Below are 72,089 nucleotides of genomic sequence, written 5' to 3'. Positions count from 1 at the left end.
CTCAATTGAAATATATGGAACACTGCACCCAACACCTGCAGAATACACCTTCTTTCAAAAACACTTGGAATATCCACAGAAAATGACTAAACAAAATAATTTGAGAACACACTATTGGCATTTTCTACTAAAGTTGAAATAACATGCCCTACCTTATGACAGAGGAATTCCACTAGTATATTTTTAAAAAATCATACATAGAGGCATCAAAAGACACATACAAAATTATTCATAGCAGCAGTATTCATAATGGTCAAGAACTGGGAAATATCCAATAGCAGAAGAATGGCTATTTAACTGAGAGCACATTTATACACTGTAATAGTATATGGTAATGAAAATAAACAAACTACAGCCAAAGGCAACAACGTATTCAAATATCACTAACTTAATATTTATCAAAAGAATTCAGTCAAGGATAATATATACTGCATGTTTCCACTGGTACGAAACTCAAAAACTAAAGGGTAGTAAAAGCTAAACTAAAGGTAATATTAGAAATGAGTATTATCATTATGTTTATTCAGAGGGAAGAAATAGTGAATGAAGGGAGAGTGGGTGCTGGTAATATTCCATTTCTTGATCTGGGTGATGATTACACAGATGTTCTCTTTGTCAAAGTTAATTGAACTCTGCAAATATGTTTTCTCTGCGTTTTTTCATATATGTGTTATACATTACAATTATGTATAGGAATGTATAACTATATATGTATATATAAAGAAAAAATATATGCATATATGTATATACATATAATGGAGTAAGAGATGACATTACTTTCTCTAATTGAAGTCAACATACTATCAAGCCTCTATGACAACTGATAATGGACAGCACTTGACCTTGACAAATAAAGGTGTCTCAGTCTCTTCTTTTTAAAAATAGTCTATTTTGGGTAGTTAGACTAGATATAGCACCAGCTGTCCTCTCTTCTTTGGCCCAGATCTCTCCTCTCACACTGTAGTCAGCATCTCCTCTAAATTAATATTGAACACATATTTAAAGGCTATAATATTTAACCAGTGCTAAAATAGTAGGCTTCATAATACACCTACATGACTTGGTTGAGGCTATATATAAACTATCCGCATGTACCTATTCTAGTCTCAAAACCAATATTATTTCCTTTAAGTGCAGGTTTCATATCTAACGCTCCTTTTATTTTTGATTCTTTTGCCTAAAATAATTTACAGACTAGGCATTCATCAAATTTTTGTATTAACCATTGTCATATGATTTTTAAGGTAAAGTATTAATATCTACATGTTGAATAAGAGGAAAATAAAATTTCAAGAGATAAACTACCCATGAGCACACAAGTAGAAAATGGCAGAGTTCATATTCAAAGTCTGACTCCACAGCTTAGGTTCTGTCTTCCAAGTTCCGTACCCTCCCTAAACAGAAAGTTAGACTCAGATCTTTTTTTCTTAGTCCTCTCATTAAGACTCAAGAACATGTTCACAAGAGAAAGGACAAGAAAAATTTCCTCTTCCAAAGAGATTTGAACTAATTTTTTTACACATCTCAACCCGCTCTGCTACTCAGAGTTCTTTACTATAAAACTCTTTGGTTTGTCATGCAAAGAAATTCCAGATGAGTCCCTACCATTGATCCTCCAGACGTCCCAAACATGTCTAAATCCTCTAGTGACAGTTTATGCTAAAATATAAACTGAGTCCCTAATACATAAAAATGAAGTTTGTTTTTCTACCCCAAAAATAGAAATTTAACTTTGCATCATGTGAATTATTCTAGTATTCTTATTAAAAACTCATCTTTTCATCTGTGTCTCTTCTCCCTCTAGCTGGTGAATTTCTCAAGAGAAGAATGTTTGTTCTGATTTTTCTAATCATTTTCAAAGCAGTTAACACAGTGCCTAGTACAAATAAACATTCAGTTAATGTTTTTTGCTCAAGTTTTCATAGAAATGAAGAGAATTAAGTCAAGTCAAAAGAGCAACAGGAAAATCCACTGCTGTGTCTTTATTATTAAGGTTAATTTTTTTGGCTTAGTTTATGCTAAATAACCAAGATCATTTTCTTTCATTCTCACCTGCTTTTCACGTGTCAACATATTAAAAAAGGATGCTAAATATCACCCCTAGTAATACGTGTAGAAATATTTCCTTAAACAATTATATTTGCAAGGTTTTTCCACTTTTACCCTAAGAATTGGTAGTTGATGGAACAAGGAGGGCCAGTAATAACAGTTGCTAATGGTAACATATCCTGAGGACAAACAGGAGGGAGACCCTGGGAAGTAGCTTGGAGAAAACCATAGCGTTAAGGGAGGATATCAAAGTAAAAATAGAATACGTTAGAAATCACCATCTTTCGTTGAATGGATATCTTGGCAGTCTAAGTCCATAAACAGAAGCAATCTGAGCCAAGACTTCCTTTGAAACCACTTCTATTTCATGGAAACTAATTTTTAACATGCTCAGTGGTTTAGGAACATGAAGAGTCAGTTTACAAATCATTATGCACTTCATGAAAAGAAAAAGAAATTGTCAAGAACCCAGATTTTAAAACCATATAATGGAGTTAAACATTAAGTCATGTGACAAATTAGAGGGACACCAGAGTAATTTCAACACAGTCAAATCATCAGCCTTCAATCTTCATAGTGATTATGCTCTCAGCTTACATATATCTCTGCATTACCGTGGCGTCTTAATAACATCTGTTAAAAATCCTGACATGTTGGTAATGTGAGGAGAGAACATCCTTCAGTGTACCTATGCCAATAAGCAAATGTCTGTTCTAGTTACTGAGGTTTTTAGTCTTTCTGACTATATATAGCTCATACTTCTCTGATCTCCTTACCTCAGAATAGAGTGTATTGAATAGCTCAATGAAAATCAGCAAGTTGTGATTATTAACTAGTTCATATGTTGGTTTGAAAACCCAGGCCTATGATAAAATGCTCTAATAATAGGAGTGAGGCAAGTATGCAATAAATCTGGACTTGGTAGGAGAATTGCATTAAATTTATCTTAAATATAAGGCAACCATCTTGTTATTTGTTAAGATATTTTTTATTTTCCATTTCTGATATTAAGAAATTATACAATTATTGTATATTCTGGACCAAATATAATACCCTCTTCTTCTAGAACGTGCACTTTAATCCACAAACACCTCTGTATGTGTTTCTCATCACTGAGTACTTGTACACATCCTTCAAATCTTAACTCATGTATCTCCTACTTTATGAAACCGTCCTCCACTCCCCCAGGCAGAGGCAGTTAGGCTACTTCCTTTACGTTACCACTGAATTTACAGCAGCCATAGCACTTGTTATAATAGTGTGCTTATTTTTCTCTTCTTTCGGAATAAGTTTCTCAAGTGTAGAAGTGACTTGTTTAGCCTAGCTCTGGAACACAGTTGAGAAAAATAATAATTTGTTAAATGAGCCAATCTGCCTTCTGGATCTTATCTCCCATAATACCTCACACCAATACCATGTATGCATTTCATTATGCTTCAGACACAGAGGAATATTTACCATTTTAAAACCTTTCACACTTTTTGTTATAATAGTTTGGTTCAAAGAGTTGTTTCAGTCTGCATGGCCCATCTCTTGACTGAGACAGAAGACATTCGTTGATAGTACGGGACACCTGTTCTCTGTCGTCTTTAAGGAACTCCAGAGAACGGCCTCGGTTGCCAGAGCTTCTTCCAGAAAGTGTCTTCATTTCCATCACTGCCCAGTCCTACGGTAACTTGCAATTACTTCTGAGAAAGACCAACCACTCACTTCCCTGAGTGTTAGCGTGCTGATACTTTCCAATGTGCACATTACCTGAGAGTGAGACCACAATTTGCTCAAAGTTCAAGACAATCTCTACACTTTACTGGGTATGTGATTTGGAGCCGGCAACTTAACTTCACTTTGTCTCAAGTCGTCAGCTGAAAAATTATGATACTGACAGTAACCACCTTAAAATGCTACCTATTTTATAAAATTCGATTGAATGTGTAACTGCAATGATAGTCACCATTTATTGAATACATATTAAGCATTTACATTTGCTTTACATACATTATTAAATTTAATCATCCCTACAGCATTACAGAATAAGTATTGGTATCCACTTTCTACAGAAATGTGTGTGTGTGTGTGTGTGTGTGTAGGAAACTATAACTAGTATAGTAATCTGGTCACAGTTAATTGAAATATGACAGGTTGGAGTAGGGAGATAAGACCCCTCAACTAATATGGATTTTTATCAAGTGTAATAATAAGGTTGTTAAGACAATAAACCAGCAATCAGCTTTCAATTGGGAGCTGGTTTTTTTTAACAAAGTAATGTAAAATCTAAGAATATGTTAGCAAATAATCTGGTTTTTCATGCCAGTTCTTTGGATACTTTTCTTTCCAAGCACCATCCCCCTACTTTCTTCACATATCCTACTCAACCTGGTAAAGGAAAATAATAATTTCTATCCCCTTGTCAGGTACAGTATGAGTGAAAGGTGATTCCAGGTAGGACATGTTCCCTATGACTGAAATAGAGCTCAGAATGGGAAACTTTTACCTTGATAACTTGAAAATAGGGGAAAGATTCCAGAAGTCATGCACCAAAGATTAAAATACAACAGCAATTAAAAAATCAAATAGTCAATCCAAGCAGTAAGGTAACCAGTGGGAGTCAGTAACAAAACCAACTTGTGATTTGAGAAACCAGAAAAACTAAGGATAAAAAGTTGTGGAGTAGACAAAATGGAAGTGATCTGGAAATGTTCCTGAAATGGAGCAAGCATGGCTCCAGTAGCCAAACCCAAGGCAGGTAAGGGTTTTGTAGGTCAGGAGTGTCTGATTGAGCCTGAGAAGAACAGAAAGCATACTAATCCTTCATATCAAGAGATATGAACAGTGTATGTCAAAAATAAAGCCACCTTTTCAATTTCAGTTTCCATGTATTAGCTTGTCTACTTGGTCTGTCTACAGGCTCCTTAGAAGCAAATCTCTTCTTGAAGCAGATGCAAGCCTGTCTTTTAAAAGAAACATTTGGAGAATCAAAGTTTTTTCTCTGCCCCAATAAGGGTGGTAGAGAAAACAAGGCTTCTGAGAAAGTAAAAGCTAATTTTTTAAGATGGTCTAAATAAGATGAAGTAATAATAAAAGAATTATACTGATTATCATGTTTATACTCACTTTTAATGCTTTTGAATTTAAGCATAAAATGCTATATTTTGAACCTAGAATCAGTATTTTTAAATCAACTAAGAAAATACTAAATTAAATAAATCAATTTTTGCTTACTGAGTTAATTCAATCAATCAGTCAATAAAGTTTTCATTGTAAGACATTAAATGTAGAAAAACATTTCCAATAGACGCTTATTTCAGAGTAGTTCAATATACTATTAGCCCTTGCATTCCAAATCTCCAATTCTATAGAGAGCTTCCTACCTGAGATCTTGAATTCTTTGGACCAGGGTAAACAGATACTGGGCCAGATTCTATATCCTTATGTCTAATTTTTCCTTCCTTAATCTAGCCAGCCCTGTTTCTAAAAAGAGACTTTTATACACATATGTGATCAGTATATCCTCTTCCATACACTTTCTCCTAATTTTCCCAAATACTTTCTTCATCCTAGCAGAAGGTTTCTGGAAAAAAAGAAAAGAAAGAATGAAAAGATACATGTGTAATTCTAGGTAACTTGCTCTAGTTTAAAGGGTGAGTAGAAATTATTTACATTTAGGAGGTTTATGATATGTAGTTAGAATATGCGCTGTGAACACATCAGGTTTGAATCTCAGGCCCTCCCACTAACTAGTTGGTGACCTCTACTAAGGCATTTAAGCATTCCATGCCAAAGTTACTTCTTTTCAAACTTATGGCTAATAGTAATACCCGCCTCTTAAATCTACTTTGAAGTTTAAACCTGATATGGAATGTAACACTATTAGCAGAGTACTGGCTCTGAGGAAGAACTGAATAGATGTTAATTGTTATCACTATTATTACCAGATGTCATATTTTGGTAATATGGAAATGAGCTATTCTTTGTTTCAATTTCTTCTGCCTTAGTCTAAATATCACCCTTCTATACACAGGAACAGGGGGGTCATGAAGCTGTTTAGATTAGTTAATCATAACCAAATAGATAATTAAATACATAGATAATTTTTCCTCAATAAGACAAGGTTCAATAAATCATGATTATTTAATAGTGTTATGCTCAAAGACCCATGAATAAAATAATTAAGGGAAATATGTTATTGGGAGTTTCATTGTTTAGTGAACTCAGAATCTTTGAAAACTTCAATGTTTATCATCTTGACTGATTTTTACTTCTTTCTGCTTGTTTTATGTAAATAATGAAATTAATTTTCTTCCAATAATTTAACCTATTTTTGTTGTTATTTCATGCTAGACTTTAAGTATGAGTAAAAAACAAAGATGAGATGATAGTTGCCCAGTTCTGCTCAGAGAGGACTGGACAAAACTGGGAAGTATTATGGGACAGACTGGGAAGAGGATGGTTTTTCTCCCAGATTTGACTTTCATTGTCAACTCTCTGCACAGTTAAACTCCAACTTTACATTCAGCTTCACTACCATGTCCACATTTATAATTAGATTTAAGGCTAAAGCCTACATTTTAATGAAATGTAGATAGTTCTGCTTCACTTTGGCAGGTCAGTGAATTCTAATACCTTGGCAGGCAAGTGAGTGAGAGTTTATTTCAGATAATGAGCAAGGTTCACAAATGCTGAAACAAAAGTTCAATGTGAAGAGTAAGAAACAGTATTTTTTTTAATATTCTAAGAAATATAAAGGAACAAGGCTAAGCACATGTGATTTCTATTCAAGTAAATAGTTCATGGTGATAATTGTAGGTAAGATAATTTTAAGGCTGGGCTTTAATTTATAGCTTCATTTTTTTTACATCCATGGAAGCTGAAAGATGATGTGAATCTTGAATATTAAAAAAAAAGTTACTTTTGTTCATTTATGATTGTAATAGTGTGGACCTTAAAGGCTTCTTCTAGTCTTGGCCTGTGGATGGTAAGATACATCCTTATTCAAAAAACATGTGTGCACATACTTAATGCTAGGGTGAGATCTGTCAGCCACTCTTCAGGCACCCTGGCAACTGAAATAATATGACAGAAGGTAAATCTCTCAAATCGTGTTTAAAATATGCTTCTATAAAACTTTTGTTATACCATTTGTATAGCACCAATCACATGAAATGTCATTATTTTTCAAATGAACCCTCTCCTCGTCAAGACCTTAAATTACTTGAGGATACGGGCTATCCTGTACAAACTCTTTACCCTATACCTTGACTTTCCTAGGACCTGGCACACAAAAGACTCTAAGGAGTGTTCCTTTGTGGAAATGAACACTCAATAATGTAGTCAATGTAGGCACATTTGCAAATAAGCAGTTACCTGACTTGGTAAGTCAAGGACATTTGACAATTGGAAAATTCCTTAGAGATCACTTGAATAAGCTCCTATTTCACAGATGAGGAGCTAGAAGCCCAGAAAATGTAAGAGCTGTCCAGGACCTGCACAGGACAGGGAAGAGCCAGTCTCACTCCCCAGTCCCAATTACATCAGTCCATGGAGGACCAAATGGAGGCAGGGGGGTCATTGTTCCAGTAAGTATCTTACTTCTAATCTGAAAGGGAAAACCTGTGGGATACTCCTAAATTAAATCATGCTGGCAGCCAAAAGTCCAGTTTTGCAGAAGACCATGGGATATGAAGATTCTGCATGAAGAAAAAGGTAACTTGCTTGCCTCTGCTAAATATCTACTCACTTCCAGTGCACAAAGTCATAAAAACATTAAAATTGCTAGTGTGTGTGTTTGTGTGTTTGAGAGAGAGAGAGAAAATGAATGAAAGAGAATAAGATTTGGATAAGAAAATATTTCCCCCAAATATTAATTAACTATATGAAAATAAATTAATAGCATTTAGATTAGACATAAATTTTAACTTTAAAAAAAAAAATGAAAATATTACCTTTACTAATTCCTGACTATTTTTTATGACTAAAACCTATTGCTATTCCAGCTAAAATTGACACTTGTCACTTTCTTGGCACTATGCACATTCTATATCAATAAAAAGTAATGGCTAAGAATCGGCCTCTGAACCATGCTGAACCTGTTGACTAACCTCAGTATACCTCAGTTTCCTTATACTCAAAATGAATATAATAAAAGAATTAACCTCATAGGATTATTGTGATGATTTTAAATAAACTGGTACATGTAAAACACCTTAGAGCAGTATATGGTTCGTGGTGAGTGCTCAGTAAATGTTAAATATGTATTTAACATGTATTTAAATAAATAAATAAAATATGTATCTTAAAATGTATTTCCAGCTCCTAAACATTGAGTTATAAACCCTTCCATATACCTCCTAACTTGAAACTTGAAAGGAAAGGAAATTCAGAGTTTAAAGAACTTCCAAATCATTTGTACGTCATTCCTTCCTTTTTCCTCAGTTTGAGTTCATTATTAAAAAGACAGAGAGAACTACCATGAAACATTTGTTTTAGCTTGAGAAAACAATGAAATCAAACGCAAAAAATTATTACTGTAGAGCCATTTGCTTGTGGTTTGAATAAATCACTGTTATTTAATATATGGAGGTAGTCATCAGAGAGATGAGTGAAATCTGACAAAAAATATTCCTGCCTAGGGCTTACATTCATTCCTACACCTGTCTACCATCATTTGGAATGAAAATATAAGTTTGTGAGCAAATATAGTTTAATAAGAGAACTAATTCTGAAGCAAAAGAGATGAACGATTGTATCACATATTACATGTATGTTTTATTCGACCAGTGTATTTGCTTAGGTAACAAGATGTAAATTGATTATAGGGCAAAGATGAGCATTATCAAATGAAAATTTAGTTTGACATGCCCAATATGTCTGTCAACCTCACTAGGGTATGTGTTTTATATTTTAAAACTTTCACATGGTAATAACTTTGATCAATATATGACAGGTTATATAAGCAAGCCACCTCTTTATCTATTTGAAAGTAAGTCTGTATATACTTTTCAATTTTTTGTTAATAGAATCAAAAGGCTTAGAAGAACATAACTAGTTCTCTAATCTGAGATTAGAAGTGATAATCATTTCTGCAACACCTGTAATAGATCCATTTTTTTCTTAAGTACCCTTTGATGTGGAGGATATTCTTTGAGGGAAATAATTCTATCATCAAAACATCTAAATAAAGTGTTATTGACAGTCTTTTCACTCCTATTGAATTCAAATCTCTCTTCCTGTACTTTATGACCCAAGATAAGTATGAGGACTCTGTATAATTTTTTTTTGTCCTTCAAATTAAACATATCAATTCTTCTAAATGGTTTTTAGAGTAACTGTTTTCCAGATGCCACCCTGACCTGGGTCCCCATTTTGGGACACTCTAGTTTACCTGTATCTCTCTCAAAGTATGATACAATCTGACAAGCATAGAGTAGAGTAGGATGATTACCTTCATCCTTTGCATATCATCATTTTGATGTCAAAAGTTTGTAGGCATCCATATTATAGTTAATTTGCACTGGGTGTTTTACTTAGAGTAAAGCTTTGCTTTATTAGATGCCTAAGAGAATTTAATAATCCTGTTAGTTAGTGGCTGTATGGTCAGGCCACCCAAGATGGCTCTTCTCTTGCTTTCTGTACATCCCCTGCTCAGCCAGTCAGTGCCTGCTTCACCTACACCCTATTTACATGACTGGCCTTCCTACATACTTGCCCCAGGCCCCAGCTACTGACTGTTCTTATCAAAGGAGTGGTGAGGGGCATACCCTTCTGCTAGTTTCCCGGTAACCAATGAGCCCACCTGACATCAATTCCCCCATAGCTGGTAACATCTCCCTGCGCCCGGAGCAAAGCTTGCCGCCGTGTCCTGACCTGCATCCGCAGCACCGGTGGGGTGTTGCTCCAGGACCTTGCTTCAGACACGTAAGCTCCCCCATCCATTAAACCATTGATATCTCTGTCTCTGACACCAGGTTCTTACCTCAGTCTTGAAGCTGGGCAAGCACAGGGCCTGTAGGCCTGCAGGGTGCAGCCCAACAGTGGCATTTCCTACTTACTTAAGAGTTTTCAGCTTACTTATCTTAGTTACCACAGTATATTGAACAAAATTTATTTATGTTGTGATGCCTGAGACTTCTTCCCAGTGTGAACTCATAGAGATGAAATTAAGGGATGTATAATTCAGAGACATGACTTCTCCACAATGATGGAAGTTGATGGCCTAAATAGATGCATTCCAGGAATGTCAGGGATACCCAGGACTGTCACACTGACTTCTCAACATCATTGGTGTAACACAGTGGAAAACAGTGTTGAGGAAGGTTTAAAGAAGAGGTTTTGGAAGAGTCACTCATGAACACAAATCCCAGCTCTCGCATTTATACCTGCATGACTTTGAACATATTCCAAACCTCGTTTCCCCATGATTTAATTTTGGATAATTCCTACCTTGTAAGATGTGTCTAGAATTAGATGGAGAGACAATATAGTGTAGTTGTTAAAAACATAAGCTTTAAGGTCAGAAAAATTTGATTTAAATCTTGGCTTTACCACTAACTAGTTTATTCACTTTAGCTACGTTTTGGTTTCTTTGGTAAAAAGAGGATAATAGTAATTTCTCCTTCACTGTGTAGAAGTGAAAATTTAACAATAACACTGTCACATGGTAAGTTCTCAATAAGTTATGCTGATTATTACAATAACTGTTTAAAAAACTGTAATACAGTACCTGTCTCATAGAAGGTCATCAAAAATGGTTATTCTTATTATACAGTGTCCACCCCTATAATTTCCTATAACTTTAACTTAAAATAATAGTTCCTGACTCAACATGAGAGACAAACACACTTGATATGATAATTGGTGAAAAACTTTCTAGAATATCAGGTGATCCATTAGGAAAAGAAGCCCTAAAAACAAAGATGCAAACAAGAGCTAATCAAGGGTTGAATTCCTCACAGGATAGTATGGAGTCCATCCTGGAGTTATTTGCATTTCAACTTTGCCTTCCCTATTAGAATATATGTTCCTAGAGAACAGAGTCACAAGGTCACAGACACAGCAGAATTCCTTGCACATCCAATGGGACAGGTAAATACAATTCTTTAATATTCAGAGTTTTCATCTGTATAATGGTGTTAATAATAGTTGCCCTATTATCTAAGAGTATTGTATCACCAAGAAAACAATTACTATAGCAGTAATATAACTTAAAAACAGATTTGTAAATTTTGATGTGCTATTTGTTGATAGGTTATTATCATTATATTAGTACATCATTGTACTAATATAATAATAATCAAGTGATTTTCTCCTGGAGTGTGTGTGTGTGTGATAAAATGACAGTTTGGTCTTCTAGTGTAGCTTCTGGTGTTCCCTACATTTCCATGTCCTTAAACTGATCAAGTCAGTGATTTGAACTGTTACAATTTAGCAGATAGAATCCTGTAGTTAATGTAACCAGTAGGAATGATCTTAATAAAGGAAGGGTGTAAAGGGTGGAGGTATCAAATGGCAAGGGCATTCCATCAGGGTCAGCCAATGTTGTGCGGTAAAAACAGTTCTTGAAATAAGGCCAACGACTCTAGTCGAGGCTCTAGCCCCATAAAATAAAGGTGAAAGCCAATGCACTTTGGCTCAAAGGTGATCTGTAAACCTCCAGTTTGTTTTAAAATCTCCCACAACTGCAACTACATAAATACAGTGTGCCCTAGACATGGGATACATCCAGAATCAATGCAGGGACTGCCCTGGTGGTCCAGTGGTTAAGACTCTTCACTCCCAATGCAGGGGACCCAGGTTCGATCCCTGGTCAGGGAACTAGATCCCGCATGCCACAACTAAAGATCTCGCATGCCGCAGCTAAAGATCCCTCACACCACAATGAAGATCCCACATGCCGCAACTAAGACCCAGTGCAGCCAGATAAATAAATAAATATTTTTTTAAAAAAATCAATGCAAACCAGAGTAACATGAGGAGTTCTATAGAGTCTAGAGGTAGAAATCAGTCTTCTGACCTGGGAGATTAGAATATGGAAATGTAGCCTTTTGGAGTTCACTTCAGGATAAATACAAGGGAAATATGAGGAGGCTTGTGAATGCAGTTCTTACACCTCTGAATTTCATCATTAAAGGGATGATTTATACAGATGAAAAATGCAGTGGAAAAGGTAGGACATAGCTAAGAGACAGGCTTTGCAAATTATTTCTATAATATGAGTGCTTTAAAAGCTGTTTTCATGTCTAAAAAATTGGGATGATAATAAATAGAATATTGTCCAAAAAATGTAAAGGAATTATTGAAATATTGTTATACAGCAAAACAAGCATAACACTATAAGGAAGAAGACTTGTGTTTCCTTTTAGTATATAGGAAGCCACAAGACAACATCACTTTCACAAAATCATGCAAAACTTTTAACTTTTTTTGAGACCATCAGGGATTTGAGGTCAATAGATAACAAGGGTTAATAAATTTTAAATACTTGCACTTCCTCTGAGGGGAGAGAGGGCATACAAATAGTTTCACCCTTGGTAGAACATTTGAAGAAAAGGAAGGCAACATAAAAGTGGTGAAGAACAAAAGAACCATCGAAATTTTAACAAATTTTTAAAGTAAACGTGTCACTGGCATGAGAGTTTAGAGTTCCCAGAGGCCCAAGATGTAAGTGAAATCCTCATTCATTTGCTAGGCCTATAATATACTAAAATTAAACACATACACACACACACACACACACACACACACACACACACACACACATACACTACCAGAGATTAGAATAAGAATAGGAAACAGTAAATGAATTTAAAGCTAGGTCAATAGAAACTATTTCAACTGAATTATAGGGAGAAAAGATATAAAAAAATCAGACCTTCCAAGAGGTGTAGGACAATATCAAATGATCTAACATACATGTAATTAGAATAACAGAAGAAAAAATAAAGAATGAAACAAAAAATATCTGAAGACATAATGGCCATTTTTTTTCCAAAATTAATGAAAGAAAACAACCAAGAAACTCAGAAACCCTCAGGATAAATATAAAGAAAAATACAACTAAGCACGTCATAAAGCACATCACAGGTGAAGAGGCTTCCAGTCAGACTACACAATACTAAAGAAAAGCTATAACCTCAGAATTCTACCGTGAGCTATAATAAAATTTTAAAATGAAGATAAGTTAAACACTCTCTTGGACAAAAATACTATGCGAAATGTTAAGGAAAGTTCTTCAAGCAAAAGGAAAGTAGTACTACTTGGAAATGTGAATCTAAACACACACACATACACACACACAAACACACAAAAAGCAGCATCAGCAATGGTAAATATAAGTTTAAAAATTTTTTTTAAATCACTAAAAATTATTAACTGTGTAAAACAAATATAGAAAAAAGAATTGGGTTTATAAAACGGAAAATTAAAATGTGTGTGATAATACCATAAAGGATGAGAGGGATAACATGGAAGTATACTATTGAAAGATTGTTACACAATATTGAAGTGAAAAAATATGATTTGAAGGAAGGCTGTGGCAATATAAGGATGCATACTATAAATCTATAGCAACAACTTAAAAATAAAACACAGGTATAAACTATAATCCAAAATAAAGTAGAATGAGAGGAAATAGATAAGACAAAAAATCCCAGTTTTTAAGATGGTAGTTTTAAAAATAAGTATATCAATAATTGCAGTAAATGCAAATGATCAAAACACACCAATTGCAATTTAGAGATTGTCAGATTGGGAAAAAAATAGCAGAAACCAATTCTATACCGTCTATAGGAACACATTTGAAATGTAATGGTATAGATTGACTGAAAGGAAAATGATGTGGGGAAAGATATACCATGCCAAAAATAATCAAAAGAAAGCTATATGAACATATTAATATCAGACAAGGTAAACTTCAAAACAAAGAATTTTATTAGAGTTAAAAAGATAAATTACATAATGATAAAGAGATATGCACCTAATAAAGAGCTTAAGCATTCATAAAACAAAAGCTGATAGAATTGAAAACAGAAATAGAGAAATTTCTCAATGTACTTGAAGATGTCAGCAAGTCTTCCTCAGTAATTGAAAGAACAAGTAGACAAAAATCATTAAAAATATAGATTTAAACATTAGCAGCCAACTTAGCTGAGATTTATAGAACACTCCACTCAATAATAATAGAATGCACGTTCTTTTCAAGCCCACATGAAACGTCACCAAAGTAGACAGCTATATTGTCAGCCATAAAATAAATTTTGACAAATTTAAAAGAATTGAAATAACACAAAGTGTGTTCCCTGAGTACAAAACAATTAAACTAGAAATCAATAACAGAAAAATATATGGAAATCACCAAATGTTTGGAAATTAAATGACAAATATCTAAATAACCAATAGTTACAATTTTAAAGAAAATTAGAAAAAATTCCAAATCAAATAAAACCTGAAAACAGAGCATATCAAAATGTATAAAATTTAGCTAGAGCAGTGCTTAGAGGAAAATTTATAGCACTAAATGCCTATATTAGAAGAAAAGAAATATCTATAATCAATAATCTAAGCATCCATGTTAAGAAAATTGAAAAAGATGAGCAAAGTAAACCCCCATCAGAAAAAAAGGAAGGAAACAAAACATAGCCAAAATTAGTGAAATAAAAGGATGAAAATCGAGAAGATCAATGAAAACAAATGCTGATTCTTTAAAAAGACAAATAAAATTGATAAAATTCTATAATGACTGATCAAGAAAAAAAGACTGAAGAAAAAGAATACCAGAATTAAGAATAAAATAGAGGATATCACCACAGATTGTACAAATAACAAAAGCAAAAAATAGAATAATATAAATCATTTTAATTTAATAATTTAATGAAATGGACATATGATTTGAAAAATGCAAACTATAAGAGTACACTCAGGAGAAAAAGATAAAATGATTAGCCCTACACCTATTAAAGAATTTGAAATTTTAGTTAAAAACCTTCCCACAAAGACAACTAATGTCACAGATGACTTCATTGGCAAATTCTACCAAATGTTTCAGGAGAAAATAATACAGATTCCATACAAACTCCTCCAGGAAATAGATGAAGGTTGTTACGGGCTGAATATTAGTTTCCCTTCCCACCAAATTTATATGTTGATATCCTAACCCCCAATGGGATAGTATTAGGAGGTGGGGGTCTTTGAGAGGTGATTAGGTCATGATGGTGGAACCCTCATGAATGGAATTAGTGCTCTTATAAAAGACACCCCAGAGACCTCTCTCATACTTTCTGTCATGTGAGGACACATTGAGAAGTTCATCATCTATGAACCAGGAAGTAGGTCCCCAGTAGACTCCAAATCGTCAGACACCTTATTCTTGGACTTCCCAGCTTCCAGAACATGAGAAATAGATGCTTGTTGTTTAAGCCTTCCAGTCTATGGTATTTTTGTTATAACAACCTGAAGGGACTAAGACAAGGGTATAATTCTTCCCAATCATTTTATGAGACCACCGTAACTCTCATACCAACACCTAAAAAAATATATTTTAAGGAAGTGAAAAGCCTATATCTCCCGCATGAATAAACATCCTTAAAAAGTTTTAGCACTCCAAACCCAGCAATGTAGAAAAAGGATAATACGTTGTGATCAAATGGAGTTTATCTCAGAAAAGCAAGGTTACAATTCACTTTCAGAAAACTAATAGCAGAAGGGAACTTCTGCAGCCTGATAAAGGGCAGCTATAAAAACCCTACATTATCACATTTAATGGTGAAAAATGAATGCCTTCTTCACCCCAAGATCAGGAACAAGGTGGGGATGTTCACCCTCCACTTCTATTCAATATTGCACTGGCAGAGCTGGCTGAGGCAATAAAAAACTACAAAGATATAAGAGACATACAGGTTGAAACAGAAGATACAAAACAGGTTTTCTTCCCAAACAAGAGAATTTTATATACATAGAAAATCCTGTTTAATCTATAAAAACCTACTAGAACTGATAAATAAGTTTACCAAGATCACAGAATAAAAGATCAATATACAATAATCAATTGTATTTTTGTAAACTAGGAATGTCCACTTGGAAATTGAAATTTTAGAAACTACATTTATAATAGCATCAAAAAACATCAAATAATTAGTGATATGTTTAACAAAATACATACAAGATTTGTACAGTTTTGAAATTTAAAAACATTGTAAAGAGAAATCAAAGATCTAAATGAAAGAGAAACATACTATGTTCACACATCAGAATACTTTTAAGATGTCATTTTTCCTCCAATTGATCTATAGATTCAATGAAATCCCAATAAAATCCCAGCTAGTTCTTTTTTGTACATTGATAAGCTGATCTTAAAATCTATATGGAAATGTAAAGGACCTAGAATAGCCAAAAGAATTTTGAAAACTTCTAGAAGGAAACACACAAAAAAAATCACTAGAAACCTGAGCGAGGGAATGATTTCTTAGGGTACATAAAGCATGCTCCATTTTTAAAAGATGGCTAATTGTACTTCATCAAAATTATAAATGCCTGCTCTGTGAAACGAAACTGCTATGCGAATGAAATGACAAGCTACAGAATGGGGAAAAAAATTGCAAAACACAAATCATAAAAATTCTTGTATCTAGAATATATAGCGGACTCTCACAACTGAATATTAAGCAAAAGTTTTAAACAGACGTTACACCAAAAAAGATATACAAAGGGGAAGTAAGTATGTGAAAAGATTCTCAACATCATTAGTTTTTATGAAAATACAATAAGATACCAGTATACATTTATTAGAATGGCTAAAGTTTTGAAAATGTCAATGACTGTCCAATGCTAGCAAGGATGCTGAGTGATTGGAACTCTCATACATTTCTGGTGGAAATGCAAAACGGTAGAGCCACTTTGGAAATCAGTTTGGCTATATACTATCAAGTTAAACATACACTTGCCACGTGATCTAGGAATCCCATTTCTATGTATTTGCCCAGGTGAAATGAAAACATATATCCACTCAAAGACCGCTATATTAATGTTTATGGCAGCTTTATTCATAATCACCAAAAGCTGGAAGCAACTCAAATTTTCACCAACTGGTAAATGAATAAGCAAATTGTGGCACATCCATCCAATAGAACACTCTCATTATTAAAAAGAAACCAAGTGCTGATACATTTAACAATATGGATAAATCTCAGTCAGAAGCATTATTCTAAGTGAAAGAAGCAAGACACCAAAGACTATATACTGTATAATTTCCCACAGCCTTCTGGAAAAGGCAAAATTATAGGGACAGAAATCAGATTGGTGGTTACCAGGACCTGGGGGTGGGGTAGAAGATTGACCGTAAAGGGCAGGAGGGAAATATGGGAGGGGGGGTTATAGACATGGTCTTTATCTTGATTGTAATGGAGGCTACATACTGTCTACATTTGTCAAAACTCATCAGACTGTGCACTTTAAAAGGGTGAATTTTGTGTATGTAAATTATCCCTCAATAAACCTGACTTGAAAAAAAGCATTAGGAAGTATGGCATAATAGTGTGGGTAATGGTGGCATTTGCAGTCATGTTGATCTTTACAAAGGAACCCATTTGTATGTCTCTTAGCGCAATTTTGAGGTTAAACAATGTGCTGAGTCCTTTATCTCTCAGGGTTTGACCAGAGGTAAACACAACAGGAGATTGTATCCAGGAAGCAAAGTGAAATCTCAGTGTTTGTTTCCTAGGTTCCCTCCCCTGTAGATCACTCTTGACTACCTGTGTCCCTTGATGAAATGTTACACTTCTGCCAGGCAACTTTCTCCTCTAAGATCCCTCTGTTCTGGGTCCTTGTAATCTCACTTTTAATCTTTCAGGCTTAGGAATACCTGGCTATTAATGGGGGTTCAGCATACTGCATGATACTTTCTGGTTCCTCCACACCTGCCCACATTAAATTCTTCTCCAATTTCTCAATTTGAATGTGCCACCTCTTTCTTGCCAGAATCCTGAATGATAAAGAAAGCGAGATTCAGCTCCTGTTCTCATCATCACTTTTAAGCTGTGAGCACTTGGGCCATCTCTTTCACATATTTGAGCTTTAGCTTTCTCATCTGTTGTATATGAATAATAATACCTCATTAGCAAGGTTATTATGAGAATTAAATAATGATATAAGTTTTCAGTAATTTTTTTTTCTCTTTTTCATCTTAATCTCTTCATCTATTACTGGGTGTTTATTCTCTTTCTATTTCTTCATATGCTTCTATTTTAGTCTCTATTTTAAGTAACAGAATTTCTTTATCATGTATAAATGCATAAGTCATTTACATAGGGCTTTATAATGTGCAGAAGCCCATATAAATGGCTTAAATGTACCATGGTTATGTTCCTGGAATAAACTGTTGCTACAGAACAGTTAAGTCAAACTTTTGAATTAGGTCAACAAAATCCACAAATAGGGTGGAATCTTTGGACTGTCTAAGCAGGGACAGATCTGGAATAAATCAGCCACAGATATCACTTGTCAGCATGCTAAGGGAGGCGTTTCAAATAAGGGTAGAAGGTACGTCAAGAATATTGGCTTCTAGTAGCATTATGATGAATCTGTTAAATCTATATTGAGAGTTTTCCAGCATGTGGATTCAAGTTAACATAATTGTTTTATGGCAGTAATGTCTAAACAAGGACACGATTAGGCTGTATTTTTATCTTGACTTGTGAACTATCACTGCCAACTACTCAAATTTCAAGCTTGTTGAGACATATGTTATCCCTGGAAGCCCTTCACAAAAATGAAGCATTTTACTGTCCCACCAATTCAGTGTGCTCTGGTCAGTTCTCCAGCTAGATCTAAATTAACCATGTACTAGTTCCTACACAAAGCAAGTAGTATTTTTAATGCCTTTTAAAGCAAAACCAAAAAGAACAAATCTATTTCTATTTGTGCAAAAACATAATCTGATTTGGATTCTCTTTTCCAGCTTTTTAAATAGTGAGACAGAATGAAGTCGTGGGAAGAAAACTGGATATGGAATTACGATCTGTGTTAGAAATCTGGCTCTGCTGCTACTTCCTAGCTGTGTGATCTCATTAACTCACTAGACTCAATCTCTTTATCTGTCAAATGGGGATCTACTGGTGAATTAAATGAGCTAATAATCATCTGACAACATATTACCTTTAGGACTTAATAACTTATAATAACTTATTTTTTACAATTTGTGTATGTCAATTTACAAATGTGATTAGTAGGAAATGGGAATGAAGGAAAATTTCAGACACAAGCAGGAATGTTTTGGTTAAAAGGAAATTAAAATACTGGAGAACAAGAGCAAGATAAAAATGATTACAACGACTGCATTTATAGCCCACATGTCTCAGTTCAGTATTTATAGGTTTGTTAGTGACAGCCTTCCCAGTATAGCAATGTTAATTACAAAGTAGCTGTCAGTTTCACTGACAGGGCTGCGCACCTGACTGAGGCTGAAACTACTCACCATTTCCATACATGATCATTTAATTTAAGGGTCCAAAATATATATCAATAAATCAGTTTACATTTCTGATTTTGTTTCTCTAAATCTTACTTTGAAATATCCTAGTGACTTTCTTTTTAATAAATCTTAGTGCATTTTATTTCCCAAATGTGATTTGTAATTTTCAGAGCTGGACTAAAGCCTCAGGAGGAAGTGATGGGTCTAAGGCTGAACACAATACTAAACGGATACTTAAATTTTCCGGAGCCTATGCTCCTGTTGCTACTTAAATTCCATGGTCAAAGCAGTAGATAGAATAAATATGGAGAGGAAGAACAGGAGAGGGAAACAGAGAAAGAGAGATAGAGACTGGGAAAGACAGAGAAAAAAGGATGAGAGAGAGAGAGAGATTGAGGAGAAGCTTGGGAAAATGTTCAGTGGAAAATCTGTAGAAATGATGTAAGAGAAAGCAAAGGCAGGGATTGGAGTAAGGGGTGTATAACTGAGACTATAAAAACTCAAGAGTGAAAACTCACCATCAGAGCTGAGTTTGGGAGAAACTGCACAGACAGGACTCTAAAGTGAGAATCTCCTGATTTTTCACAAGGTAAGTTAAATATAAAAGCTGATAAAGAGTTAGGCTTTTTCCTTTTAACTTTTAAAAAAATTTTCACATACTTATTAAATGTTTTGATTATATCTTGATTTAGCTAAAGTCAGAAATGTTTTTGGAAATATTTTCCTCTCTAAAAATGAGTAAAAAATCTAAGATATTTTTGTAATGCAAACAGGGTGGAGATAATTGTTTGCTCAGGCATTTTATATTTATTACATTATTTTTGCTTTTATATTCCATTTTAAAACAAAGAGAAAGGGAATTCAAGATAATAATCCTATAAGTGTGTTAGACGTATTAATTTTGCTTTCATCAAATATATCCAGTGTTAGGAAATTTTTAAATGTACAAAGTGGCCTAATTTTAAAAACCTAGCTAGAAAAGAAAGTTTTTCTCTTACCTGTATTTCTATTACAATTGGAACTTAGGAAATATCCCTAAACTAATAAAATTCTGTATTCTATATTCTTCAAACCCATATTATTGTCTGATTTTATTCTTACAAAACTCAAATAGGCAAGTATAATATGAATAACATAGCTTAGAGTAGACTTAGATCAATGTCTATTCTTCAGTATTTGAAGTGCTCTTGCTATTAAGTTATTGAATTAAGAGTTAATCTGAAACATACATTTGAGTTCTGTTTAAGAAGAAATTTAAAATTTTGTTTCAGGTTTTGATCTGTGGAAATAGTGTACACTCAATAAATTCAGTTCTAGCAAAACAAAACATAGCTCCTTTGAATTACAATTATAGATATTATAGGTTTAGGAATGAGATTATTATTTATTTCTGAGTTATCTTTCTAGAAATTAGATCATTTAAACAATGATTTATGATGATTTTAGTGCTCATGTAAGCTATAGAATTGATAGCACTATATTTAATGTTCTCCCACAAACATCAGCACGTTTTGTGTCTTCTCTTTACTTTGGTACTACTCTTCATCACTCTTAATAGAACTTTTCTAAGAAGAGCTTCCTGCAGATACGCATTCGTCTCCTCTTTATAAGTGAATTATACTGTGGCTTCATTCAATAAGTTACTTAAGGTAGTTAAGGTTATTTGCTTTCGCCCTTTATTTCTCAGGATTTTAAACTGATTCCGATACAATGAATCATGGGCAGTAAAGAAGCAGATATGTTTAGTAGACTAGGTATGGGGACCTCAGGGCTATAATTTTAACTTCTTATTCAAATACTTTCAATGATTTGAACATTAATTAATAAAATTAGATTGGTTGAGCTTGTCTCAAATGAACAGAACTTAAAGTAAGCAGTCTCAAAATATTACCCCAACTGTGTCACTATGTAGTTGTGCAACTTCATGCAAGCTTAAGCACAGAGTAGGGCTCCACAACATTTTGTTATCATTGAAAGAGATGAAAGAACTAAAAGTGCCAGTGATACTGAATGTGAGAATGACCTGGAGAAGCTCCCATATCAGTCACTTTTCCCTATATTAGAGAATGAGGACTCAGTATCACAGAATCTTGGGGCTAATCCTTAGACATCATCTAACTTAACCTCCTTGCCAATATTTCATCCACTGTGATCTCTACACACCAGACAATGTTTGCTTAGGTTCAATGGTGATATCAGAGGAACACAAGCTTTGGAGTCAGGAAACCAGCTTTCTAATCCCAGTCCTGTCTTCAACAGCTTTTACTCAGCTTCCTAGGGGCATTTTTCTCTCCTCAGTAAAACTAGAGTCTGTGTGAGTACAAATGATGAGTCACAAGTTCCCTCCTAGCCCTAGGCACCTCTCTACACAGGCCAACTCCCATGTGCCTAAAGATCTCTCTTACTAGAGATATTTTTAGCTGAGTCCTCCTTCTCCTTTCTGCAAATAATTTTCAGGATACCTCTCTGGAGCAGTGGTTAGCATCACCAGCCAGTAATTGCTGGTGCCTTGGCTGGCTTGAACTGGCTGTTGCTCAGCCTTGCCTCTTCTCCCTTACCAATGCCTCATCAGCTCTGGTCTCAGAACAAAGCACCCGCTCCCTCCAGAAACAACTCCTCTGCCATGCCTCCTCCTGCCCCCTCCTCCTCTTAATCCATTTTACATCTCCCCTTCATTTCCTCTCCCTCAGACAAGTTAATTACCTCTGAGTCTGGCTCTCTCCACCTATTGAGGATGGTAAATTCCACAGTTTCTAATGCGAGCCTCCTTCCTTTCTAAAACCCTATGTTCCTATGACACATAAGACTCTAAACATGTGAAAAATGCACCTTTAAAATATCACCTGGGCCACCACTGAGAACTTGGCTGCTGACCCACAAAGTAATAGCTGTGGCTTTCCATGGACCTCTCCATGGACCTCTCCATGGCTTCCCTGTGGTCCCACTTTGGTGGTTGCATTTCCTTGCAAACTCTGACTTGTCCATCCATGCTGGGGCACTAAGAGGTTTAGAAAGTGACAATTAAAATTTAGTTTTGTTAATATAATTAGAGTTTGAAGAATAATTATGTTTTAAGTATAACAGATTACTTCCCTTTGTTTTCTTCTCATTATAATATTCTTTATAGTTGTATGCTAATATTTTCATAGAAATATTGTGGCTGAAATTAATGCATAATATACTGTAACATTAAATGTTAAGAGTGATTGCCATTTATAACTCTCTTTAGTAAAATTTCCTTCCCCCAATCAATATTACTTTCTTTATTATATTTTATTTTCTATCACCCTGCTATAATTCTATTTTATTAAATAGTATATATAAGTACAAAGTGGGGTAAAGGGTGAAGGAGGTGGTAGTATTCCACATTACCCTGATGCTAATATATGCCATGTTTAACTGCAGTTATCCAACTTTACCCTTTGAAAGCCTTTTTATACCACATAAAAATGACCTACGTATCAAATGGCTAAACAGAACGTTTATGTGCAACTCTACCAGCTTTTCCCTATCTCTAGTTTTGAAGATTCTTATTTTTCCCATTATTCATTATTCGAATTAAAGAACAAATTCCCTTACCAGAATTGTACACAATCATACACAAAGTTCTCTTGTCTTTCTAGATAACATAGTTTTATATGAAGAAACTTATAATAATTCAGGGATCTGAGCACAAATTAGTGTTTGATAAGGAGAAATCTTAAACTTTACTGGTATAATGATTAGGGAATAATGATGCATGTCTCTTTCATTAGAATGAGGATCTGTGATGTGAAACATTAATGGACATACCAGGATTTTGGCATGAACTTCATCATAGATTACTGTAGGTGTAAAACTTGGGCAAATCTCTTCCCGTCTCTAAGCCTTAGTTTCCATATCAATAAAACTGGGAAGTTAGTATCTGTCCCGCATTTCTGTTTACCTACCACATAGGGCTGCTTCATTCATTCATTCATTCAACACATAATGTTGACTCTCTGCCAGGCGTTATGTTGGGTGCTGAGATACAATAGTGAACATGTCATAGTTCCTACCTTCAAGGAGTTTACAGTAACATTTAAATAGTTTGTTAAACATACATACCTGGGCTTTTTAATAGTGGGATCTTACTAGTGTTATTGTAGGTTTCTGCCTTCTTAACTTTGTGCAAGAAAGATACTAGTAGTATGATTGAAAATTCCAAATAGAAAAAAAAATTGAGATATTTAACAACAAAATTTTATGATTTTGGAAGGCAGTAGTGTCTGAAAAAGAACAAAAATGGTGCCAGACAGAATAAAATCAGTTAACACATGTATACCAGTAAATAATCATTCTTCCTGATTTTTAGCATTCAGGGAAATTCATTTCAAAGAATTTTTTTTTTTTTTTGGCTGTGTTGGGTCTTCGTTGCACGCAGTCTTTCTCTAGTTGCGGCGAGCGGGGGCTACTCTTTGTTGCGGTGCGTGGGCTTCTCATCGTGGTGGCTTCTCTCATTTGGAGCACGGGCTCTAGGTGCACGGGCTTCAGTGGTTGTGGCACTCGGGCTCAGTAGTCGTGGCTCGCAGGCTTAGTTGCTCCGCGGCATGTGGGATCTTCCCGGACCAGGGCTCCAACCCGTGTCCCCTGCATTGGCAGGCGGATTCTTAACCACTGCACCACCAGGGAAGCCCCCCAGGGAAAGTCTTTTTAAAATGCAGGTGTCTGCCACATTAAGAACACCTCATCCATAAACATTTGACTTTATAAGCAATTTGTTTTGGAGATGGGAAAATGTTTATACTTCTACAAATAAGTTATACTTGAAGGAGCATGAAAATGAGAGTCTGAAAGCATTACATTGTTGTTCTGGCTCTTCTTCTAACTGGCTATGTGGCTTCAGAAAATTGACTACTGCCAATGGAAGAGCAATGAGAAATGAAAAGAATACATTCCTGACATTTTCATTTCTTAATAAAAAAGGAAATGTTAAATTTCTCAGTCTCAATTTGCACCTTCCTTTCAAAATCATACTCAAAATATAAAGCAAATACCCATCACACAATCTACTGAAAATAGCAAATTTCATAAAGAGAATTTTAAACAAACGGCTAAACACCATGAGTATTTCTCAGATGTATTTCTGTGAGAATGATATAGAAGATATGTATGCTAGTGACAGAAACTACCAGTTGTAATTCAGTTGCTCTTGGGTGAAAATCCTCAATGATTTTAAATCTAGTGTTTGACTTTATGAGGATCCAAAACTACTCCCCACTTCTGAAGTTCTAAGTGCCAAAGCCACACTTAGTTCTCTTGTTTGTGGAGCCGATTGCACCATAGGCAGTGGAATTGCAGCACCAGTAAAGAAGAGACTCCAGTGTCCAAGTCTCTGCTTTCTAGCAGGAAAGTGCCTCAAGCATCTGGTTGCTTCTCTCATCAATGAAAACTAGACACAAACTTAACACCCTGTTCAAATGTCACTCATTGAAATATCAAGATTATCTGTATCATGTCAAACTGTTATGTATCCTCTTGATTGTTTAACATAAGCTTTGCTGATTGTCTCTATGAATGGCCCCAGATTCCCTAGGTGGTTGTTGAGTATAAGCTTTACTTTCCTTGGAAGGACTTGTCGTCAAACACTTGCCTTCAGCTCAGAAATAATCATTTTTATACCATGCAGTTAATCATTCCATAGTATCTTATAGTTTTCAAAATGTTTTCATGCAAAATTTAGAGTCTCCATTGAAAAGTTCACCTATGATAAAATAAGAATAAAAATGATGCAGTGTTTTTTCACAGATAAATGTATATCTTTATATGTTTTAATAAATAATATTAAATATGAAAGTAAATGTTTTTATTGCTCTTATTTGGCAAACAAGGCAAATCCATAATGATTTGTGCTATTTGTAAATTAATTAAATAATTTTAAATTAAACAAAATTAATTAATTAAAATGTGAGTTCATAAAATGAGTTTTATTAGACAATTTTGACAGTTTAAGCATCTTGCTCAAGGTTACCAAGCACAGCAAGGACACTTATCCCTATTCTTCAAGTCTAATTCTGAGTTTTTCTTCACCATCATAGAAATATTTTTCTGATGATGAATGTCTATTTATTGACTGAAAATTTTTATTTTTAAAATACTCATTAGTTTATCTAAAGATTTTTAGAAAAACATTATGTGAAAGATATATGTACATATGTGAAAAAATATGTGTATATGTGAAACTGGTGGTGTTTCAGATATCTGAAAATTTCTATTTTCAAAAATTCCTATTTTGTAACCGAAATAGGAACTTTTGATAATAGTGATTTTGTATCCACTAATACTAAGACTTGTGAGTACTCTGAAAATATTCAAATGTTTATTTTCCTTTGATAGACTGTTAACTACAAATGCAGAGGAATAAGGAATCAATCAAATCTTTAAATTTTTTAACATTATGTGATTTTTAAAATTTATAACTGATAATGTGTTAAATATTGTACAGTGCTTTCTTTCTCTGACCCCAAAAGAGCAGATATAACTGCTGCATACTAGGGAATCTGGATCCTCCCTCAGCTCTAACAATGTTTGTTTTGAAAGTATGGGGGAATTGAGTATACTATCTTAAGCATGATGAAAAAAAATCCAAGTAAATGTTTGAAAGTAAATAGATATAGCATATTTCATCCATTCTGTGCACATTTAACATATCTGAAATTGGAATGTCTTACACTTGCTAGCATGTCATAATTTAATTGGTAGCATTTTTTCTTTCTTAAAATACATTTATAAAATGGGATTGCTTACCACCGTAAATGAAATCTTAAAATCAAAGATTTGAAGGGCCTCTCTTTTCAGCTAGAAATACTCAAAATTCAAGAGGAGCATATTTATGTGAAAACCTAGATGCAAAATCTTATGCATAGACTCAGCTGATTTGAGGGACAGCAGAAAGGTTTTCCCAGCCAAACCTACACCAACTATTATCATTACCTACATACAGAGTCTGTGCTTCCACCAGAAAAGAGCCGGATTCAGAAACAGACTTTACAAAAGCTAGAAGCAACTTTAGAGGTCAGGGAGACTAACCTCAGTTTACTCAGCCTAGAGAGGAAAGGGTTTGCCCAAAATCATACAGTGAAATAGCAGCCGAGCCAAGGCAGGGCCTGAGTCTCAGAACCCCTAGATCAGGTCTCTTTCTATCACAGCGAGCCACACAGACTTTGTGTTAACCACTGTCCCTTTTAGGCCCGTCTTTAAAATAAAAAATGATAGTTATTCTGCTATCTACTATCCTGGAAGCTTTCCTCTATTATCAAAAAGGCCTGGGTGACCACGACTTTATGGGGCAGGGTAAAGGGTACATTGAAGAAGAACTTACTCCGTTTTACAGATTTACTGCGGGACGAAGCTGATCCACCACTTGCCTAGAAGACCACCCCCGTTTTCAGAGAGAGAAGATTTGGGGAGTGTTGTGTGCAGGTACACACGGTCATTTCCCAATGTCAGAACTAGAGACCCTTCATAACATGTCCTGTTAAATCTCACTTAAATGCCTGCAATGCCAAAGCAGAAGAAGAGGATTACAAAAAATAATAATAATTACTTTTTAAGTCCTTTATCTTTTTTGTTGTTGTTGTTATTTTTAATTTATTTATTTATTTTTGGCTGTGTTGGGTCTTCGTTTCTGTGCGAGGGCTTTCTCTAGTTGTGGCAAGCGGGGGCCACTCTTCATCGCGGTGCGCGAGCCTCTCACTATCGCGGCCTCTCCCGTTGCGGAGCACAGGCTCCAGACGCGCAGGCTCAGTAGTTGTGGCTCACGGGCCTAGTTGCTCCGCGGCATATGGGACCCTCCCAGACCAGGGCTCGAACCCGTGTCCCCTGCATTAGCAGGCAGATTCTCAACCACTGCGCCACCAGGGAAGCCCAAGTCCTTTCTCTTTAATTAAGGCTTTATTTTTAATTTCTGTTGAAAATAGGGTGGATAGAGTCTATTTGGAATATTTCTAATCAAGAAATTATCCCAGAAGTTATCAAAAATCATCCCCAAAACTCAGTCCTTTTGTGAGTTTCTAATGGTTAGATCTACTATCCCTAAGTCAGACGTTGTTGAAGAGAAATTTCCTTCATCACCTGAGTGATTTGTTTTTCTTCAACACCAGCCCTCAAAGGCAGATAGTTTGGATCAGTGGCAACCAATCTTTTCTTTTTCCCACCAAGCCCACTTGAGAGATCATTTTTCACAGTAACAATGACTCATTGCAGCACTGACTCTCAATAATGCAAACATCTTTCTTCATTTTAACAGACTTCTCATTTAATCCTAGTTTAAATATAATTAAACCAGTTACTTTACTGCTGGACTTTCAGAGCCTAATCTTCTTATAAGGCAGATCCCATGCCCACTGTCTCTTTTGAAGCTCCTCACATTAGAGGAATGTTATTCAAAAATTACTCAATGAAAAGTATAGCTGTACTAAAAAAAAATTGCAAACACCTCCATTATCATGTATTCACACAATGAACATCTTTTGAGTGTTCTTTCTGTGATCTGGAGTGTACATGGGGCTGAGTAGATTTTTAGTCATGGGCTATATTTATCCACTATCAACCAAATAGGAAAACGGAGCTGAACCTGGTCTTTTCCTTCCCTCCCTGTAATTTCCTCTGTTTCTAATTTTGTAGCAATCAAGTTTCAACTAGTTAATCAAATGTCTTTTGTGTGGCAGGTGCCAGGGTGTTTGTTTTCATTAGTGTACCAAATGCCATATTTAGGAACTTGGCCTTTTGGTTAACTGGCTGCAAGCATGGCTTTAAACCATTAAATGTGTGTATTTAAACTCAGCATTTATTTTTATATCTCCCTATCCAAATAATCAGGATGTGGTTATCTGTAAGATGATACATTATGACTTTTTTCCTATATACACCCAAGCACAAAAATATACGCCTCAGACATAATCATCAATATTACAAACACTCATCATCCTGTGCCTTTTATAAGATTGCAGAGATGAAGAGAAACCTGGTTAGTAAAATGTGCATAAAAATAGCTGAAGGATATCCACATGGAAAAGCTCATAAAATTGAGCAATTTCACACTTTGTAACCTGTTTTCAGCATGATAAAAAAAAGTAGAAGAAAAACATCACAACTGTAGTTTATCTATGATTGAATGAAAGAGCTATTTTAAAAAAAGGTATGCCAGAAATATGAGCTCATTGTAAAAATACACTTATGGTTTTGATATATCTTCCCTTTTGCTGAGGAAAGTCAGAGACAGCAGCAAAATCAGAAAGAAGAATGATTCAATGGCTGATTTTCTAAAGAAATAAGTAAGGCAGTTTTTGGTTGGTATTTTTACCAGATAACTTTTACATTCATGCTTGCTATTTTTCTCCTGTCTCAATTTAGAGAAATAATCATGATTAGCTGTTTTTAGGTAGTTATCAAAAAACTCAAATATTAAATATAAGTTTGTCAGAAAGAGAACACAGAATTTACTGCTCCCTTCCAGAAATTGTGGAATACAGAGAAGCAGCTAGTGACCAACATTGTATGACTAGATTGCAAAGTAGAGTAACTGATGACATAATGAAGAACTAGTTTAGACTGCATTACATGAAAATTAAGATTATATTTGATAAATAAATGTTATAGACAATGCTAAAATATTTTATCTCCATTTTAAGTATTAATACACATTTAATACAGATGCTACTCTGTCTAGGTCTTATTTGTCTGTATTCTAGCAGATACATTTATTACTAAAATCCACACTGAGGTTTCACAATAACAATATTTTAAGGAAGTGTCATAAAGAAAATCTTGGATCACACCAAAGAGAATGTAGTTATTAAAGAAGTATTTAGTAATATCTCATAAATGTTCTTTCACTTACAAATTATAAATACTATATGGGATAAAGAGGTTATACATGAATTAATCCAATCCTCTCAAAAAGTTCTTCTGAGGTCAGAATTACTCCTCATGTCACAAATATGGAAAATAAAGCTCAAGTAGGTTAAATGACACACACTCAAGGTCACACTATTACTAAAGCAAATATGAGTCAAATCCAGTTCTTCAGATCGATCCTAGGATCCCTTTCTTTTTGCTCCCTGTAGGTTTCCAAATGATTTTTTTAAGGAAACAGAAGTTTACTGAAACTTCTCATTCATGAAGGATGGCCTGGGGGACTTCCCAATATCATGTGCTAAGTGGCGAAGTCAAGCCCGTTCTGTTGGTAGCTCACAGCGCGTGAGCTTCTCCCAGCAGGGCAAGGCCTTCTGCTTTAACCAGTGGCAAGACTGTCATCCAGCAGGCCTGATCTCAGTTGTAGATAAGCTTTAATTGGATTTATAGGTTTTTTTAATGTAAAAATTCATAAATGACACACCTTTGTGCTTACTACACAGAATTAACAAACGTAATCTTTTAACATGTTTGCTTTACTATGTATATAGAGAGAGATAAAAACTGAGTCCCTTATGTTTTCTCCATAATCTCATATACTCCCCACCCTCCCCAGAAGCAATCATAGTCATGAATCAAGTTCCATTGGTTTATATTTTAATTATATGTATAGATTTCAAAATATATGAAATTGCTTTACGTATTTCCAATTTAGGTAAATGATAGCATGGCATATGTATTGTTCTAGAACTTCTAATCTCCCCTCAAATCTGTTTTTTTAAATCCTTGCATATAATTACAGATAACATTCAGGTCATTTGCTTTGAACAGTAGATAACACCTATATTTAATTTATTTGCGTAAAGTCCATAGTATGAATTTACCTCATTTGATCAATCCATTTCCTCTTGAGTAGGGTACTTGAGTTGATTCGTTTTTTTACTACTATATAAAATGAAGCTATGAACTTTCAGATACATTTCTCCTTATAAACTTTGGCCCAGTTTTACTTAATTGTGAGTCTGTTTTTAAAATTTTATTTATCAGAGTTATTTAAATGTTCCAAATGCTAATCTCTCTTTTTTATATCTGTTGAAAATATATTCCGTTTTTAATTTGGTTTTTATTGTAATTTGTTTATTGTATTTATCATGTAGAATTTTTCAGTTTTGATATAGTGTAATTCGTTAATTTTTTCCATGAGATCTACCTTTTGAATCTTGCTCAAGAAATCCTTACATATCACAGGACATAAAGATAGTCTCCTATTGGAACTCTGGTGTTTCTGAAATTTTGAATTGAATTGCTTTTAGACACAGCACATTCTCTCTTGCTCACCACAAATGCCACCAGGCCTTAGTCTCTCATACCTAGTCAATTTAACACATTTCCCCTTAGGTACATGAGGTTGTAGTCTGCGGATTAGAGAGTCAAAGAATAAAGTTACACAAACTAGATTTTTCAGACTTGGGTTAGAGTTAAATTATGATTATAGCTGTACAACCCCAGTCTAGGTTTCCATGGAAATGAAGCCTTGATAGAATTCATTCTGGGAGATTGACAGCTTCTATTAAGTATCATATAAGTTTTGCAGAGGTGCACTCCAACACATAGAAGCTGAATAATTTGGTTTATTACCTGCCTATAACAAACTTCATAGACATTTTTGTTTTCTATCTTGCCAGACTAATCAATGTTAACCCTGATGTGTATGACCCTTAGATGCTGGACTGGAGATTGGCAAGTGCACATTTTATCCTGGCTGCGACGTTGATGGTCTGGAGCTCAGGAAAAGTGCTGTCAGTGGATGTCACAACAGAGGTAATGGAAACTAGCTTAAGGGACCATACTTCTTTTATGAACATAGCCAGTTTTATTAATGTCAGAAGCAGGTGTTGCTGACAAGTAGGGAGAAGGTTTGATAACACAAAAATCAAGTAAATAGGCATTTCTTTCTATGCCTTGTCCTCACCGTGGATTCAGAGAAAAACAGGTATCTAAATGTTAAAAAAAAAAAAAAAAAAAAGCTGGAAGTAACAACAAAGATTTGTATTCCATAAACCAAAAACTATAGGAGAAAATTCATTATAATTTCAGCCATATTTATAATTGAATCAATTACATGAAAATGAAGTGCTTTTATGTGAAATTTGAAGTCATTTACATGTCAAGATTTGAGTAGTTGGGCCAAAATTTTATCAGTCTACAGATGTTTTCTTGCTGCCAAGACTAAACTACAATGGAAAAGAAATGTGAGGACATCGCCACACAGAGAGAAGTTAATTTGGCTCATTTGATCTTAATAGAAACATACATTCTTTGTGCTTCTTAAATAACATAAAGTGAGAATCTGAAATGTGTTTTACTGAAGGACAAGTTTTATACAAGTTTTGTGAATTTTTCCTGGTGATTAAGAATATCTTTAAAAAGAAACAAAAATCTACTTTGTATATATGTCAGTTGGAAGAATGAACACAGTTTTTGGAAGAAGCTCTGAGAGATAATAAAAGATCTCCTAAATTTGCCCTTTGAAGGTTTGCCTCCTGATCTTAAGAGTTTCTTTCTCATGATTATAACATCCTTCCCCTCTTTAGTTTCTATGCTGCCAAGCTTATGTAGGGAAGTAACAGAAGTTGAGGTTTTTTAAAAGTTGTGGACTTTGAACTATGAGTTACAAAGAGCTATAGAGATTTTTAATGTTTTTATATGATGAAAGTAGTGTTTGGGGATAATTAACATCATGGCAGTATTCAGGACAGAATAGAAAAAAGGGAGAGAGAGAGGAGATAAATAAATTATACGGTGATTGAGAGTGTGCATTAAGCAGTGAAGAGGACCTGATATAAATCTCTCCTCATGGGAGTCAGAAAGAGCAGGGCAAGAGGGGTTTTCCAGAAAGAACTGGCCAGACTTAGAGCAGATTTCACTGGTTTAGGAAAGAAGGAGCTCAATGGCTTTAGGTCTCAAGAGCTTTGAGGTAGACTATAAGTATTGCAAAAGAGAACTGTGTGAGTCAATGATGAAAAGGCTTGGAAAGTACTACTGTTTCATTTTATTGGGAAAAAAATGAAGGGACTAGAAAGAGAATAAGAGAAATAACTCAAAAATAAAGACAGGAAGTGAAGAAAAAGAGTCTTTCCCAGACCAAGAATCTGGCAAGAATGTGACTAAAGGAGGAAAGGGAAGAGATCCCTGTAGTTAACCCTTCTTCCCACAGGGGAATAGTCTCAGACTCTTGGGAAAGAAGTAGCATCCCCTGCACAACAAAATGACTTCAGATTGCTAGCAGGAGCGTTTTCTGAAATGCTGTGATTGCGCCTGAGAAAGGAAGACAGACTTCACAAACTGGAAGCTTATACTTTTATGATTTGGATGACATGCCAAGTGGCAATATGTGTAAATAAACAAATAAACAAGAAATCTGACATGGGACAATAAAGTCCTTGGGCTAGCTCTGACTCATCATAGACACTCATTAATATTTATTAGTAAATCTCATGGGTGGAGATGCTAAGCTCCTTCAGGGCACAGACTGGATTTTACTCATTTTTGTATCTCTTGGGTCTAACGCAGGACCTGCACAGTGGATGTTTAGTGGCTTGAATCAGTAAGGAATGAATGAGTGGTGAAAAGAAAATAACAGGAGGTTTAGATTTTTTCAGAATTCATTCAATAAATATTCAACAGAAATTTATTGAGTACTAACTATAAGCAAAATACTGGGATAGGCATTGAATAGAGCAGATAAAAGACTAATTAGACATAGTCTTTGCCCTCAAGCTACTCACAATCTAATAGGCAATACAAATATATTGTAGCTAATCTAATACAAGGGAAAATGTAATGATTGCAGTGATGAAAGAAGTATAGATAAAGTGCTTTTGGAGTAATAAGGAAGGATGCAGTTTTTACTGGGAAAGAATCTGAAAGAATAATCAGTTTTACTAAATTTTAGAGGCAGGTCTCCTTTAGAGGAGTTTACCCTTTTTTTTTTCTTTGTGTGTATGTGTATGTGTGTGTGTGTGTTTTGTTTCCTTTTCATTTCTTTTGGATAAACCTCATCTCTATGTGTTTTTGTCCCCAAAAGTCTTTCTCTCTGGATCATAACTCATGAGAAATCAAGGTTCATGACAGGCATGTCAGCTAAAAATAGCAAAAGCCAAATGCAGATGATTGTATGTATTTTCTTCTTGTTAATGAATGGAATCACCTTTCCTGCCCTATAGGCCTTTGATTCTAGAGTCTTAGATGTTCAGTCACCACCCACAGTCAAGGAAGAGAAATCAGCCACTGATCTGGCAGCAAAACTCTTACTTCTTGATGAACTTGTGTCTCTGGAGAATGATGTGATTGAAACAAAGAAGAAAAGAAGCTTCTCTGGTTTTGGTTCTCCCCTGGACAGACTCTCAGCTGGCTCTGTAAATCATAAAGGTAAACAGAGGTAAGTGAACTCTTAGAGAAGGAACATTTTCATTTTCTAATTCTTCCACTCTGAGTTCAGAAACAGAGAAGTCCACATTAAAAAAATACAATGAAAACCTTGTAGGTAAACAGATTTAAAAGTGTCTTAGCTAATTTCTGAGTTTAATAGCATCATTTTAGAAATAATGTTTAGGGAGCAAAATAACTGCTACAGTATGCACTAATATTTTTGTCAAACTGTTTTCTGAAGAAGATTCTGTTGCATGTAAATATAAAGTAGCTCTTACAAGACATAACAGCATTTGGGAAGCAAGGGGAAACATGTGTCCTATGAGATAAATGTTCTGGTCAGTTGCATTTTCTATTTAATAAAGGTAACCACAATACCATTTTATTTTTACCCTTGTTACACAGCATTCCAAATGATGTGAATAAGTCCCCTCTCCTATACCAAGAAGGCAGTGAAGAGCTCTCAGGACCTGGAGTCAGGACACATGTGTTTAAGTCAAATTTCTAAGCATTTCTAGCCATGTGACTTGTATAAGAGTCTTATTCTCTGTGATCCTCAGCTTATTTATCTGGAAAATGGGGATAATTACTTACCTCTATAAAAATCAAATGAGTACTTTGTAAACTGTTAACTATTATAACAGAATTAGAGTAATTAAATCTCTCTTTAATCATGAGTTTCAGTACTTTAAAGCAGTCATTCCAAACTTAATTCATTTTCTACCCCCTCAGTATCTGTTCATCATGCTGTACATTTTCACAGCAGCAGTGACACAAGAGATCACCCAATTCCCCAAAGTCTGGAATTTGGGGAATTTACTAGGATCCCTTTTGCTCACCAGGATTCCATTTGCTTACATTAAATATTCCATTATTCACTAAATTCTCTAAATCCTACTTGTTTTATATGTTTAATATCTCCAGAATATCCTTTTACATTAAGGCTTTACTAATTCTGGCCTAAATAATATTTTTGACATGTTTTCTTTCTCCAGTCTTTCCCCATCTCCAGTCTTTCCCCATCTCCACTTCCACCACCAGCCTCACCCCTTTACTGGTGAATGCATCTTTTACTCTGCTACCAGGGGGATCATCTAACACAAAAATCTTTTCATGAAAAGTTCCCATTGCTTACAAGATAAAAGCAAACTCCTTAAGGAAATTCTATGAAAATTTTCATAATCTGGCACCTCTTTTCTTCCTGCACTCATTTCCACATCCTTTAGTCCAGTTTCACTTGGTTACTTGGAGTTCTAGGACACATCACTTTTGTTCCTGGTCTGTGACTTTGCTTTTGCTCGATGATTCTCATCAATACGGGATGCAATTTGCTAGGCTTCTGAAAGATTCTCAAGGTTACACTAGGAAATAAAATCATCACTTTGGGACTATAATTTATCCAACATGTACTTGAAAGAAATACCACACATGTATTTTGAAATTCAGATCGTATTCTAATTAAACAAATACAAGTTAGTTCCACTTACGTTCTAGGCACTGTGTTGGGCTACGGTGGAAAAAAGAAGGAAAATATAGTCTTTGTCCCTCAAAGAGATCACATACCAATAAGAAACATAGAAATATTTATAACAAATTATAACACAAAGCAAGAAGAGAGGTAATTTTTAAAGAAGGTTATAGAAAGCCAAAGGTTAAGTGGAGAAAATATTGTGCCTTCTAATAAATAGTATTTCTTTGATTCCTGGATCTTGCAATACAGTCTACAAAATAATTTGAAAGTCAACATGTAAACATTTATGTAAATATTTATATATGAATTTATAATAGCATACATAGCATATACACCAAATATTTATTACATAAATCTTATAAATATATATAATCTACATTGAGATTCCATCATAACAATTTCTTTAGGAAGTGTCATAGATACTATATTAGGAGATATAATCTATCTAACATAGCTTGGCTTGGAAGAAAAGGAAATTGGCAAGCACTTAGTCATTTGAACAGATTTTCACATATAAAGGCTAAAAATAAACTATTATAAGTATGTAAAAAATTATGGAATATTGTTCTCATGAGTACTTCCTGAGGAAGCTACTGGATGAAATTCTTCAAACAATCAAAATGACTGGAGAAGTAACATCATAAGAATTGGTGTGAACATAACTTTAGAATTAAAGTGTAATGATGGTTACAAAAAAAAAAAAGAGTGCCATGTGTTATAGTTATGCAGTCTGACAATATAGATACAGCAAAGTATCAAGCAATTCAGGGACAGTAGGGGGAGCATATGAAATTTAGAATGAGTTTTTGATTGCTTCATGGCTATTAACTGAGAATAAAAGGATATTACAACAAATAGTTGCTTGCAGACATGGAGAAGAAGGAAAATGTGGAATTTTCTCTTTATAGAATTTGTACAGCTAAAGCAATGAAGAAACAATAGAATTAGTAGATGTAGAAATTCTCCTTTATAGAATTATTCCAGCTAATAAATGAAGAAGGAGTGGTAGTATTAGAATGTCTCTATTTTGCAAACCCTAATGAAATGATGGCTTTAGACAATGATTGTCAGTTTCTGCTAGCATCACAAGAGGAAAAACAGCGAGTCATTATATGCTCCCTGATGGAAGAACTCAACACTACCCATATAACAGAATTGAAAAAAAAAAAAAATTTCTTGCCTCTACTTCTACCTGACAATTTCCAGGAAATATAGAAGACAAAGAAATGACTTCAGAAACATTATAGGGAAGCAAACAGCAATTCAGACTGTAGAAAACAGCAGAATAAATAACCTAGTTTCTTCAATAAATAATTTACAAAGATTTGAAGAAAAACAAGAGATGGAGGAGGGAAGGGATCCAAAAGATCAAAGCAGATTTAAGGGACTTATTAACTAGTCACAATTTTGGGGGGTTCTAATTCAAGCAATGGTCTGTTTAAAAATTAACATGTGTAAGAGACAATTGTGAATGTGCACTGTGGCTACTTAATGATTTTAAGTAATTATTGTCTCTTTTAAATATGAAAATGGTACTGTGGTTACATTAAAAATTAGATTTATTGTTATTTAAATATTTAGTTGTAAGTATTTGTCTGGGATTTGCTTCAAAATAATACAGGAGTGGGAATGGAATAAATGAAACAAGACCTACCATAATCAGTAATTGTTGACTTAGAATGATGCATACATGGGAGTCTATTATACTATTCTATTTTCGCCTGTGTTTGAAATGTTTCATAACAGATTAAAGAAATGAAATTAAACAATAAGATAAACAAGAGATTAGACCTGGCAGAAGAGTAAATACATTCACCATATGATAACGCTAAGAAAATGACTCAGAATATATCACAAAGGTATGGAGAACAGAATGAGAAATTATAACATACAATTTAATCTAATTAGAGTTTAATGGTGATAAGTAGAAGAAAATCACTATTTAAAGAAATTATGGGTATTTTTTCAATAATTTTCCAAAAATGGTGAAAAAAGATGATTTGCCGAATTCCGTAATAACAGCAAATTTTGACCCAAATAACTAGTACTATTTTTGAAAGGTTAATTGGATTAAGAAAAATTATTCTGTTAAAAGGAAGTCAGGTAAGAGATGGCTTAAAGGCCTGAACATTCAGGGCATGTTCTTGGGATGACTAAATAGCATGGTGTAGGTTCAGTATCAACCTACAACCTAAGAAGCAGGGTTAGAAATAAAATTGGGAAGGAGAGTTGGGACCAAACAGGGATGCTGTATTCAGCAATCATTCATATTGTTGCCCTCTGGACTGTGCAGTACAAAACCTATATAATCTTAGTAAGTGTCTCTGGAACCAGATTGTGATGGTCCCATTGACTGTTGTATAAAGAAAGGATATTAGTAATTAATGATCTTCAGAGGTCAAAACTGGTCAATTTTCTTTTGCCTTTTTCTCTACCTTTCCCTTCACCTCCAACTACTTCCAGAAGGTTGGAAGTGTTAAGGACAGCTAATGCATTTGCACAGAAGTTTATGCATGAGCTTGAAAAATTGAGGATTTCCCCTAATGAAGACTCTATATTTTGATTCATGACTACAGTTAGAATACAGAGACTCTGCTCCTTTGTACTCTATGGCTTAACAACAAAGGTGACCTCCTATATCAGGATTGTTTTATTTAGCATTTATTTAGAATGACATATACAAATTAATAGTTTTCTTTTCTACATATAATTTATTTATGTCTTTTATACTTTTATTTTTGATAGTGGATGTTTTACCCCCCTTTTTTTTTTTTTTAAAGAAAGGGCAGTGTTTATAAATTTATTTATTTATTTATTTATTTTGACTGTGTTGGGTCTTCGTTTCTGTGCAAGGGCTTTCTCCAGTTGCGGCGAGCGGGGGCCACTCTTTATCGCGGTGCGCGGGCCTCTCACTGTCGCGGCCTCTCCCGTTGCGAAGCACAGGCTCCAGACGTGCAGGCTCAGTAGTTGTGGCTCACGGGCCTAGCTGCTCCGCGGCATGTGGGATCTTCCCGGACCGGGGCACGAACCCGTGTGCCCTGCATTGGCAGGCGGATTCTTAACCACTGCGCCACCAGGGAAGCCCTGTTTTACCCCCTTTGAGTTAGATTCCAAGGACACTTCCTGTGAGATTTTCCTTCAGGATTCATTTTTTATTCAGGAATTCCTGTTCTTGGTCTTAAAGCAAACATTAAATTTGTCTATTAGAGATTTGGAAAACAATGGGAGATAAGTAATAGATATTGCATAATATATTTCTATACACATTCTTGAGTTTTAATTGAAAAATAATTTTAGATTTCTTTCGAAGTATAATGCTAACTCAAACAACATTAAATGTTAAATTTTTCTATCATCTGTTGCAAAGATATTTGAGAATCATTTAAATGTATACGATAAAGTCACAGGACTAAAATGAATGTTTTCCTACATTTAGTAGCAAGAATATACAGTTTAGAGTTTTGCAACTTTTAAAAGATTTCTAAAAATTATAGTAATTTTGCTTGGGAGAGCTGTACATAATGTTATTTGCTGTTCTTTGATTACATTATATGAGATAAGACCTTTGGTCCTTTAGTCCAGATAGCTTTACTACTTCTTTACTTGCTTTTGAATTATTCATAAGGCCAGGATTATCTTGTTACCTTACTATGCATGAACGTATACAAAACACTTTCTTTGTTGCTTACAAACATTTGTGATGTTCATGTATATGCCATCAATTTTTCTCCTTCTCAGGGCATGCATTTTTTATTTTCTCATACTCACCGAGAGAAGGTTATAGGTCTGAGATCCATTTTCCATGCTGTAGCCCAAAGATTTCACCCATCACTAAATCTAGGAATTCATAAGCGCTTTCTGTGTCATGGGCCACTGTGGACCCCTTCTCAGAATATTGTTTTTAAATGGACAAATGTCATGAGTTCAAAGGCTGCTAATATATAGAAACAGAATTATCATAATACTTAAAATGAATTTGTAATATGACAACATATATGCTTCTTTATTAATGCATAAAATAGGATCTAAAAGACATGTCTAAATAACAATAAATTCAAGTAGTGCTGAACATAAAAACAATTTCAAAGTATCTGTAATGACAAAAATGTGATCCGAATGTATCTGTTATTTCTACTGTGACAAGGGTTTACTTACTACTAACACCATTGTGATTTGTTCTCTACATTCATAACTGAAACAAATGTTATATTTCAATTAGAGGATAATGAGACTAAAGGTGTAACATTTCCCATCCATGTTTATGAATCCTTGAATTACATGACCCCAGATTTTAAAACTCTGTCTCACGCATATGAAATGCATTATTTTATTTTCAATTACTATAAAATATTCAGAAAAGAAAAATTTTAAACTCTGCTTTTGCAAAGGTCCATAAGAGATGGAAATGTGAAGAATGAATGAACAGCTAGGGAAAAAGAAAAAAGAAAACAAACAAACATAAAAAATACCAGGGCAAAGTCCATGTCAGATCATCATAAAATGAAGCAAAGAACCATCTGTTGTTTCCTATTTTATATCATATTTAACATTTTTTTCACCTGAATATGACACTAGCTTCGTTTTCAATTTCATGTGCAAGTTACTTTAATTCTCAGGGCAGGGTTATCTCAACTATGCTTTGAAGTTCAAAATATTTCTTCATTTGGTTCACTTGTTTAAAGCCTGAAGTTAATGGTCATTCAGCTTATGAAAAATAAAAGGAAGCAGCTATGACCATATCCCTAGCAAAATCGTATCTACTATTTGAATGACACTTTAATATTAGAAGGTATTGGAATTTTTCTAAAGGGTGGTTTCTCTCACTTCTTCACACAACACTGAAAATGCCTTGTAAAATATTAACAAAAATAATAATACTTTATATCTGAATTTAATTAGGATAATCATTTTCACAACTGTTATTGTTTTAATTCTCCCATTAATATTCTGAGGTCAGCAGAGCAAGTAATATCATTGTGTCAGTCGGGGTTCCTGCAGGAAACAGGCAGGAAACAGGAAACATTTGAAATAGGAAAATTTGAGAAGGATTTAGACACAGGAAGACTATTTACAAAAGGCTGGGTAGAAGCAAATCATAATGGATGGCACAACAGCCCAGGACCCTGGTCTGAAGAGTCAGATGCCTTGGGAGAAGCCGTGACCTTCAGTTAGGAGGAAGTGATCTTGCAAGGAGGCAGTGAGGGGAAAATTATCCTGACTTCACTTCCTCTCTCCTTCCAGTCTCTCCTGCCAAGGCTGCCCATTAGGCCTGTCCCAAACCAAAGCCAGGGAGCACAGGTACTTTTCTGGGATCCAGACAGGTTAGTTTCCTGGATTGAAAGTAGAGTGAGAAAAGTCAGAGAGTGTATCTGGAGAACAGATGGAAGACACCCAATGCAGTTATATACATTCTATAGATTCAGGTCAATAAACACTTTGTTCTCTAACATTGTTATTATAACCACTTAATTGAAAGAGAAGACTCCATAGAACATAATTAGAAAAGCAACTTTATCCCTCACCCACATGCATTCAAACCCATTCAGTAGGGGTTGTTTCCAATCTCTTGGGTAAAAACACAGGCAGGTACTATGACTCTACAGGTCACACTGAAATAATAAAAATTTGTCTCATCACTTTTATTAGAAAAACAATCATATTTCAGTAATTAAAATAATAAAAATAATATGTTTTAGCCCAAACTATGAATATTATTAAAGTTTCTCCTTTTCAAGCTGTAAAGCTGCACTGGGAAGAGGTTTGTGGTCAGTTTGTCCTCACCCCTTCCCCTACCACACTGGGCTGCCTTATGTTTCCTCCAGTATTGGGGATGTGGGTGCAGAGAAGTAAAGAAAAGTCTTACTTGACTGATGCTATCATGACCTGACTTTTGTGCTCTCTGGCCTCAGTAAATGCTCAAAGATGACTCCTCACCATGGGTCGTTTTGTGGGGTCACTGCGTAACCCCCATAGGGAACATTGACATAAATACCTTGCCTCCAGCAATGCTTCTCTTTCAGCAGGTCAGTTTTGCTCTTCACCTTCATCCTACCCACTCGGTTTCTTCATTTGACACCACGAGCAGCAACCTGCTGAGGCTGCCTCACCCATAACCCCTGGCCAAAAGCCCTTCAGGGAAGTTTCCTTTTATAATTAACCTAGGCCAACTCTACCCACGTGCTCGCTCTACATCTGTTCCACAGAAAACCCACATCCTTGACTCTGGTCACTGAAAGTAAAGCTGTTGCTTATATAACCATTTCTTCACTCTGGCATCGAGCCAATTCTTACAGCCTCCTGCCCTTTAGATTTCATAGTCTGTTCTGTGAGGTCTACCCTGCCTCAATGGTTATATGTCAAGCTTTTCTTGAAGACCTTTCTCTATATGAAAGAAGAGGGAAATGTCACCGTTCTCCAAAATCTTGCTCCAGAGAAATTCTCCTTCTTTACCTATTCAATATCAATCTTTTTATTGGATTAAGGTTGAGAAAATTAGTTTGTAACAACCTCCTTTACAAATAGTGCATAACTCTAACACCTTACTTTGGAATGCAAGAGAAAATACCACTGTTTTTTTTTTTTTTCCCCTTCAACTTTTCTAGGCCACAGCCAAAACTGAGATAGAAAGAATCCCATTTTAACATTCTGATACACTGGGGTTTTTTTTATTCCTAACACCCTAAGAAGATATTAGCCCCATTTTATTAGTATATTTTCACAGATATAAAATGATTTCCTTGGCATAATGTAGCTAGAACATCAAGTTGTTGAACTCCAAGTCCAATGACTTTCCACTGAAACAAGCTGCTTATGATAAAGAAATTAAAGTTATATGTGAATAAGACACTTGTCCAAGGCCAGGAAAAGTGAGATTCACTTAGAATGCATGCATTAAATAAATCATTTTGAAAAACTGTACCAACGGTATATGTGTTTCTATCCAAAGCCAGACAAGGTTCAGACTAAAGTTGAGAATAGCAATTCCAACTTCAATTTGTCAGATATGATTGCGCTTCTTGATGACCATGCCAAAGATTAAAGGTGAAAATCCCAACATTTCACCTTTCTACTTCATTGTGAAGCAATGTCGCAGGCTGAGGCAAACCTAGGTATCTCATGATTTTTGCTAGTTTTTTCCAGCACTTAATTGTTAATACCCAAAGGAGGTAGTTCAAAATGGGCTCCATTTCATAGTGAAAAACACAGAGAAAGGATTCAGAATGTGGTGCCCTATTTCCATGTTTCCTTCCTCATATTTAAAAGCCTGTCTGTACTATAGGAAATGCCCTTGAGCATTGATCTTGGGTCATTTTTCCCAATAATTGTTCTTTACTGCTTGCCTCTTACACCCCAGCTCAACTCCATGGAAAGAGAGAGTTCCTTTACCTATTCTCTCTACCTTAACTCATATATGAAGGTTTAAAACTTTCTCCTATAAGGGATAATACTTGATTCCATATGTGGGCTTTGAAATGTACATTACCTACTCCCCCAAAAAGAAAATTCTAGAAGACATTTTTGTGTAAATTCATTTGCTGGATAGAAGTTTTGAGTGTCATCAGACCCTCAAAGAGACTCATGAGCCAAGCAAATGAAAATCCTTTCTGCCTAATCCTACAGCTCTACAGTAGTTTCCAAATCAAGCATTCCTGGGTTACTTTACAGTGAACCCTTTAAATCTCATTTTTTGATTCCAGTGCTCCTGGTTTGTTTCTGAATGCTTGTTCATATGGCCCTTTCCTTGGGATAATACTTCAGAAGCTGACATTATGCCTAGTCAGCACCATCATCATACGTTTAATAGAATCTATTTAACATTGAATTACCACTTTTGAGACAGAACTCCAAAAGTCATAAGTCAACTGTGTGCTAATGAAGTGGCAGTTTCTTTCATCATTCTAAACATAGCCCATTTATTTAGTCATATTTCTCAGCCTTGTGTTTCCACATAGAGAAGCTCCAGTTAAGGAAAGACTGGGCCCAAGCCCCACCACTTTATTCACTCCTTCTCAAAGGAGAAGTAATCACGTACTTGATAGGTCAGTTTGCGAGGAGTAGTTGAGCATGTTTAGCTCATCCCTTTTCTTTCTGTTTTTATTTGATAATTATGACTAATTGTGTAAATCCGTCTAATCTTCAGAGGAGATGTAAGAAAGTCATTTAAATGCAAATTAAAGTCTTATTCTACATTCAGCTTGATCAAAATGACATTTTGATTTCTCCGCATTGATCATTCATATCTTATTTCTGTATTGCTTCTGAAGGTGGACTCAGGAAAAAAAGGCATTATGTACTGGCCCCTAAAAACTACATCATCACTCAGACTTAATGTGGTCCTTCATCAGAACATTCTGGAATTTGAATTTGAAAGCCTAATTGTCTCTTTTAAATTTAAACATGACTGTGGACTTTAATGATTTCTCTTTTCATTCTTTACAGGGCCTTGCTGAGTCTCCTTCATTTTACTCTGTCTCATACATCAGTTTTTCCAAGCTCATATATTTATATCTAACTTCCTATAGTCATTTATTAATTCTGTAATTTTAAATTGTGGGAACCAATATTGCAGGACTTAGGGGTCACCATTTGTTTTATTGTTTTCATATGCCCCATAAGTTCTTCCTGGAACCCCCAAACTTGGCTGTGATCTCTTCTCTTGTGGAATCCCAAAGCACTTTGTATCTTACCGTATTAGATCTCTATTGCTATGCAAACAAGTTACCCAAAACGTAGCAGCTTAAGACAATAGTAAACATTTATGTCCTCACTCAGTTTCTGTGCATCAAAAATCTAGGAAAAGTTTGCATGGATGATTCTGGTTCAGGGTCTCTCCCAAGGTTACAGTGAAGAAGTTGGCCAGGGCTGCAGTCATCTGAAGACTACATGGGGCCTGGGGATATCCATTTCCAAAATGGCCCACTCGTAATGCTGATGACAGGAAGTCTCAGTCCCTCACTAGCTGTTGCCAGAAGGCCTTAGTTCATTGCCATGTAAACCTCTCTATAGGGCTGTGCGATGAACTTAGGAAATGGCAATTGACTTCCCCTAGAGTGGGTGATCCAACAAAGCAAGGCAGAAGCTGCAATATTTTTCATTACTTAGCTTTAGAAGTCATTTCCACAATATGCTATTGGTTACAGAGGTCAGCCCTGTTCAATGTGGAAGGAGACTGCATTATAGTAGCATTATTGGGGTTTATCTTGGAGCCTGGCTACTATACTCACCTAAGCTTTAAAGTATACTTATTTAATTCTGTGTTTTACTCATCTAAATTACTGAACTATTTAAATGAACATTCTCTGTTAGCCATTACTATACTTTCCCTTTTTGCTGTTACTCAATGTTGGTAGAGCTGCATGCCCTTCTTGAAAGGGGCCAAGCATTTTATTGTCCCTTTAAGATGTAACAGCAAATCAGACTACTGTTTTTAGGGAACACCCTCCACACTCTGATTCCTAAGTTTCTTTCCTTGGAACTCAAAACAGTAAGCAGTATCAATAAAAATTGTGTGTATCCTAAAATTGGGGGAAAAAATGTTTAAGTTCACATGAAACAACTATTAAAATTAACGAAGTATCTGTTCACAAAATAAGCCTTAAAATTTTTAAAGGCTTGGTTATCATACAGAACATATTCTCAGACCATGACATAATTAAATAAGTAACAAAAGGATACCTAAAAAAGAAGGTACAGTTCTCAACTCATTTCATGAGAATAGCATTATCTGGACACCAAAACCATGTGTGGAGAGAACAAGAAAAGAAAATTACAGGACAACTTCATTAATAATTATAGATATGAATTCCTACCAAAAAAATCAACAAAACAATTCCAAAAATATATCAAAAAGATAATACACCAATATCATGTTGGGTTTATCACAAAAATACAGTACAATGTTGATTTGCTTTAGAAAGTCAAATAATAGAACTAATAAATTGAAGAAATAAAGCCATATCATCTCAAAAGATGCAGAAATAGCATTCAATAAAATTAAACATCTATTCATGATCTAAATCACCAATGGACTAATAACAGAAGGGACCTTTTTTAACCAAATAAGGGACTCCTATTAAAAAATCCTACAACATATATTCTTAAATGATAAGCAATAACAAATCCAATAAATTATTGAAGGTCTTTATGGAGAAAATTATAAAAATATATGAAAAGGCATTAAAGATAAACTAAATAACTGATCTTGGATAGTAAGATTTAATATTATAAAGATTTCAATTTTCTCCAACTTGATTTATACCTTAGATTCAATACAATTCCAGGTAAAACTGCAAAAGGATTTCCCATGAAACTTGACAAGGTGAATCTAAAATTTATGAATAATTAGGTGTGAATATAGAAAAAAAAAAGGAGAAATATGACCCTTATGTCACTCCATAAATAACAAATAATTTTAAAAGGTTTAAAAATATAAATGTGAAAGGCAAAACTGCAAGAGGTTTTACGGCAACATAGGATAATATTTTTGTAACATTAGAGGTGATTTAATGAACAAAATGTAAAAATATTGATAAATTTCAAAACAAAATTAAAGATTTTCATAAAAGACACAATAAGGAAGATTAACCACAAGTGGGAAAGGATATTTGCTCATAACTGACAAGGTCTAATATTCAGAGTATAAGAAATTCTCCTACAAATCAATATTTAAAAGAAAAACAAACCAATAGAAAAACAAGCAGCAGACTTAAGTACTTCCAAAAGAAGAAATCCAAGTGACCAATAAGCAAAGGGAAAGGTGAGCAACTTCATTAGTATTCACGGAAAGCAAACTAAGAACACAACGAGATACAACAACAAATGCACTAGATTGGCAAAATTAAAAGTCCACAATGGGAGGGTTGACATAGATTTGAAACAATAGGAACTGTCATACACTGCTCTTGGGTGTGTAAATTGGTACAGCAACTTTGGAAAACAGTCTGGAACTATGTAATAAAATTAAGTATAGGCATAACTAGCAATTCTACTTCTAAAAATATACTGTAGAGAAATCCTTAAATGTGCATTACAAACGTGTAAGAAAATTTCTAGCTGAACAGTACATAACAATAATGAAAAAAAAAGAAAAAGAAATACCTCAAATTCCCATCCATGGTAAAATGTATTAATAAGCTGTTGTATATTCATTATTCATACAATGAAATACCATATGACACTGAACATAAAAGAACTACATCTACCCATGACAACATGGACAAATCTCAAAACACAATATTTGCTGAAAGAAGTCAAGAAGTATTCACACATTTCTTTCAAATAAAATTCTAGAGCCATCTAAACTAACCAAGAGACTTTTGAACAAAACATACAGATTATAAAGAAAATCAAGGGAGATATTAGGTCAAAATTCATCTTACAGATTACCTCTGGGACGAAGTCATGGGAGGGATTCAACTTGGGAGGAAGAACACTGAGGACTTCTAAAGCACTGGTAATATTTTATTTCTTAAATTTGTGCTACCAATAGGGATGTTCATTTTATTTTTTTAAACTGAACATAGGTGAATTTATAGACTCTTTGGTATGTATGAAGTGATTCTAAATAAAAAGTGTAAATATAAGTTTTCTAACAGTTGTTTTAGAATGGTGAACATCTTTAGAAATTGAATTATCAAAGAAAATAAAAAATTAAAGAAAATCCTGTTTGGCTCAGGAAGTCTGTATTTTAGTCTGAAGTTTAAAATTATATTTAAAATAATCCATCCTCCTTATATTACTTTAATAGATATTCTGTATCCTTAAACTACTTTCAGAATATTTTAGAATGGAAAAGGTGGATTGTTTTAAATGGATGTATAATATAAGCCATGTCATACTGTTATTTTGTCACAAGAGGGACTAGATAGTCAGAAAGTACGGTTTTCCCTTTTGGTCTTAAAAATATTTTTCTATGTTAACATTTATGTTTTATACACTGTGTATTACTGTCAGTGTATGTGTTGTAGATTGTAGTATGGTTATATATATTTCATATCAACAAAAAGGTTAAGAGAAATACTAGTTTACCATTTTACTTCTGAATAGATAGAAACTGTGTAGAAATTATTTAACTTATTAAGGTATTGTTGTTTTTCGGTAAGTAGAAGTAATAAATAGAATCCAAGTCAACATCTCCTGGTTGCTAATACTTTTTGAATCAAATCTGGGGGAAAGAAGGGAAGGAAAGAGTAGGGAGGAAGGAAGGAGAAAAAGAGTTTATTTTTGCTTTTTACCATACCACAACTCCCTCTAGTTTACTTGAGCAGGAAAAGTAGATCAACCAGAGTAAAGAAAGAAAAAAATGTTATTTTCATTTATTTTACCTTGACTTTTGAAAATATACATTGGTAGTATGGACCAATAAATGTTCTGTTCTAATTTATAATGATGCCTGAAACCATCATACTTCTCTTTAAAAAAGTAAGAGGATTATTTTTTGTGACACTATCCATTCTGCAGAAGCTTTGGGAGGTCAGTTCACATGTGAGGCACTACTCTTTTCCCAGGCGCCATTTCCTTCCTCTTCTCATCGGTCCTTTGAACACCTGGAAGGGGCTGGTTTCTCACTTCTTCTTCTGTTTGTCTGGGACTTTCCCTGAGCATTTTCCTCCATCCCAGGATGGCTTCTACCTTACCCCTTCCCTGGAGTTATAACGGGAGTCGTCCATGAAGGAATTTAAGGGCTCAAGGAATAAAAATCACATCAGTTTTATGTTTTTATGTATTAACCATTCATACTCAGACATCAGCCCTAAATCATACAGACAAATGTATTCAGTTTTTTTTATTTCTATGGTAATAAATTACCACAAACTTCTGGACCTAAACCAACACAAATTATATTATCTTACAATTGTGTAGGTCAGAAGTCCAGGATATCCTCACCAGTCACCAAATACTATTCTAGACCAGCGGTGCCCAACATTTTTGGCACCAGGGACCAGTTTCATGTAAGACAATTTTTCCACAGTGGAGATGGTTCAGGTGGTAATGCAAGCGATGGGAGGAGGGTTCAGGCAGTAATGCGAGCGATGGGGAGCGATGGGGAGCGATGGGGAACAGTTGACGAAGCTTCGCTAGCTGGCCCGCCCCTCACCTCCTGCCGTGCGGCCCAGTTCCTAGCAGGTCCCGGACGGATACCGGTCCACAGCCTGGGGGTTGGGGACCCCTGTTCTCGACAACTTTGATATGATTGATGGCTATCTAGTGGGTGGCCCCTAAAATTCCTTCTGTATGCTGCTATGGGCTTTCTCTTTCACCCAGTCTACCAGCAGGATACAGAGGAAGTCAAGAGATTAGCAGGCTGTGCTCCTTCTTGGAGGCTCTAGGGGAGAATTCATTTCCTGCTCATTTTAAGATGTTGGCAGAATTCGGCTCCTTTTGGTTGTAGGATGTAGGTCCTCGTTTTCTTTTAAGAATGTCTAGAGGCCGCAGCGTTGGTTGATTTGTGACTTTCTCCTCCATCTTCCAGACTAGCAATGGTGGGTTAGGTCCTTCTCCGATTGCAGCTCTCTGACCCACTTTTCTTCAGGCATCGTCCACTTTTAAGGACTCCTCTGACTACACTGAACCCACCCAGATAATCTAGGATAATCTTCTCATCTCAAGGTTTTTATTAATCCCATCTGCAAAGTCCCTTTTGCTATGTAAGGTAAATGATTTACAGATTCTATGGATTATGACACGGATATCCTTTATGGTGGCAGAGGACGAGTGACCATTTTTTTGACCACGAGGAAAATAACTGCTTAAGTGAGGAGTCTGTAAATCTACTTATGTGAATAAAAATTATTTTAAAATATCATGAAGACATTTTTCTTTTTTTCCCAGCAGTCATTATTTATAATTACATCAGAAGACCTAAAGCACAACTGATATGCAAAGTTTCCTATGACTCTTGACCATTCACTCTATGCTAATTTTATAGCCCAATATGTTTCCCAATTGAATGTCAAGTTGAAAAATATGTAGTCAATTTATTATCATGAAATCCAGAAGTGCACACAATAGACACCGCTTAGGAGGGTGTGATTTTCAGAAACTTGAAGAATAGAGGCAGAAGTATGGAGAGGTGAAGGATAAGCACTAAGTATTTTTTTTTCCCAGATTTTCCCGTATTGGTCATACTGTTGTCTGAGAGACAGTCCTGTAAGATCATACATACAATGCTATCTACATTGACTAGCAAAACGAAGGGCCAACCCAAGAAGGAAGATAGATGTGAATCAGCAGAAAAGAAGGCTGAATTAGATTAAAAAAAAAAAAGAAGAATAATAACATGTGTCTATTCCTACCAATATCATTTGAGGGTAAGCTCCCCATCAGGGTCACTTCCTATTTTTATCATCCTTGTATACACAGCACTAAACACAGTACCTGGCATATTGAACGCATTAAATAAATATTAATTATCTTCAAATTAATTGTTTTAATTAGAATTAAACAATATTTATAAAATTTTCTATGTGCAAGATACAGTAATAAAATTCCCTCATGTTTCCATTGTTCTCTATACTTTTCAGAGCTTTTTAAATGAATTATTTACCTAATAATGATATGAGGAACATTGATAAGACCTGGTAGTTAAGGCAAAAACTTGGCATCAAGAAAAATGAGAGAACTTTGTCCTCTACTATTCGTATAATATTAAATCCTTGTCATGTAACTGGCTCGTTTGCGGGTTCGAAAAGTTGCTAGGCGTTTGCAGATGCCTGCTCCCTTGGTTTGGGTAAAAACTCAGGGCTTGTGAACAGTGAAAATATTTTTAGAAAAAAGTTACCTAGGTAAATAGGCATCACTCCCATCTGCTGTAGCCCGTGTGACACTATTTAAGCAGGCAGTGACATGCTGAAGAGCAGGAAATAGGTTTTAACCCGGAGGTCCCGGTGCTTAGCGCAGCTTCTCAGATAAAATACTAAGTGAATATAGGAGAAAATGAGAAACTTGCAGCGTTATGGTAACAGAGGCATTTGAGCGCCTACTGTGACCCAGGCCCTGAGCCACACTCTAGAAGGTTTCATTTAAACCTCACCCAGCATTAGAGGGTGTGGGATCTTAGTTCCCGGACCAGGGATCGAACCCGGGCCCTCGGCAGTGAGAGCGCAGAGTCCTAACCACGGACTGCCAGGGAATTCCTTCAAACGACAGTACAATCTTAAGCAAAGGTAATGCCGTTTCTCTAGTGCTTCAATCAGCCTGGGAAGCGTCTGCTCGTCACTGATATCCAAAATTTCACAGGATGGCAAAGGTGGAAAACTCTGCAAAACCACTTCTGAAACCAGTGGTTCTGTACTGAGTTATTAAAAATAATAAAAAGTTACACAGGAGAGAAAGAGTTATTCAAACAAGTTTAACACTGTGATAAGAGCCCCAGTCCAGTTAACATTGTACCTTGTTGGGCTGTCATAATACTTCCTTAAAAACGTGTTATAAAGAAGGAAAAATGAAAAAAAGTTATAGTATATAATAAAAGAAGTGTCACTTATAAAAAAAAATCCTTGTCAATCTGACAGTACTTAATTATAGGTTTTTGAAAGCAAAGACTATTTCTGACTTATTGATCCCAAGACAGACACAAAAGGAATCATACATAGTAGGTACATAGTAAATGATAATACGAAAAAAAAATAGATTTTTTTTGTAGTTTTAATTCATTTTTAGTGTTTAAATTATGTAGTATAATACTGACAATATAATGCAAGTAATTAGAAAGAACAAAAGAAGCTATTGGAAATGTTCTGAAACAAACCTTTTTTAACTCTTTAAGCTGTTGAATATTGATGAAGTTGTCTTGTGAGGTAACTAGTTCATCACTGAGATTTTCAAGTGATGAGCTCTGTCATTGCTGGTCAAAAATTGAAGCAGAAATTCTTACATTTGGTGCGAAAATTAACTTTAAGACTCTTTCCTATTCCAAAACTATTTGACTGCTGGTAATGTTCTATTTCTTGATCTGGCTACTTATTGTGCTTATAATCTGTATACGTCTCATATTGTTCACTTATAAAATACGTATCCTCTTTTCTGTGTGTATATTATGTCAATAAAAAGCCTAATAAATCTGTAAGTCAACTCCCTTCAGCTGTGAGATAAGTCACTTATTTACATAGCCTTCTTAGCTTCTCCAGCTAGCAGGGCTGTCACCATGCTCAGGGGCTGCCTTTTAAACTTTTTTTAATTGACTCTGAACTAATCAGCAACTTAATTTAATCCATAAAGATCATGATGCAGTTTTAAGATCTCAGGACTCCCTTGGTGGGACTCTGGCCCGCCCCACTGAGATGGCACCTGATGACCTTTCATGAAAGGAATATGGATTTTGCCATGGTCTCAGAGGAGCTAGCAGTTATTTTTCTGTTGCCACCAAAAAGACAAAAAAAGAACAAACACCCAAAACTAACGGAACAAAAACCCCGAAACCTCGGTGGCTCGGGGTAAGTGCTCGGGGTAGATTTCTATCTTCATTAGGAAGACTGAAAACGTCTTTTAATTCCAAGGCCAGTGTATATTATGCATTCACAGCTCTGGGACCTCTTCTGTTAGGATTTTGACTTGATAGCACTAAGTGATGGCAATAACAAATCAAATTAAAATGTTTCTTTTTAAAGAGATAATTTATAGAACATACAAACTGTAAGGCCTCCTGTAGGATTTTTTTTAACTTTATTTTAATAATGAAGTATTTTTTTCCCAAACAATATTTGAGTACATATAACAAACATAGACCATCACATACAAAGCTTCTCTAGGTAAAATCTGAGTGAAGACCTGAGAGGCACACTTACCCCACATTCAGTCTTGGCATCAGCATCCTTTCCTCTCCCTCCTTTCCCAGGAGAACCATTCTAAGGGAGAGGTTGGGAAAAACCGCTGACCTAGTGCAATCTTCCTCAATTAACAGAGGAATACACCCAAATCTTAAGAGGGGAAAGGGACTTACCCAAACTAAACACTCAGCAGATTGTTATGTTGATAAGACCTGGCTTTTCATCTGGGCTATTTGATTTTGGATAAGTTATTTAATTTCTCTAAGCCTCAGTATCCTCAGATGTAAAATGGAGGTAGTCAAACCTACTTCAACAGATGTTGAATAGATAAGAGATAGTGTCTGATGCATGGTGGGTGCTGATGAATGAGAACTATCACAGTTATTCCAACTCCAGAAGAAAGCCCCCAGATCTGCATGAAATAAAAGAGCAAAACTAATGATTGATAACTTGGACTTTAGCTTAAAAATGTTCTTTTTCGCTTGTTTCAGGAAAGTAGTAGATCATCCAAAAAGGCGATTTGGTATCCCCATGGATCGGATTGGTAGAAACCGGCTTTCAAATTCCAGAGGCTAATTGATTCCAATCGTGAGTACAATTTGAAGAAATATAATACCTGCAGGCTTTGATTAACATTTCACAATGGGCTAACTGATCCATCTTGGTTTGTAAATCCCCCTTTTGATTCCTTAGCTTATAAATTCACTTTTTCAAACATTTCTGTACTTGATTAGTATATAGATGCTAAATAATTTAAATGACATTAAAAAAAACCATTCCTAGACCTACTTCACCCTAAAATAAAAGATTTAGTTATTCTCACAGACTTCTATGTAATTATTGAATATTAATATGCAAAGATTAAAATTCTAATAAACAATAAATCACTTTCATAAATATAGATAAATGTGTAGCAATCCCTCTACTATGAAGAAGGCACATTCTAGTGACACACACAATTTTGTTGCTAATAACTACATTACCAGAATTATCATCATGAACACAGGAGAGAGAATGGTGTCGCAGAAAGGGTATTAGCCAAGGAATCAGGATATATAATCCAAATCCTGGTTCTGTCATTCAATTATCTTGTTTCCATCAAGATACCTTATTTCTCTACAGCTTGTACATTTAGATAGTAACATAAGGGTATTGTAGAGATTAAATTAGATTCTTGTACTAGTCCCAGAATGTATCGGACACACAATACGTGCAAGTGATAACAGCTTATATTACAGTTCTGAAAATTAACTCTGTGCTGAGTCCTATACTAGTGCTATACATGCATTGTTTAATTTACTCATCAGGTTCCATAAAGTAAGTACTGTTACTATCCCAGCATCTTGAGAAACAGTACAATATAAGGGGTAAAAGTGCCAGGTAGAGAGCTCAGGCTTTTTGGGTCAAATCCCAAGTCATCTATCTGTTAGCTGTGGCAACTTGCTTAAAGTCTAAAACCCTCTTCCATAAAATGAGGATAATAATAATTTCTACCACATTGCATTGTCCTGAGGATAAATGAACTGATATACATTAACCACTTAGAATTGTGCCTGACGTGTGTTAAACACTCAATAATTATTATTATTATACAAATAAGTGGAAAGCTTACATATATTAATTAACCCACAATGCCACATAGCTAGTAATTGATACAAGTATAATTCAATTCCAGAAAGCTTAAATTGTTAGCTTATATTTTAAACAATGTATTTAATCACACATATTATATGTTTTAAACACTGAATATTTGTTGCATATAAAATCTAGGCAATATATTTTCTCCCAATAGGGCTTACAGAGGGTGCATTCTTCCTCGCAAATAGATAAGACAACCCAGAACTGCTTTGACAATTTCAGGCTACAGAGAGAGAACTCTGCTCTCTGCTTTTCTCAAGATAATCCTCAGACCAATGATGCCCCAAAAGCATCACATTAGCCTTGATCCTCTTTTAATTTGTCATGTCATTTTTTTCTCCTCTCAACCACAGTGAAAAGTCAATATTTTACCTCGACTTTCTCATTCTCAGAATGACTTATTTAAAATAAATATTTTTCTCTGTGGAGTCGTTGATCAATGAAGTTAAGAAGTTACTGAATGTCCATAAATAACGGGAGGACTTACTGAATACAGCCAATATCACTGCCTTTTGAGCAGCACCATATTCAAAACTCAGACTGAACTGTCTTTATATCTAGAGATATACCAAGTATGGTCACTCTTGGGGCTGTTAACAATCACCACATTATATTTGAGTAGGAACTAACTGCTATCAAAAATCAAGTAACTCCTTGAAATTAGGGCCACAATCCTGTAGTTGCTTGAAGTATTGAGAACGTTATGACACTGAGGTTAAAATAATTAAGTTCAGTTGGTTTCCACATGTATCCTATCACCTTTGCAACCCTTGATTATCACCCATTTTAGTATTTCTGAATTCAACCAAAACAGGTTATGATAAAAAAAAAAATCACACAAGAAACTCATTTTTCCTATAAATTTTTATATGAAGTTTTAGACCATAAAAACTCCAGAGAGCTACTAAACTACGAAAAGGCCGTTGAATTAACATAATGTTTTCTGAATCACTGTTGAGTGAAAGCCAAGTTAGTATATTATGTCCTTCACTTAACAGACTTTACAGAGTATCATGACAATCACTGTCCTTATTATTATAACCTCAAGAGAGTAATATCACAAAAAAAATGTTTAGAAAAGAACTTAACATCACATATTTTCTCTTCCTTTTTTCAATCATTGTGTGTTCACCTGCTCAACCATCGTTTCTATTCCTTACTTCCTGCTACTATCACCAAGGTTTCTCAGACATTTTTTGACTTCCTCATGTGAAGTTTCATGTTTTATATTTATGAATAATAAAAGCCATCAAAATATATTTCTGATTTCCATTCAACTTTTCAAAATTACTTTTGCTATGTTATTTCTTATTGTCACAATATTCCCTTGAATTAAACAGGAGATGTAATATGTGAATCATTTAATAGATAACTTGAGTCATTAAATAGTGTTCACATAATCACGCAGCTAAGTCTTTTGAGATTCAAGAACATAAAGTCTCATTTAACCTAAATCTTTTTTTTTTTTAAACGAATGAGAACACGGGCTTTGAGAGGAAATTGATTTGCCCAAAATTTTACAGACTTTTGGACAAAGCAAGATACAGGACCCAGTCTCTGGACTTCTAAGCCAACATTCTCTTCATGACCCATAAGACCTGTGTGCTAAATTGTTATTGCTAACTTCACTGATTAACCATTTCTTAAGGAAACAGAAACAGTATCTCAGACTTTATGAAAATCTTTGTTTCACTTCTGTGGGAGTTGACGTACACTCATTTGGAGCAATTTTATTTGTGGGTTTTCACCTTCTGGATTTCAATATAAGTCTTCACACTAAAAATGAAACTGGTAGTAATCATGGAAGTTTTTCTTGGTTTGAAATCAAGTCTAGATACAGCTGCCGTGTGTTACTTAGTTTCCAGAACAAATGTTAATCTCTTCCCTGATAGGCATTTTGGAAAGGAAGATAATCTGATTTTTACACAATGTCCTCCTCAGATCATTAATGTATTGGACCCAAGTTTTGAGTTTTTAATAGGCTTCAGTTCTAAGCAACTTGAATTAAGAGTGGTAAAGTTTCATAACTTCTCTAGATGCAATTAGCAAGTTCTAGGTCTCTGCCATTGAAATCAGGATGCCCACTTGATGAAATGTGATAGAAATGTGACCATTAATTGTGCTACCCCGGCTGCCAAATGCCTTAAGACTTTTAATAATGTGAGGCAAATGTTACTGTATTATACTGACAATTTTTATTTTAGAACAATATTGACACACTGTCATTCAGATAAATTAACGTAGCTCTCAAATAACAGAAATATTGTGTTTAAATACCAGTATATGGTTGGACCCTTTAAAAAGAGCAAAATGTACAATAATTATCAACATGTTAATATAACAATAGAAGTAGTAATCAGATTTTCTTTATCTTTCACTTGTCATGGCAACATCCTTTGAACCAAGACTGAAAACTCAAAATAAATAGAGGTACCGGAAGAATGGAAGTGTGGTTTCAGCATAAGTGCCTAGCTGTTACATTAAAAATATCCTTTTTTAATAAATTTTGATCTGAAATTATCATTTTGCATTATTGTCTCTGCAATAAAAATATGATGCATAAGTAAAAGCTATAATGAAACCTCATGCAATTAGAGTTTTAGCTCTTCTCCACTGAAGTTGATGAGTTTCCCCTAATCTACAGAGTTCACATTAGCTTTAACATTTTCAACTTTCATTTTTGCAGACACAACTTCCTTGGGTGAAATGTCACAGAAATATGGAAGATGCTTCGGTGAAGTTTTTCACACTCCTTAATGATTAAACTTCTAAGGAACCTTCTGTAATCCTTTCCAGAGCTTTAACTTCAGTTCATCACATCACAGTATTGTTGTAACTTCAATTAAATTGTGCAGATAATTTCAATGCATGGATATATTTTAAATATATATTTTAGTTATTCATGAACGGTTAGTTGGCCCCAAACCTTACTTTTCTAAGAAACACAATACAGTGAAACGCTTTCTATGTGCATTTACCATCTACATATATTATTGAAGAATAATAACTGAAGACTGATTTCTTTCAGTAAAATTTAGGTACAATCCATTTGTTCATCATTGGGGAACAAGGAAAGACAATGCTGTATAGTTTCTCTTGAAGTTTTACTTCTCTCGTATCCTTTGTCTGTGAGGCTCTTGAGTAATGATTATGAAACTAGGCTTCTCTTATATTCAAATGTCAATTCGGTTCAACCAAATAAAACACAGTCCCAGTTCCAGAAACAAGAGAAAAATGTCTCTGAGCAGAAAAAAACAGCAGTAATTAAGCCCATAAACTTTATTCTCTCAATGAACTGAGAAACACTGCAGGTCAGAGCACATTGACTTAGAACTAGGAAATGAAGGATATTACTCATTTGCCAAGTTTGGCTATCTCATGTCCCCTAACAACTTTCCATTTCTGTAAATTACAACTTATAGTTAGTTAAGAGTAGCGGTGGCTGATTATGAGAACAACTACACACAGAAGTAACAGATGAAAGTATGGGGAAGTCAAAGAATCACCAAGTAGGAAACCACCAAAGCACTTGGGGCCAGTTAAGTTCACCTAATTGTAGCACAGTATATTTTAGCACATTACAATAAACAGTCTTTTTGTTGTTAATCACTCATCTAAGAATCCATTTAATTTGTTTCATACACTGTGTTTAATAAAGCATTGAAGAATATATGAGAATGATTTCTTTAAAAAGATTCAAATTATTTTTAATTGGCCTAAGAAAGCATAAGTTTTGGTATTCTGGAAAGCTCAGCTATCAGCAAAACTGTGTTGTTCTTGTAATTTAGGCGCATAAGCCCATTGTGCATTGGATATGCTTTCAAAACATAAATATAACTTATTCCTTGGACCAGAGATTTAGCATAAGTCAGCAGAAATTTAAAAACCCTCTGAAAACACTTCTTTAAACCCTAGTAATCACTGTCAAACAGACCTGATATGTGGGAAGCAAAAAGTTCAGTCAGCAGAGCAAAGGTTTATTTTAGCCTAAAAAGGAAGACTGTGGTGAGAAGGTATAGTCATATTAGAAGAAGAGGAGAGAAATGGGTTGTTGTTGATTTTAACTAAAAATGAATTAACGTACGATCCAAATAACAAAATAAACTCAGACATAGAGATGAACATATGCACTTAGAATACAAAGTGGTATTTTGTATATAACTTCTCCTTGAGGGGGGAAATTTTCTAACTGCTGAAAAACTTTAAGTTTAGGAAAAAACTGAAAATGAATGATTCTTTTAATTGTAATAGAGGAACCTTAGCAAAGAGAACTGAATTTTGAGAAATCTCACCGATTCTTCAATTTCTGTTCATAAACTTACATCAGAAAGTTAGTGGTACATGGACAGATATCCTGCAGGACTCACTATTTGAAAGAATTATTTAAGTTATAATTGCTCTTGCCCACCTTTCCCCACTTTCTGATGAATTATAGAAATATGTCTAATTCCTTAGAAGCTCTTTCTTTCCTTTTTCTCCCCTTTGGGTATTTGTCAGCTACTAATCCAACTGGGTGCTGTTGCTTCACGCTTTGACAAAAGGTATTAAAACCTACTTTAACCTAAAAATTTCTCATGATGAAGATTTAAAGTTGGATTAAACAAATTGATTTCCTATCTTCTTGAATTTTTAAATTCAAAATTATGCTTATGGCCTCCATTTTAAGTAAAGTAAGAAGTCACAGTGTATCGATTTATACTCTATTCTAATGTGTAATGCATTTGTCTCATAGCATATACACAAGACTTACATGAAGAAAAAAAGAAAAGTGTTTTCTCCACTTACAACTATTTTATTTCATATTTTAATTTTTACCACTACTTTGTACAGAGTAGAAAATAAGTCAGCGGTATTCTAGTTTAAAATAAGGCATCCTTGTAACATAGCAGGAAACTTAAGACGCAATTTCTGTTAAGAACATGACGAGTCATCTCATCTATTTGTATAACGCATTGTATATTATTAAATCCAGCTATATTTCATTGAAAGTCACCAGCTTAAAGGGACTTTTTATTTAGTTTCAAAGAAATAGATTACTTTTTGTTTTTCTTTGTTCCTGTAAAAAGCTTCATAGAGCAAACTGTGAATATGGATTTCTGAGTTCTGGCATTAATTATATAACCAGTTTTTCATGGGGGATATTAATTCCTGGCTACACACACAAAAAAAATATCTAGTAAATTCTACCTTTAATCTACAGATATCTTTAGGGAATTAAACTTCTTAAAGCAAATTATAAAAAGAAACAAATTATAAAAAGATGACTTTCTCTAAAAGGAAGAAATATCAAAACCTTTTTTGAATGACATTACCCCTAAAGTTTACAAATGCGTAAATATTGTTCAACTGCTCCAAAGTTAATAAACGTGAGATGATGAAAACAGGAGTTTTGTTTTTCTTTATGATAATATCATGTTTGTGTTCACAACAGGTGTAAATACGTGGGAACATTCAGGCATTATTGAGCAACTAATATTTATGTACATTTAAGTGGCTCCTAACAAGTGTATTTAAAGCACTGCAGGCATGTTACTCAACTTGGTCAGTTTCATGTATTTTAAAATTTTTTTTTAGTTTAAGCAATATTGTTCATTCTAGCTCATGAGATAGTCTTATCTTTAAGCACCACACAATTAACATCATGTAGATAAACTGCATTTCCCCTGTTCTGTGACGTAAGGGAATGCCGGTAGGCTCATCTGGCCAGCTAGTCATTGATATCCTTTAATTATAAAGTTACTTCGACTATGTTTCTGTGCCACAACAGGTGGTAAACAAAAATGAAATTGGATTCCCAGTCTTGAATTGATTAAATAAGTTTGCTCAGACGAGATGTAAGCAAGAGCAGTTTGATGTGAAGACGTGGGGGAGAAAAATGAAGGAAAATCCAATGAGTTTTTGTTCTGTTTTACCTGACGTTTTTTGTACACTGAGTCTAGTCTCTCACAGACGTGCTGAGAGCCTCAAATAATTTCTGATATTGTGGAGGAGGCAGAGATGAGAATTAAGGGACCCAAAAGCAAATTGTTCTGTATGAAAATTTTCTTAATATCTATCTCTGAAACATCTAATACTTCTTTCTCCTAGAGTTCAATAAACAATAGATTTCTGCTTCCTAGTAATGTATTCATTTGGTTGTAGTAGTCCCAGTGACAATTGTCCTAATGAACAGAAAAGAGATAGTAGCCAGCATAATCACAAAATAAGAGAGAGGACAATGATGCACATTTTCCATAAATTGAGACAATATAATATAATTTTCCAAGACATTTTCTAAAATATTTTAAATAAATTTAATAAAATATAATTTCTCATATAAACTGAGACAATATAATTTACTTTAATTTTCCAAGACACTGTCTAAAATATTTTAATTGATAGCTCAACAGCCTAGTCATCTCTGGACAAAACTATATTTAGACAATGAATTTATGAAAAGCATACAATAGATACAGCACTCCCAACTTCAGGTCTACAAAGCCATTCTGATAGTCCCATGCCATTCAGAAGTGCAACTGATTTGTCATCATCATTCACAATGTAAGTTTTAAGCATGTAATATGCTGGATAAATTCTGCCACCGTTTCTTTATGCTTGAAATAGCTACAATCTTTAAGCAGTAAAGTGAGTAGATTTATAACTTTGTCTAATGTTCTTATCTTTTTTGGCATCCAGAGGAAAAACTTTAGACACAGTATTTCCAAAAGCAAGCTAAAAAAGAAACAAAACAAAATCTTTATTAGGAAGATTTTTGATTAAATGGTACATTTGAATAAAATAGTTTATGTATGCCTGAGTATGAGAGAAAGTTTTCTAAAACAAATGTTCAAATGGTAGTTATTAGCCTCAGGTGGATCTTTAAATTAATTAAAATTAAATAAAATGTGAAAATTCAGCTTCTCTATCACACTAGCCAACTTTCAAGTGCTCAATAATGCCTAGTGGCCTGTAACTACCGTAATGGGCAGTGCAAGTTAGAGAATGGTCACATCATCAAAAAAAGTTCTATTGGACAGCACTGTTCTACATTATAATGCATATAATGCAGTTCAGAGAATACAGTAAGACGCACCCTTCTATTTAAGAGTTGGGGTAAGTTAAGTCCCAAAGAGGAAGACACATAAGTAAAATCAGTGATAAATATGCTTCTATTTACTGGAGAAAAAAGAAGGAAGAAAATTTAAAGTTTACTTTGCAGACCACCAAATGATATTTAAATAATTTGATCATTGCATTGAGTCTTCACATTCTGATCATAAAGTGATGTTTCAGAAAAATCAAACCAATTTGAACAGCATTTTAATCTTCAAATGAATGAATGAGTCATTTTAAATCTTCTGTGGGTTGTTGCCAATCAATTGTCCAACTTACGTTAGCTTCATCTAATTAATTACAAATTTCTCTAATTTCCTTCCATCTAAATGGTTTATAAAATGAAGACCTTGGGGAGATGGGTCTTCGATTCACTATTGATTAATAGGATGCACAATAAAAACGAGCTGAAAAACTCAGTAAAGTTAAGACACTCTTTGCCATAAATGATAAAAGTCTATCTTCCTGCCTAGGTTTCTCTCCCTACCTCCACTCATTCTGTAAACTGTGACCCTAACGCTCATCACCGCAAACACATAGAGTGTTATGATAGCACTCAGAGTCTACTTTTCATTCCTAAAAGAGCCAGCGTTTTCTTTAAACAAAACCACATTCAAATCCTATGCAAGCAGAAGTTTATTTTCAGACAGTAAACTGAAGAACTTGGCCCTCTAACCCAATCTTCTTTTTATAGTATTTTGGAAAGTCCCTTTCTGTCCCTTTGGATATCTTTGAATATCTCAGTCTGGAAGGAAAAAGAAATCTACACATATCCCAGATTTATACCACAAGAGCAGCTCAATTAAGTATGCGCTGGAACATAGTTTGGAAATTTTCTGGACCAGTTGAAGGGAACTTTCATGAATGGTATCCCCAGTAGAGCCAACTCCTCAATGTTTATTTATCATTTATCATTTATGTGAAGGAAAACCCTGGTCAGCATTCGGGTGTCTCTTGATGTCTATCTGGTTCACTCTTGTAATCCCCGTTTTTAGCATGATGCTAGGGGTTGGACAGTTATATTTTTAATGAATGGAAGAATTTAGCAGCTGTCGGTCAACTATATATTAAATAATTAAACAAATTACAATAATTCACAGTAAGTGTAAGATACTCTTGCTTTAAGCTGAATCTCTGAGTCCATTCTACCATCATACATTGCTATTTATGGTGGACTGTTTCTAGTTATGCCAATAAACACCACACTTCAGATATGATGTGGGTTATTTTTGTCACCTAACCTGGGCATCTAATTCATATGTTTATCACCACAAATATTTACTTTGTTCCTACTACATACACATATGTTTTAATATCTCCTTGCTTAAAAACAAACACAAAGCTTCCTTGACCCCCTCAAGCTACTCTAATATCCCAATTTTTACTACCCTTTAGACAAAATTCCTCAAGAGTTGTTTGTTGTTAGTCATTCCTGTTGTTTTGTCATATTCTCTTTAACCATAAGTCCACCAGATAATTCTTGTCAAAACCATTAAAACCCTTCCCATTGCTGTTCAGATGGAAAATCTCAGTTCTCATTTTACTGGACCTATCATAGCTTTAGAACAGCTGAACTATGTCTTCCTGGAAACAGTTTTTTTATCTGACTTCCAAGGCATTCTTTTCTTTGTCGCCTTTTTCCTCAGTAGCTGCTCCTCCTCAGCCTCCTTTGCTAATTCTCTCTCATCTGCCCAGTCTGTAACCTTGGTGTGGCCTGGGACTTGGCCTTGGATATCTTCTGTTTTATATCTGTCTAGAGTGATTCCCTAGACAGTCTCATCACAATACCAAGCAATATTGATATGCAGATAACTGTCAAATTTAGATCTCCAATCTGGGCTACTCCCCTAAACTCAAATTTATATACTCAGTGGTTTACTTAAATCATTACTGGGAAGATTTTGTTATACATGTCATAACAAGCTCAAAATATCTATGGTAGAGGTAGGATTCTCCAACTGTTCCTTGCATTTCTCGACATTCCCCAGGGGCCTCCCCAACCCCGCTAAGTGAGCTTGAGATCACGTGCCTAATTTTGGCAGGTAAGAGTGCATTTACCTCCATGTTTTTCCTATCCTGCTACAAGGACACACGGTGCAGGGACAAAGTGAAGGAAAATAACCAAGGTACCTAAGGCTTCATGTAAACACAAAATAAATCTTAAACCAAGTTACACCACTGAGATTGTAAGGTTATTTTGTTGATGTGCTTTGCCTAATTTATCCCAAAATACACTTTGAAAACTTGAAGGAGGGTGGTACTCTAAGAAGAACTTAAGTTATGGCACAGTCTCAGCAGTTGATTAATGGCAGACAAGGAAACTGATATCATAGGTTGGAAACAGGAAGAGTCATTTTACAAAGTAACATAGTATGTGGTAAAACTGACATCTGCAACAGTTCAGGTTCAGATTGTGTTCCTCTTGAATTTCTAGAAGAAAAATTAGGAAAACAGAATATTGGCAGTATTTTTAGGTTGCTGTTGGATACACTTAGCCAGGTATTGCAAGAAATAGTGAGCTTAAGAAGAAAATGGTGTCTTTGCAAATAAATAAAAAGAAATAGAGATAGTTCAGAAATACAAGATCTTGAAATATTGCAAGAGCTGTTTCTGGATCCCAAAACTATAAAATGGGATTTAAAATGACTCTAAGTGAGTGATGCCAGGTAAATATCAATTGGAATAAGGAGCTCAGGGCACAAATCAGATTATATGTATAGCCTTCAAAGTATGTTCCAGATGTCTTCAAGGCAACTCAGTTGGGGATGAGAATGCAAAAGAGTTAAAATTGTTTAAAAGAGGTTGTGTGTAGCAAATAGCTGAGAAGCTTTCTAAATTGTTACAAGAACACCATTGGCAAAGAAACCATAAACCCTAGAATAAAAATAGTCGTTGACACTTTAAGACCAAATAAACCTTGGGCCTCCAACTTTGTGAGAGTAGGAGGAGACCTGAGAAAACTTTGCAATCCTCAAGAAGGGAATATTCCCCCAAGGAGCCCATATGATGTGTCCAGGGATAAAAATGAAAAGGCCAAAAAAGCAAAAACCTCAGAAAGGGTGAAGCCAGGGGAAATAACACAGTGGACAAAGCACTCCACCTACACACTAGCAGGTCCTAATCAAGAACCATTCTCCATCTCCAGGGTAAGAAACTTTTATAATATTTGCCCAGTGGGATTTCAGAATTGCTGGAGGCCAGCATTCTTGATGTTGTGTGTCTCTTGTTCTTTTCCTCTGTGAATAAGATTATTGATTGTGATTATCCAGTCCCTGTTCCTCTGTCAATTATTGAATTTTGTCCTTTTAGCTGATAGGTCTGTGAATGAAGAGGAGCCACATTGTATTTGACAAAGATTAGTATCTCCTGGAGGGCTTATTCTTTGTTCTGGGTGCAGCAGTGAAAGGAGTTTGGAGTTGTCTCTAATGGGAGATGGTTGAGTATAGCCTATGTGGTTAAGAAAAGATCAAAGGATTGACTGTGGTTGAGGCAGTACTCCCCAAGTACTATACGTGCTTTCTAACATTTATTAGCCTGTCTTGCCAATATTTTGGTGGCAGCCCAAGTGATTAATTCTAGACAATGGACTTCAGGAGAAGTGATGCATGTCACCAAACTGAGTTCTGAACTGAGGCAGTTGAGAGCTGGGATGCATCCTCTATCCTTTCCTGTGTCTTGGTAATCTTGGAGGTAGTCAAGCTACAGCAATAATCTATATGATATAGCCACAAAACAGAAGAGGGTTGTACTATGTGCATTGAACTTTATGATTGGATTTTATTATATTAGGTCTCTGAGATTTAGATTATAATTGGTAACACATCACAGCCTAGGCTATACTGACTATGGAAAGGTCCAGCAAATCTCTATTTCAACTCTTTTCTACCATCAAACTTACCTCGCTTATTAGGATGGGAAGAAGATAGACCACCTATAGCATAAGACATCTCAGCATCCTTTGCCTCCATGAGCTGCTCTTTCAGTTTTTCCAGCTGTTAAAAATCAAATATGAAAAGTATTAATCTTTAATAACAGCAATGTTTTTTTTCTATTGAAGAAGAAGAAAGAGACAAAGAAAGGGAGAAGGAAAGATGGAAGAAAGGAAGGAGGAAAAAGGAACATAAAAGAAAATAAAAGTAATAAATGAAAATAAACAAAAAGAATTAAATAGAAAAATAAAAGGAAACTTGCATTTAGAAACTAGCTGGTAAAGGTCCATGACTTAACAGGTGATCAGGAACAAACAGGTTTATGGTGAAGGAAGTCAAGTCTGAGTATTCATTAATGGGGAGCCTGTAAACACAACCTGTGTAGCTGGTCTTGATATTAAGTCACCTATAATGACCAGTCCTTTTCAAGGAGTTCCAAAGAGTTATGTGAATGTTTGGATTTCCTGAAATATTTGTCCCTTCTAGCAGTAAGTGAGAAGTATTTTGAGGCCCTAGGGTTTCCACCCAGAGTGTAAGCCATGTTAATTTTTAGCAAGCTCGCTGATTGCCTAAACCCAAAAGACCTAACTCTATCAAAATAGAACTCAGCCTGAGCTACTGCATGCGTCCGTGTCCTAGATACTAAGAATTGATGGGGCATAATTCTCTCTCACAAACAGCCATACAATTTGTATAATAGTGGATTTGCATGCAGTTGTATTTGAGAGAGTTAAGAAATCATCTAATCCAATGATTTTCCAATTTTCTTCATAGCAAGGAGTCAGGGGATAAGGTTGCTAAGGGGCTTTCTGTACTGAGGCCAAATGCAGGTCAAGAAAGCAGCACTAAGGGCCCCTCCCTCGCCAAACTAGCTGTTTCAAACAGAGCAGCTCCACTTTTATATATTTCATTTACTGAAGTGAGACCACATAAAATTTTGTTTGGAAAAAAAAATTTCCACTTTAAAAAATAATAATAACTTTTGCAAACCACCAATCTAGTTATAGCCTCCTATTTTACAGATGAGGAGATTTAGGTCCAGAGAATTTTAATTATTCCATGGTCTCATAGGTAATTGGAGAGCTGGGTCTAGAAGCCAGATTTCTAGACATTTTATCCCATGATCACTTCAGTTATGGCTTTGTTCTGTTTTCTTTATTTTTTAGTAGAATTTGATTATTTTTTTTCCTAGCGAATTACTTCAATCTTCCTCTAGCAGGAATAAAGGTTTCATAATAGACTATTAATAATTTTAACAACTATTATGTCAAAAGAAAGTGTCTTTTGGTTATTATTAAAATTGAAATTTTAAGTATTTCACATTCTCACCTGGTTAAGTTCTTCCAATTTGTTAGCCAGCTCTATATCTGCAAGACACATTTATTATATGAAAAATGTACATTGCAAGTAATATTTAATTCATTTCAGGTCATACATTCAAGGAAGACAAAGGTCTTTTTTGTATGATTTGAGATCACTCACCTGTCCCTAATATAAAGGCCCAAGCATTTTTTCAATGCCTGTAATATTGAAATATAATCAGTAATGTAGTGAGCAAATACCTAATTTCTATCAATAAGCGCAGAGTTTTTAAAAATAAACCATAGTTCTAACAAGGACTATTATTTAGAAATAAGCTATTTTACTGACATGGGGAAATTCTCATGAAATGATATTAAGTAAAAAAAGCAGGACACAAATCTTATCTATATAATTCAATCAAGAAGGAAATTTCCAGAAATGTTAATATCAACTCCCTCTGGGTTTTACAATTTGAGTATAGCTTTTTTTTTTTATAATTGTGTTCATTTTCTTCAATGAAAATATCTTATTAATTTTAAAATCCTGTATTTGTAAAGTATTTATTAAGGTATTGTTTTAACTGGTACACTGTCTCATGAATAGACAATTTTTTTATAAGAACAGATGTTTTCTGAGAGGGTACCACATTATCATATTGTCACACTGTCTCTCAGGTTAGACTTGCTAAGTTTCTGACAATATTTGTCATTTCTTGGAGACCAGTCTGATGCATAATTGTAAATCAGATTCTCCTGTTCTTCAAAGAAAAACAAAATCTCAGTTGGTATAGCCTAAATTTCCCAATGGTTTCTACTCTTAACCATTTCCAAAATTGAAAGAATTTGATTGCAAAAAAAGTGCTAACTTAACTGCCACAAAACCGCAGTTAACTTGAGAAATTTCTAGTGGAAACCTGTTTTGAAACATTTAGTGATACTCTCGAAGCATTTAGTAAAAAATAATATTAACCGTACCAGTGGGAGTTGCTTAGGTGAGAGGAAAATATGACTAAAGATAACTATTGAGTAACTAGATAGTTACTGATCTCATTAGGACTCTCAAACTGAACAAAATAAGATTTTAATATTTTTTAATAATGCCATTGCTTTTAGCGTGAATACGAAATAAGACATTTAAGCCTTCAATGCAGCATTAAAATTAGTAATTATTATTTTAATATAAATTAACATGTAGAAAGAACAGGTCAGAAGATGGAATAAATAAAGTTTGACTTTATTCTTAACTCACCAATGTTGGAAGGTCTTTGGAAATCAAAATTTTTATTCAGTAGAGCCAGCAATAGTTCTTCGCGATCTGTGTCTTCTTTATCTGGAAACAATTCATTTCCTGTAATAATTACCTCAATGTAGTGAAACCTCCATTTTCAATCTGTGTCACTGAACATGTTTCTGATTAAATATGTTTTACAGGTAACTATAATCACTATCAATCACTATATGCACTATCAATGTGTATACTCACCAATAAAATGTGTATAGAGAGAGGTGTGTAATCCAAAAAGATGGGCTGTTTTAAAAATCGTTGAATGTATGTGAACACTCAAGGAGAGATTGTGACAGAGAGAAGGAGGCAGAGGTAGAGAATATACCTGGAAGGTTACAGCCTAAATTTTACCTGTAACTATTTCTGGGTTAGTAGAATTGCAGGTAAATTTTACTTTCTGTTTTTTCATCTGCGTTTTTTAAAAATTTTCTACTATTGTGTTTAACATAAGAAATATGAATTAAAAGTTGTTTTTAAAAGAAAAAATAACATTTGATTTTGAGATTTTATTTGATACACATTAAAATATGAGCCTTTTTGTGTTCTGGGAATTGCCTTTGAATCATCCAAGGCAACCCTGTGGAAGAGGTAAGACAGTGCCTACTTTTTCCATATTGATATCTTTCCATCTTTGTCCATTTACCTCCCAGCCTACTCATTGGTCAGATGCCCAGCTATCTCAGCACTCTAAAAACAGAAAAATCACCCAAATTTTCATAAATACTTTAATTCTGGAGTAGAAGTCAGGACAATAGACTTTATTCAAGCTATAAAAAATGAAGAGTCAACAAGATTTTAATGCAAACAAAATAATAATTAGTGTGTTATAAACAAAATGAACTTTGTGAGGTGGCCTAAAAAATCAAACCTTTATGGTACAATTTCTATAGGATCATTCTTCCCTCTATCTCCTCATAATAACTGATATTGTGTGGACAAAAGGTAGATTGGTGAGTTTAAAATTTAGGAGTGGGAATATTGTGGTTTCAGTTAGAGAAATGGCTCATAATTTAGCTAGATTCTTCCTTTAAATTGTTTCTCTTTCCCTGTGTCTACAAAATGTCAATTAATGAACTCAAGAAACTAAGTGGCTAATTAAAGGAATGAAAGCTTTGCTGAGAAAGAAAATGAATGACTTGGGGTAGGTGGCAGCATCAAAATTTTCTACATTGACCAAAAACACTTATTGTTGCTCAATTTCCTCAATTTCAAAGTTCCTCAATTTCCATTACTTCACAGACATAGAAATTATTTGTGAAATTCTGGGGTTTTTTTTCTTTTTCTTTGAGTAGCTAAAATAATAGACTATCAATGGAATTTTTGCTTAACATCAATTAAACAAGGACCCTCGGAGATAATTTAGTTTAAGAGAAAGACATGACTATGCAATAGTGTAGTAATTTTTTATTATAGCTGTTCATTAAAATGTTAAATTACAATCTTTAAAATGCTTTAATTGAAAAAAATAAGGAACATTGTGTAGCCAGGTGATAATGATTATTTGTTTCAGAAAGAGAACTGTGATAAAAGAAACAGATTCATTGCCTTCAATTTAGGGAATTTATAAGACTAGGAGGAAGGTAACTAGAAAAGTGATGATCTGAAGCTTTTGTTTGCTTAATTTACAGCCCACTTCTCTGCATATTTAAGTGGAACATTTTTTTAAAAGACAATTAATGTATTTACCATTCTTTACCAGTTTGGTTTCTAGTAATTACACCTGCATGACTGTCCTCAAAAATTCTTGTCACTAACTCTTAAGAAAACCACCTTTTGTAAGAATCTCTGAGGAAAAAGTTTTTTCAAGAAATTAAAATTTTTTTATTTCTAAAGTTAAGTAAGATATTGCCTAAGAAAAATAACAAATAAGTCTTACTTCTTGTTTTTATTTTTAGTATTAAAACACATACAGCTTTAAAAGAAAAAAAAAATGCATGTACTTTTCATCTTTCTTTGAACTAAAAGTTAGTGTTGATAAAGGAGATGTTTGAATAAAAAAATACCCAAGTGCAGATACCCCTTTAGCACAAATGATGGCAAAGTTACTCAGACATTAGAGAGTGATTACTTTTGCAAATACACAGGAAAAAACTGATTGATTACTACTTGAGATACTGAAGCTTAAAAGACTTAGTTGTCTCCTTGCTTGTCATTTGAATGTGAAGATTTTTAAGGGATATAGACAAGAAACTTTACCAGAAAGAAACCTGGAAACCCCTCAAATGATAATATACTAAAAAAATTAAATTGACATAGCCTTTCTGGTCACGATATTCACTCCTCCACCTTTTGTGGTAGGCAGTTTGCCCAGTTTCAGGCTTATCCACTGAGGCAGGCTTTCGTATGGCCCCAAGCAAATGAAAGCTGGCAGATTGTACCATTGGTCTTGCATGGCGTCTAACACAGAGAGAAAGATGGCGACCCCTTGGTGTTCTGTCAGCAGACAAATGCTTATTTGAAAACAATGTGTTAAAAGACTAAAGTAAGTCAAACATTTAGTTGCTTTGAAAAATGTGTACATGGAGAGAAGCTCACTCTAATCATCGACAATTTAGATTAGAAAATAATCTTCCCAATAACTAATCTTCTCCATTTATATATAATGAAACTGAGATCAAAGGGGGGTCCCAGAAAGAAACCTTTCCTGTATGTTGCCAATGAAATATACATATGAATATGTGCTATTCTGGGATCAGAGTTGTTATCTAATTATAACCTAGCAAAATGTTTGAGTTGGATTTTGCATTTCATATACACATGATATCAGAAGTTACAGTTACCACTAACATCCTAATTTTGCAAAGTCCTTTATGAATGGCCAGATGTTTCCCTCCTCACACATATACACTGTGTTAAGAACACTGAAAATCCCACTATTTCACAGGAAAAACAATGAAGTCCTACCAAGTACCATGATTTTGACTGGCCAAAGACAAAATGTGAGTGCCATGGATAAAATCCAGAATCTTTCATTCCCAGGCTTGTATTTAGGTCTCAGGCCTGTATTTGTTTTTCAAAGGGAAAAATCTCTATAAATAAATAACAAGGGTTTCTGCAATTTTATTTCCACTGTCAAAAGAACTACTCTAATTTTCATTGACTTTTAAAACCACATTTGAGGCAAAATGGTCTAGTAAAGTTGAATTAGATCTGAAAGGGGAAACTTAATCCCTTTTCTCAACCCAGTGTCATGTAAACAAAATTTATTACATTCTGTCTTGGTTCCCCCAAGTAAGACAAAAGTAAAAGGCTATCTCCCTCTTCCTGACAAGGAGATCAGTTAGATAATAGATCACCTCAGAGTTTCAAACTGGAAGAGATATTAAAGAGGAATATTTTTAAGTTACTATTTTTAAAATGTAAAGAAATATATAAAAGTTTCAATGAGGTTAAGTTGTTTGCCTAATAAATCAGCATTTAATCTAGCTCCACTGATTCCCAGATTAAAAGCTATTTCCACTACAGAATGCACTGAAAATTTTAAAGAAAGATCAAGTTACCATATTACAAGAGCAGAAGCTTATTTTCTCTAACTTTATCATGGCATATGTTTGTAGACTTCATAAATTAAATTATTTCATTTAACATAAGTACCCTAAGTATGTTAGAAATCTGATAAATACAGTCAATGCGTAATGTGGCTGTTAGCATCGTCCTCCTGAAAGTACTATGTAAATTTCCCCATGCATTACTCTCCCCAAATCTCTTCACACACAAGTTTCTATCTTGATGTGTTCTACTAGGAACCACTCTCCTTTCATAAGTAACTTATTAATAATCTCATTGGATGAAAATCTCATTTTTCTTTCCTCAAGGTGTATTTTTGAAATATGCATAGCACTGTATCACTATTTACACATTCCCATCTTTGGTCATGGAATAGAAATAAGAAAGAGATGCCCCTGGATTAGAAAAAAAAGAATGTAGCTGAAATTAATTTAGTACAGTGTCAGTTGAAATTAATTTACTTGAGAAGAACAGCATCACAGATTACATGTAATTTAAAAGAGCAACTACTGAAGGGCTGTTTGATGATTAAATCATACTGATGTTTAAAACATTATTGCCATAGTGGTAGAAAAATCAAAGCAATGCAAACAGGAAGATAAGGATTATTTACCCACCTGTAGGATTTTAGATTCGTATGTACATACCTTGGATAAAATATGGCAGCCCATGCACCGATTCTAAAAAGATCATTACAGATAAAGTTAGGAGTCCAAAACAAAGAGTGGTTGAGAGGATCTTATTCATGTTAAAAATCTTCTTCTGTGCTAGCAGAAAAACTGACTATCCAGGTCAAGACGAATATTTCAATGGCTCTGGAATGCTGCAGAGATCACGTTTAAAAGGTGGCAAATGTGCTTGAAGCTACAAATGCTCTGGACAAAGAGAAAAAATCTTATAAAATGTGATGCACCCTGTCAACATGATTCACTGACTTGGAGAAGTGACAGGTTTGCTACTCAGTCAATGACAAGAAAAACCCAATCAATATATCTCATACTCGCCCATTTCACTAAAAGCATGCATTCCTACGCGTGCACACGCACTCAAACACATGCATAGCATAAAGCAAAGACTGGGACTAGAGACCTGTGGGTTAGCTTTGCATAAAAATGAAATGGGAACAATGCCCTTCATTTGGCTAATTTAGAGCCAGATGTGGTCTTCCGGATGGTAATGTTATTTGCAAGCACCACTTCGTTTTTAACCAACCAAATAGATTTGAGCTGGGAAGAGCTCAAATTTGAAATGAATCAAAATGGGAACATTAACATCTCACTCTATTGGAGAAG

At 34.7% G+C, this 72,089-nt stretch overlaps 2 protein-coding genes across 2 annotated transcripts; one reads left to right on the top strand and one right to left on the bottom strand.

Moving 5' to 3' along the window:
- Positions 1 to 31,099: 31,099 nt before the first annotated feature.
- Positions 31,100 to 52,621, top strand: OSTN (osteocrin). The gene is made up of 3 exons (XM_061193270.1): positions 31,100 to 31,198; positions 33,604 to 33,818; positions 52,537 to 52,621. The coding sequence occupies exons 1-3, from the start codon at positions 31,100 to 31,102 to the stop codon at positions 52,619 to 52,621; spliced, it is 399 nt and encodes a 132-aa protein (XP_061049253.1).
- A 7,747-nt stretch (positions 52,622 to 60,368) lies between these two features.
- UTS2B (urotensin 2B) lies at positions 60,369 to 71,544 on the bottom strand. Its single transcript, XM_061193269.1, has 5 exons — positions 71,445 to 71,544; positions 67,255 to 67,353; positions 66,034 to 66,071; positions 64,674 to 64,767; positions 60,369 to 60,394 (listed from the first exon to the last, which is right to left on the bottom strand). Exons 1-5 carry the CDS (start codon positions 71,542 to 71,544, stop codon positions 60,369 to 60,371), a joined length of 357 nt encoding a protein of 118 aa, XP_061049252.1.
- Positions 71,545 to 72,089: the final 545 nt, after the last annotated feature.

The sequence above is a fragment of the Eubalaena glacialis genome, chromosome 6 (assembly GCF_028564815.1).
Source record: "Eubalaena glacialis isolate mEubGla1 chromosome 6, mEubGla1.1.hap2.+ XY, whole genome shotgun sequence".
NCBI classification, from domain to species: domain Eukaryota; kingdom Metazoa; phylum Chordata; class Mammalia; order Artiodactyla; family Balaenidae; genus Eubalaena; species Eubalaena glacialis.
Note: the sequence above shows the minus strand (reverse complement) of the source record. Positions and strands in the feature narration are given on the sequence as shown.

Coding starts and splice junctions, on each gene's coding strand:
- OSTN (XM_061193270.1), top strand. CDS start 31,100: ATGCTGGACTGGAGATTGGCAAGTGCACATTTTATCCTGGCTGCGACG. Junction 31,199..33,603: donor CAGTGGATGTCACAACAGAG/GTAATGGAAACT, acceptor CCTGCCCTATAG/GCCTTTGATTCTAGAGTCTT. Junction 33,819..52,536: donor AATCATAAAGGTAAACAGAG/GTAAGTGAACTC, acceptor CGCTTGTTTCAG/GAAAGTAGTAGATCATCCAA.
- UTS2B (XM_061193269.1), bottom strand. CDS start 71,544: ATGAATAAGATCCTCTCAACCACTCTTTGTTTTGGACTCCTAACTTTA. Junction 67,354..71,444: donor GCTGCCATATTTTATCCAAG/GTATGTACATAC, acceptor TAATTATTACAG/GAAATGAATTGTTTCCAGAT. Junction 66,072..67,254: donor CCAAAGACCTTCCAACATTG/GTGAGTTAAGAA, acceptor TGTGTCTTGCAG/ATATAGAGCTGGCTAACAAA.